Below are 72,089 nucleotides of genomic sequence, written 5' to 3'. Positions count from 1 at the left end.
GCTACCAATCTCAGGACAAGCAGTGGCTTCCACATGTCTGTCTCAATAGCAGACTATGGACTTTTCCTCCAGGAACTTGTCCAAACCTTTTTAAAACCCAGATATGCTAACCGCTGTAACCAAATCCTTTCACAATGAGTTCCTGAATTCGAGCATCCATGGTAAAGACCTTGTAAGGTGGAGGGGGCTGAAACAGAAGACCCCAGGTGAGAATCTGGAACACCATCAATCCATTGTAGGGAGTGGCATAGCTAGGGAGTGACTCAAATTTGAGCTGAGAGCAATCCTATGGCTTGGGACCACTGAGAGGAGAGTGTCCACTGAGAAATCCAGAAGTGGAGTTGAGACAATGGCCCAATTTTTCACCAGATCACTATGAGCTAAGTTGCAAAATTAATTTATATTGTGAGCCTGATAGCTACTGAGAGAGATGTTTTGTGAAGCTTCCCAAGTCCATATCTATATGGCTTGCTGACAGAGGTGGTATGAACCTGTTCCCCTTTCTTGTTCAGGTAATATACATTGCAACCTGACTCTGTGAACAAGTATTACCTGATCGAGAATGCAGTCTTGAAAAGTCTTGATAGTATTTCAGACTGCTCACAATTTGAGCATATGTGGAGGGGGCTGAAACAGAAGACCCTGGGTGAGAATCTGGGACACCATCCACCATTGTAGAGAGTGGCATAGCTGTGGAGTGACTCAAATGTGAGCTGATAGCAGTCCTGTTGCTTGGGACCACTGAGAGGAAAGTGTTTACTCAGAAATTTGGAAGTGGAGTTGAGCCAATGGCCATTTTTGAAACCAGGCTCACTAGCAACTAAGTTGCAAAATTAATTTATATTGTGAGCCTGGTAGCTAGTGAGTCCCATCTATGATGAGCAGATACTTGGGTGGATTTGAACACCTGAGTGGCAAGAGTCAGTTTGTTGTTTGTTCTTGGTTGAAAAAGGTAGGCCCGGCCCTGAGTAATATCGAGGAGAGCTCCTATGAACTCTAAGGTCTGACCCAGTTAAAGATGTGATTTGGCGTAATTGATCACAAACCCGAGGAGTTCTAGGAGCCTTATGGTGAATAGAATGGAGGTGTGTGCTCACTCCCGGGAGTCTGCTTTGATTAACCACTAGTCCAAGTAGGGGAAGACTTGGATGCTCCACATGCGAAGCATTGCAGCTTCCACTATCAGACATTTTGTGAAGACCTTGAGGAGCCAAAGCCATGCCAAATGGTAAGACCTTGTATTGATTGTGCAGCGTCCCACAGTGGATGTGGAGGAACTTTGTGTGCAAGGAGAATAGGTATGTGCATGTATGCCTCCTTGAGATCCAAAGAGCAAAACCAATCATTGAGTTATATCATGGGAAGAAGTGGTGCCAGGAAACCATGCAAATTGTTTGAGTAGAAACTTTAGATTGGCCACTGATGGAAGCAGGATACTGGGCTGGTAGGACCATTGGTCTAACCCAGTAAGGCTATTCTTATATTTATGTTTAAGTCTTGTAGATCGAGAACTGGACATATTCTCCGTCTTTTTTGGTATTAGAAAATATCTGGAGCAGAACCCTCATCCCCTGTCTGGTGGAGGAACTGGTTCTATTGAATTCTACCAAGGAGGGCTGAGAGTTCCTCTAGAAGTAGTTTCATTTGGAGGGAGTTGAAATAATACTCTCTTGGTGGATGGTCAGGAGGTGTTCTTTCCCAATACAGAGAAGAGTAGCCATGCTGAATGGTCTATCGGAGGTTATGAGAGGCCACCTCTGTTGAAAGTAGATGAGCCTCCCCCCGACTGGTAGGTTGCTTGGCGTGCCAAGTGACCTACCAATGCTCTCTAGGAAGGAGTCAAAAATTGGGCTGCTGTTTAGACTGGGATTTTTGAACCCCGCTGCTGCCTTGGATGAAAGAATAGGGGCCCAGTCCTTTGAGGTGGAGGAGGAGTAGGAGTGTAATGATGCTTAGACATATAGCAATTGGAATGCAGATACCCTCCTGCAAATCTTGTACAAGAAGAAGCAGTCTGTGGCCTGGATACAGATAATTGAGGTCTACAAAATCCTGAGAAGCGTAGAATGAGTAGAAGTGAATTGTACTTTTACTCTTTCAACAAGTACAAAGACTAGGGGACATTCAATGAAGTTACATGGAAATACTTTTAAAACAAATAGGAGGGATTTTTTTTTTCACTCAATGAATAGTTAAGTTCTGGAACTCGTTACCAGAGGATGTGGTAACATAGAGGCGCATAATCGAATGGTGCCAGCCAAATAGATGGCCGGCCATCTATGTGGCCGGCGCCGTAATGGGGCAGAGCCAACCGTATTATCGAAAAAGATGGCCAGCCATCTTTTCCTTCGATAATACGGTTGGTGCCGGCTAAATCTCAACATTTAGGTCAAATGTTGAGATCGCCAGGTTTAGAGATGGCCGGGTTCGGTTTTTGGCCATAATGGAAACCGGGCCCGGCCATCTCAAACCTGGTGAAATGCAAGCCTTTTGGTCATGGGAGGAGCCAGCATTTGTAGTGCACTGGCCCCCCTGACATGCCAGGACACCAACCGGGCACCCTAGGGGACACTGCAGTGGACTTCAAAAATTGCTCCCAGGTGCATACCTCCTTTTCCTTGTGTGCTGAGCCCCCCAAATCCCCTCCCCACAACTCTACACCACTACCATAGCCCTAAGGAGTGAAGGGGGGCACCTACATGAGGGTACAGTGGGTTTGGGAGGGCTCAACATATACCACCACAAGTGTAACCGGTAGGGGGGGATGGGCCTGGGTCCACCTGCCTGAAGTGGACTGCACCCACTATAATCTTAGATTTATGCCCACCAGGATACAAAATTACCCACTGGACAAGAAACGGGAAAAGAGGAGGTGGAATAGCCATAATATACAAATCCGAGTTCACTATCACAACCACAGCTGAATCCATCCTACCTCAACTTGAAATTGCCTCGGTAAGAATCAATCACCCAAACTTGCAGGAACACCTTAACGCAATCCTACTTTACAGGCCACCAGGCAACTGGCAAGACTCCCAAACACACCTCATGGACTTCATCTCGAACACATGTGTCTCTACTTCAAACCTTATCATAATAGGCGATATCAACCTGCACCTGGAAAATCTTACCTTAACTAGCACCCAAGAATGCAAAGAATTCCTACAATTATGGGATCTTCACGTACCAAACGCACAACCAACACACACTAAAGGACACACACTAGACATTATCACATATAAATACGATCCAGACTTAAACTTTATACTAGCAGATACAAAATGGATACCCACACCATGGTCAGACCACTACAAAGCATACATCTCCCTCCAATGGCGAACGAAAACCACAATTAAAAAACAAGAACGAAAAACCTACATCACGAGAGGAAAAATAGACCCGGTATTATTCTGGCAACAGAGCTACTATAATGGATGGACAACAAAGGCAGACACAACCCAATTCCTCCTAGATTGGGACGATAGATGCAGAACAATATTAGACAACATTGCCCCAATTCAAACCAGAACCTCGCACAGTAAGAACCCAATACCGTGGTACAACAAGGAACTGAAAAAAAAAAACCTCAAAACACAAGTTAGGAAATTAGAACGTGCGTGGAATAAAAAGAAAGATGATCCCACACTTAACGCTTGGAAACAACTCCGAAGAAAATATAAATACACCATAAGACAAACCAAAAGACTATACTACAAAACTGAAATTGGACCAAACTACAAGGACACGCACAAACTCTTACTCTTCCAACTCGTGAATAAACTACTTGACACCACACCAGTCACGAACAACAGCAAAGACACATCAGGAGCTGACAACCTCGCGAAGTACTTCAAAGAGAAAATCGTACAACTGCGACTTAAAATACCTGTCAGCCCCATCGAATACACTGCACTCCTAGACTGTTTTTTTTTTTTGTTACATTTGTACCCCGCGCTTTCCCACTCGTGGCAGGCTCAATGCGGCAGGCAATGGAGGGTTAAATGACTTGCCCAGAGTCACAAGGAGACCCTGACCCTGGAGTATACCCAGCAGATAGGATTTGGACTGAATTTGAGATACTATCGGAAGATCTCATCTCCCAAACGCTTAAAAGATTCGCCATATCTCATTGCAAACTAGATATATGCCCAAATAACCTTATGAAATCGGCCCCTCAACAATTTATAACAGACCTAACGAAACACATGAATTTTATGCTACAAAATGGACTCTTCCCAAAGGAGAAAGGAAACATTCTACTCACCCCCATACCCAAAGATGCAAAGAAAAATGCGAGTGAATTAACCAACTATAGACCAGTAGCATCCATTCCCTTAATAACCAAAATAACAGAAGGGATGGTGACCAAACAACTCACAGACTATCTAAACAAGTTCTCAAAGAGTCACGTGATGCTGGGCTGAAAGAAGGACGCCGCATCCGACAGCTCCGAGGCCCCAATTCAACATCTAGCCTGCAGTGCCGAGAACAGCTAGCGTGTACAACACGCAAAAGCAGTAACCGCTAGCGGAAGATCCCCAGCGAAAGTGGCTGACACGGAAACGGAGGAAAAATCAAGTTATGACCACAAAATCCAGCCGCAAGGAGGGAGCGCGGAGCCGCGTGGGCGAAGGCAAGATGGCGGAGGCCGGCCCCGCGGGAGAATCAGTGAGTTCGGCTTGGGCTGCCGAAATAGCGGCGGAGGTCTCTGCTCTCCTTGAAACATCGGTGGACAGGAAACTACAAAAAATATCGGACCAAATAGAGCAGCTTGATGGAAAATTTGAAGGACTGCATGCGGATTTGGCGGTATTTCAACAGCGGCTTTCAGACATGGAAGATCAATGCCTGCAATACGAAAGCCGCCAGAAAGCCATGCAGGGGAAACTGGATGAGCTGAGTGCAAAAGTTGAAGACCTAGAGAACAGGTCGCGAAGAAACAATCTCCGTCTAGTCGGTCTCCCGGAAGCCATTCGTGAGGTGGATCTGAGGGACTTCTTAGAGTCTTGGATGCCAAAAGTTTTAAACCTCAAACGGCTGGAAAATAGCCTACAAATTGAGAGGGCCCATAGATTGGGACGAATAAGACAGGAGACTGAAAACCCAAGAGTGGTAATATGTAAAATATTGAACTATAAGCACAAGCAGGAGATATTACGAGAATGGCGCCTGAAGGGAAAGGTGCAGTATGAGGCACATACGATTTTATGTTTTCAAGACTTTTCGGCTGCAGTAGCAGCCCAGCGCAGGCAGTTCACGGAGATATGTAAGCTGTTGTATGACAAAAAAGTGCGCTTTGCCTTGATGTTTCCTGCTAAGCTGAGAATCCTTCACGAAGGCAGGCAACATTACTTCACATCACATGAGGAAGCCCAACAATATGTAAACCGTATGGGCAGGAGCGCAGAGGCGGGACAGACGGGAGCAAGGGCAGACAGTCCGCAGCAAACCTGAGAAGACCAGCGGCAGAGGGAATAGAGATGAAGACCAGAAAAGATGGACGTCAGGCGTAGAAGTGGTCAAAGACATAAAAGACTAAAGTAAAGCTCATTAAGGAGAGGTATATAGCTCCATCACAGGGAGGGTTATAGGTATGAGAGGAGGAATTAGATGGGGGGCTAAAGTCTAAAGGGAGTTAAAAATGTGTTTGTAAAGTTAGTTCACTGCTGTTAATGTTAAGTGACAGTACATCCATTGAAATGGGGGTTTGTTCGGATACGACATAGGTGGGTGCTGGACAGGCAGGGGCGGAGCGGAGGCGTGACTGGTTCTCTTGTGAGAACGATTGATAGGAAATGGGGGGGGGGATTGGGGGAGGGAGGGAGGGAGATGGGGGGTTGCTACATTATGTTTAAATTTTTGAGGGTTTGTGTTTTTATTATAATTGTTTTTTTTATTTTTCTATATCGTGATAGCTTGGTGGAGCATTGGAAAAGAGGGGGTCCATTCAGGGGCTGGGGAGTGGACCCCACATTTAAGGACACATATGTCGGGGAGTATCATTGTAAAACTGAAGAGTAAGGTGCTCTTAAGTTAATATCTTGGAATGTTGGGGGTATCTCCTCGCCTATAAAGCGTACCAAAGTACTGCAGGCCCTGCGGAGACATAAGGTAGATGTGGCATTCCTGCAAGAAACGCATTTAACAACGGTGGAACATAATAAATTTAAGACAGGTTGGGTAGAAATAGCAGAGGGGTCTCCGGCGGTGGGGAAAAAAGGGGGGGTTTTGATGCTGTTCCGCAAGGGCCTACAGGTAGGCATAAAGACAGTTAAAAGAAGTACGGAGGGCAGGATTGTATTAGTGGAAGTGGAGAGGGGCAGAAATACTTACATTTTCTGTAACATATATGCTCCCAATGTATATGATCCCAAGTTCATGGCTGCGCTGATTGAGCTGCTGAGTCCCTACCAAGGGGGTAACATCATACTAGGAGGAGATTTCAATATGACATATGATCCCAGTGTTGACAGGAGCAGCACCTCGAAACGGAGTGAAGATCAGTCCCGGGGGGGGCTGGCTTTTCTTTGTGACACCTTAAATTTGATTGATGTGTGGAGGGTGCTCCACCCGACGCAAAGGGATTATACACATGTATCAAGGGCACATCTCTCCCAGTCCCGCATAGATTATTTTCTAATGTCACAGGAACTGTTTCCCAAAGTTCACGCGGCAGAGATAGATGTGTGCGAAATTTCGGACCACTCCATAATCTGGGTGCAGGTACAGCTACAGGGAGAGGGGAGAAGGGGGGGCGGCTGGAGATTCCCAATGGATCTTTACCGTGATCCGAACTTTAAGGCACACATGGGGGAAAAATGGCAGGATTTTGCAAATCACAATAGTGCTCATACAGAACAAGCAAGTTTATACTGGGAAACAGCAAAAGCAGTAATGAGGGGAGAAGTCATTGCATACAGAGCCCGAGCGAGCAAGATTAGAGATAAGGAAATTATACGCCTTGAAAAAGAAGTCTGTAAACAGAGGAGGCGATTTGGAAAGGTAACTTCGGCAGAAAATAAAAAGGAATTGTTAACCACCCAGAGACAATTAAATGAGCTGCTTCATCAGAGGGCCCAGAAGTCACACACGTATTATAGGCACCAACTTTTCATGTATGGGAATAAGGCAGGAGCCTTGATGGGGAGGTTAATTAATGGAACTAGGAAATCGGTGAGGATAGTACAAATCAGGGACCGAGGGGGTGGGCTCCTACGGGAAACTCCACATATATTGAAGCGCTTTCGGGACTATTATGAAGACCTGTACAAGGATCCAGTGGAAGTTATGGAGGAAAGTGAGGTATACCTGAAGAATCAGGTTCTGCCAAGGGTAACGGAGGCGCAGAGGGAAGCACTTAACAGTCAAATAGAGGAGGGGGAACTATTGGTGGCTATACAGCAGAGTCAATTACATAAAGCTCCAGGGCCAGATGGGTTCAGCCTAGCTTTTTATAAATTGCTACAGGAGCAAGTTATACCTCCACTCCTGAGGCTTTTTAATGCTATGGCTACATCAGGAGAAATGCCAGATGCATTGAATTTAGCGAAGGTGATAGTGCTGCTAAAACCTAGAAAAGAAGAGTTAAGTGTTGAGTCTTATAGGCCCATTTCACTACTCAATTGTGATATAAAGTTATATGCGAAGATCCTGGCAAATAGATTAGCAAGGGTGCTCCCCACTTTGATAGCAACTCCGCAGGTGGGATTTGTGAAAGGAAGATCAGTGACAAGGAACATCAGAGCACTCCTAGCTTCGTTAGAGACTGTAGAGATGAGAGCAGAGCCTTCACTGCTAGTCAGCTTCGATGCGGAGAAGGCTTTTGATAGAGTGGTCTGGGGTTTTATGTTTGCTGTGATGAAGCAGATGGGGATAGAGGGTCTATTTAGGAGTGCGGTGGGGGCGTTATACAGGAACCCGCAGGCCTATATGTGGATAAATGGGGAGCAGTCGGGCCTATTTCCCATACGTCGTGGCACGCGGCAGGGGTGCCCTTTGTCTCCCCTGCTATTTGTACTGGCCCTAGACCCATTGATTAGGGAAATTGAGACGCATCCAGAAATTGGGGGCATAACATGGGGGTCTTCCTCATTCAGGATCTCCGCTTTTGCGGACGACATCCTAGTGCATATCACTCAGCCTAAACAATCCTTAAATGCACTGCTAGAGCTGTTCCAGGAATATGGAGATTTCGCAGGTCTAAAAATCAATTATTCCAAATCCCAGGCTTTAACAGGGAATCCACGAGTGAGAGGCCTGTGGGGGCATGCGTTCCCTCTGAAATGGGCGTCAGAGTCCCTTCAGTATTTAGGGGTGCGAATCCCTATGCGTACCACAGCACTTTATCAGTTAAATATTAGTAGGCGACTAGAGGCGCAGAAAGAGCAATTAAAAACATGGAGAGTCTTACCACTTAATCTGCACGGGAGGATACATCTGTATAGGATGGTGGAGTTCCCGCGGTGGCTCTATTTGTTGCAGACCCTCCCACTGCGGTTGAGGGGCAAAGATTTAAATCTGATAAATAAGGGGATAAGGAAATTTATATGGAGAGCTTCGAAGCCTAAATTACCGTTAAAGTTACTGATGGGGCCCTGGAAGGAGGGGGGGATGGGTCTCCCAGATATACGTCGCTATAACCAAGCGTGCTTACTAAGGCACTTAGGGGACTGGTTTATGGACAGACAGGATTTCACGTACAGAAGGTTAGAACAGGAATATTTTAAACCATACCACTTATATTACCTGCTACAGTGCCCAAAGAAAGTGTTGCCGAGCCCGATGAGAGGCAGTGTACTGTTGAGCCCATTGAGAGAGGCATGGCGGGACTTAGTTCATAGTTGGGGTCTGGCGGAGGATAGCTCTGACCTGTTGCCCATTCAGGGCAATCTGAGCTTTAAACCAGGGATGGACAATATAGTGTTCCGAAGGTGGGCTGAAATGGGAATCACAAGGCTAGAACATGTTTTGGGATCTAGAGGTCAGATGCTGGAGTTGGGGGCCTTGGGGGTAGGAATAGAGAATAGCTCCATGTTTGCACATTGTCAACTTGCACATTATGTTAGGTCTCTGGAGCCTGGGAAGTTGGGGGGTGGACATGGACGGCGCCTTCGAGCATTTTTTCGATCAGTGCCGGGGGATCACCTATCAGTTTCGGGTCTTCAGAGAGCTTTGGGGGAGCAAAGTAGGGGGAGAGATACAGGGAACATACTGCAACGCTGGGCCCATGATCTGCAACGACCTAATTTGAGTCTTGATTTTCAGAAATTAATTGCACGCATTCCCACGCTGTCGGGTAATGCGACACTGCGTGAATGTCAATTTAGAATCACGTATAGAGCATACATGACCAAGGGTCAGGTATTCCGATTTGGAGGTGTCCAAGATCCGACCTGTATGAAATGTGGACTGGGAGAGAGCACATGGTTTCACTCGCTATGGGAATGCCCAAAAATAAAACGTTACTGGGAGGATATAATTAAGTATTTGGAATCAGTGTTGCAGGGAGATGTTCTTTCTTCCCCAGAGGGATTCCTGCTTGATAGATATGAAGTCTTTGGGCAGTATAAGGGGGGGGCTCGGCAGTTCATCCGCAAGGCGGGAATTATAGGGAAAAAACTTATTATGGAGGCGTGGATGCAGGAGGAGCCGCCGGACTATTGGTACTGGAGGAACCGCTTACATGAGCTGATGATGCAGGAACGTAGGCTGGTGGGATGCTCCCCTAGAAGACGGAAGGCGTTCTTGAAGATCTGGGAGCAATATATTCAAACTTTGTCAGCCAAGGCTCGCAGTTTTGTTTTGAATCGCCTTTGAAGTTTTTTTTTTTTTTTTTTTTTTTTTTTTCATTTTAGCTTTATTAGTTATTGGTGGTTTGGGGGGAGGAGGAGGGAGGGAAGGGTGGGAAGATAAGGTATGGGGCCTGTAGGATACATTATCTGTTAGGGAAGCTTGTCTCAATGGGAGGGGGCGGGATGATTGGGTAAGCGGTAGCGTTATGTGTTTAACGGTGTCTTTAAAGGGGAATGGGGCTGGAATTCATTACTGTTTATAAGTCAGTTTAATAGTGTTATACTCCATGTTGTACTATTGAAGGGATAAATGTTTATTAAGGGAGGGAGGGGGGGGGGATGGCATGGGGAGAAAATCGAAAATAATTTGATGTCGGAAGGAACACCGACAGATGCCTGTTGCATTAGTTCTGTTATTGATGTACTATTACTGAATGAAAGATGATGAAAGCTGTTTATACTGTGTGTTAAATTAATAAACAGATTTAAACATAAACAAGTTCTCAATACTACACGACTCCTAATCAGGATTTCGTTCTAATCACAGTACTGAAACAGTACTAGTTACGCTCATGACTAAATTCAAACAAATGATTGCTACCGGCAAGAACATACTACTTCTACAATTCGACATGTCAAGCGCATTCGACATGGTTGATCATGGAATTCTACTACACATCCTTGAATACTTCGGTATCGGAGGCAATGTTCTTAATTGGTTTAAGGGATTCCTAACCACACGCTCATATCAAGTGACATCAAATTCGATTACATCAGCCACATGGACACCTGAATGTGGAATTCCACAGGGATCCCCCCTCTCACCGACCATATTCAACCTAATGATGATACCCTTGGCCAAACTACTATCAAACCAAAACCTCAACCCATATACAGTGGGGGAAATAAGTATTTGATCCCTTGCTGATTTTGTAAGTTTGCCCACTGACAAAGACATGAGCAGCCCATAATTGAAGGGTAGGTTATTGGTAACAGTGAGAGATAGCACATCACAAATTAAATCCGGAAAATCACATTGTGGAAAGTATATGAATTTATTTGCATTCTGCAGAGGGAAATAAGTATTTAATCCCTCTGGCAAACAAGACCTAATACTTGGTGGCAAAACCCTTGTTGGCAAGCACAGCGGTCAGACGTCTTCTGTAGTTGATGATGAGGTTTGCACACATGTCAGGAGGAATTTTGGTCCACTCCTCTTTGCAGATCATCTCTAAATCATTAAGAGTTCTGGGCTGTCGCTTGGCAACTCGCAGCTTCAGCTCCCTCCATAAGTTTTCAATGGGATTAAGGTCTGGTGACTGGCTAGGCCACTCCATGACCCTAATGTGCTTCTTCCTGAGCCACTCCTTTGTTGCCTTGGCTGTATGTTTTGGGTCATTGTCGTGCTGGAAGACCCAGCCACGACCCATTTTTAAGGCCCTGGCGGAGGGAAGGAGGTTGTCACTCAGAATTGTACGGTACATGGCCCCATCCATTCTCCCATTGATGCGGTGAAGTAGTCCTGTGCCCTTAGCAGAGAAACACCCCCAAAACATAACATTTCCACCTCCATGCTTGACAGTGGGGACGGTGTTCTTTGGGTCATAGGCAGCATTTCTCTTCCTCCAAACACGGCGAGTTGAGTTCATGCCAAAGAGCTCAATTTTTGTCTCATCTGACCATAGCACCTTCTCCCAATCACTCTCGGCATCATCCAGGTGTTCACTGGCAAACTTCAGACGGGCCGTCACATGTGCCTTCCGGAGCAGGGGGACCTTGCGGGCACTGCAGGATTGCAATCCGTTATGTCGTAATGTGTTACCAATGGTTTTCGTGGTGACAGTGGTCCCAGCTGCCTTGAGATCATTGACAAGTTCCCCCCTTGTAGTTGTAGGCTGATTTCTAACCTTCCTCATGATCAAGGATACCCCACGAGGTGAGATTTTGCGTGGAGCCCCAGATCTTTGTCGATTGACAGTCATTTTGTACTTCTTCCATTTTCTTACTATGGCACCAACAGCTGTCTCCTTCTCGCCCAGCGTCTTACTGATGGTTTTGTAGCCCATTCCAGCCTTGTGCAGGTGTATGATCTTGTCCCTGACATCCTTAGACAGCTCCTTGCTCTTGGCCATTTTGTAGAGGTTAGAGTCTGACTGATTCACTGAGTCTGCGGACAGGTGTCTTTCATACAGGTGACCATTGCCGACAGCTGTCTGTCATGCAGGTAACGAGTTGATTTGGAGCATCTACCTGGTCTGTAGGGGCCAGATCTCTTACTGGTTGGTGGGGGATCAAATACTTATTTCCCTCTGCAGAATGCAAATAAATTCATATACTTTCCACAATGTGATTTTCCGGATTTAATTTGTGATGTGCTATCTCTCACTGTTACCAATAACTTACCCTTCAATTATGGGCTGCTCATGTCTGTCAGTGGGCAAACTTACAAAATCAGCAAGGGATCAAATACTTATTTCCCCCACTGTATATATGCTGATGATGTAACGATCTACATCCCATTCAAACAAGACCTAAAAGAAATTTCCAGCGACATCAACCAAAGTCTACATATCATGCACTCCTGGGCAGATGCATTTCAGTTGAAACTTAAAGCAGAAAAAACCCAATGCCTAATACTCACCTCTCAACACAACACTAACAAATTTACCACCATCAACACACCAAAACTAAATCTACCAATTTCGGAAACCCTAAAAATTCTTGGAGTTACCACTGATCGGCACCTAACACTTGAGAATCACGCGAAAAACACAACCAAAAAGGTGTTCCACTTAATGTGGAAATTAAAAAGAGTAAGACCATTCTTCCCAAGGCCTGTCTTCCGTAATCTGGTACAATCATTGGTACTCAGTCATCTAGACTACTGCAACTCACTCTACGCTGGCTGCAAAGAGCAAATACTCAAAAAAACTCCAAACAGCCAGAACACGGCACCCAGACTCATATTTGGAAAATCAAAATACGAAAGTGCAAAACCCCTACGAGAGAAGCTACACTGGCTCCCACTCAAAGAACACATCACATTCAAAGTATGTACCCTAGTTCACAAAATCATCCATGGCGATGCCCCAGCCTACATGTCAGACCTGATAGACCTACCACCCAGAAATGCTACAAAATCATCTCGCACATTCCTTAATCTTCATTTCCCCAACTGTAAAGGTCTAAAATACAAATTAATGCACGCATCAACCTTTTCCTATGTGAGCACGCAATTCTGGAACGCGTTGCCATGCAACTTAAAAGCGATCTATGAACTGACCAACTTCCGCAAACTACTGAAGATCCATCTCTTTGACAAGATATACCACAAAGATCAACACGTGAAACTCCCCACATATATCCAGAAATGTTTAATAATACCTTCTATTATATTACTATCATGTATTCCATTACCATGCAACCCCAAATCCTTCTGTAACACCATGTCCCGTCCCGGGTCCTTACCTGTGCTCCCGCGGGGGGGAGCGATGGTCAGCGGGGCTCGCGGGGTCCAGGGCGTCGGAGACGCGCCGCCGACGGGGCCGGCGCTGCCGCGGGTCGGCCCGAGGCCGGCGACCTGCTGGAACGAACGCTGGCCTCGAGGAGGGGAACACGCCGGCCAAGATGGCGGCGCCGGCATCGTCGTCTCCCTGGCCCGGAGCGGACCAGCGAGCAAGCTCCGCCTACTCGCGCCGGATTGGCGCATTGAAGTGGAGACTCCACCTGCAAGGCAGGCTGGCCAATCCAGGCGCTCCTTGCCTGCCAGGGCCGGGGGGATTGGCTCCTCTTCCAGGGAGGGGATGGACTGGCGGGAGATTTAAACTACGGAACGGGAAGGGTCCAGTGCTTCCGTTTCAGATGTCAGAAGCCGACACAGTGGATCTCGGAGTGTTGCTCTTCAGAGACTGGTTCCATCTTCAGGCTAGCCGTCCTTGCTAGCCACCTTCAGAGACTGTGTTCCTCTTCAGCACTAGCCGTCCTTGCTAGCCACCTTCAGAGACTGGTTCCATCTTCAGGCTAGCCGTCCTTGCTAGCCACCTTCAGAGACTGTGTTCCTCTTCAGCGCTAGCCGTCCTTGCTAGCCACCTTCAGAGACTGTGTTCCTCTTCAGCACTAGCCGTCCTTGCTAGCCACCTTCAGAGACTGGTTCCATCTTCAGGCTAGCCGTCCTTGCTAGCCACCTTCAGAGACTGTGTTCCTCTTCAGCACTAGCCGTCCTTGCTAGCCACCTTCAGAGACTGTGTTCCTCTTCAGCGCTAGCCATCCTTGCTAGCCACCTTCAGAGACTGTGTTCCTCTTCAGCGCTAGCCATCCTTGCTAGCCACCTTCAGAGACTGTGTTCCTCTTCAGCGCTAGCCGTCCTTGCTAGCCACCTTCAGAGACTGTGTTCCTTTTCAGAGCTGGCCGTCCCTGCTAGCTGTCTGCAGAGACTGTGTTCCTCTTCAGTGCTAGCCGTCCTTGCTAGCTGCCCTTCAGAGACTGTGTTGCTGACTACCAGCCAGGCCGGCCGTCACCCCGCGGTTCCAGCAGTCCTGCTGGCCGCCTGCAGCTGGGGGCTCAACCCTTGGTGAACGGCGGTCGCCGCGGGTGAAGATTCGGGGTGCGCGGCTGTCCTCTGAGGTCTTGCGGGGCCTCAGGGAACCTAAGGGCTCACCTATAACAGAATCAGGACACACCAAATGTCTATTCTCTTCTTAGTTCCACTATCCATGATATATTGTAAGCCACATTGAGCCTGCAAAGAGGTGGGAAAATGTGGGATACAAATGCAATAAAAAAAATAAATAAAAGTGCTCCAGGGACCTGCATACTGCTGTCAGGAAGCTGGGTATGACATTTCAGGCTGGCAAAAAAAAAAAAATTTTTTTAATTTTTTTTGGGTGGGAGGGGGTTGGTGACCACTGGGGGAGTAAGGGGAGGTCATCCCTGATTCCCTCCGGTGGTCATCTGGTCAATTGGGGCACTTTTTTGCCACTTGGTCTTAAAAATAAATGGACCAAGTGCAGCCATTATCGGGCGAAGCCGGCTATCTCATAGCCCCGCTCCATCCCACCCCCGTCCTGCCTTCTGTACCCTGCCTTGAAGTTTCGCCAGCTCCACGCCGGAAAGCAGTTGGCACCGGTCAAAACCGGCTTTCGATTATACCGATTTGGCCGGGTTCAGGAGATAGCCAGCCATCTCCCGATTTATGTCGGAAGATGGCCGGCGATCTCTTTCGAAAATAAGTTGGATTGTGTAATACCCCATTATATGGGTATTACTAGAGCAGTGATGATAGATTTTTCCAGAGGCCCTGGGGGGAGGGAGGTCCCTGGCCAGTGAGCAGGAGTGTGAGTTTGGGAGACCTGCCCAGGGGAGGGTTTTGCAGAGCAGTTACTGAGATAATATGATTCCCTGTAGTGAATGAGAGCAAGGGTGGAGTTTGGGAAATAATAAAAGGGATTGTAGTGAGGAACACAAGGTCTTTGGTTTTCTATACCCCTGCCAAGCCCTTGGGAGTATTGGGGGGGATCCTGGAGTGCAGAATAACCTCAGGCTGGAACAAAGCAGTAGTTGCTGCACCTATAAGTGGCAAATGAAAAGGAGTCAGAGTTTCAGGTGGACAAGGGGAGTTCAGCCTGAATGCAGGATACAGAACAGGAGGAGCCTGCGAGGTGCATTCACCGGAAGGAGGGCAGCCAAAAGGATCTGTGCCTGAGGAAGTTGGATTGATATCGGAAGTAATGGGAGCAGCCTTTGATTATTCTTGACCCAACAGGATAGGCAGATGGACAAATGAAGATGTAAATATATAAATATCGGAGTAAAGTGGTGGTTGAGACTGTCATAAATGGTCTCAGGTGGAACAACATTGCATATGGCAGTGGTTCCCAAACCAGGTCCTGGAGGCCCCCAGCCAGTCAGGTTTTCAGGATATCCACAATGAATATTCATGAGAGATATGTGCATGCACTACCCTCCACTGCATGCAAATCTCTCATGAATATATATATATATATTTTTTTTTTGTTACATTTGTACCCCACACTTTCCCACTCATGGCAGGCTCAATGCGGCTTACATGGGGCAATGGAGGGTTAAGTGACCTGCCCAGAGTCACAAGGAGCTGGCTGTGGCTGAAGTGGGAATCAAACTCAGTTCCTCAGTTCCCCAGGACCAAAGTCCACCACCCTAACCACTAGGCCACTTATATATTATTGGTAGTTCCACTATCAATGAATCTGCTGGACATTTATGAACAATTATTATATAGGAGAAAAATTCTCCCCTTTATATTTCTCATTGAAGGGTAGGCTCCATGGTATACAAGTCAATTGGTTGTTTAAAAAGCATATAGGAGAAGCAGATTTATTTTGTGAGGAAACAGTTGTAGCGCTCTATATATGTTAAGCAGAGTGATTTTTTATATAAAGTGATGTGTGAAAGAGAGTGAATGATTGTGTTAATGTTCTATTTATGACTGTGTAAAAGAAAAAAATTAAGTATATAGAAGGAGTGGCCTAGTGGTTAGGGTGGTGGACTTTGGTCCTGAGGAACTGAGTTCAATTCCCGGCACAGGCAGCTCCTTGTGACTCTGGGCAAGTCACTTAACCTTCCATTGTCTGCTGCATGGAGCCTGCCATGAGTGGGAAAGCGTGGGGCACAAATGTAATAAAAATAAAATATTCAATAAAGATAGAAAGTGTTTTGTAAACAATTTAACGGTTGTTTTACAGTTTGTATTGTTTTGTATGAATATTCATTGTGGATATCCTGAAAACCTGACTGGCTAGGGTGCCTCCAGGACCAGATTTGGGAACCACTAGCATATGGTATAATATCCTGTAAACAGGAAGAGTTCTGAAGTGTTGACTACCAGTTGCAGAAGTTCTTAGAGTGCCGTGTGGTCTTTGGTGTAAGTGCAAGGATGTTTCCTCCCAGACTGAAAGAAATACCACTATACAGTTCATCCTGATCTCCCAATACCCCCGATCACTGTTCCGGACCATTGACCCACTCCCAAACTCGATGGCTGGTGAACCGTGAGATCAGTGTGTATGTGGTCCCCTGCGACACTGTGATGAAGTTTGGCTTGTGGTTCGGGTCAAACTCAGTGTGAAATAGAGCCGAGCTAGTGGGATTTGAGATCCGGGTTATAATCGGTTAGCATATCTGGGTTTAAAAAAAGATTTAGACAAGTTTCTTAAGGAAAAATCCATAGTCTGCTATTTAAGATAGACATGGGGAAGCCACTGCTTACCCTTAGATTGGCAGCATGGAATGGTGCTATTTGGGTTTCTGCCAGGTACTTGTGACCTGGATTGGCCACAGTTGGAAACAGGATACTGGACTAGATGGACCATTAGTCTGACCCAGTATGGCTATTCTTATTTCAATTAGGTCGGCCACTTTCTTGACTTTGTTACCAAACAAGCAGTTTCTCCAAGACAACTGGAGAGCAGATTTGAGGTTGGAGACCCTGAGCCAGGAGAGATGTTGCATTGCCCCTGCTAAGGAGGAAATGCATGAGGATACATCAAAGGCCTGCCTTGTCAGATATTTGCAACAGTCGAGAAGTTTCCTTTGAAGCTTTTGGAATTCCTTGGCTTTCTGGGCGGGCAGGTGGGTGGGTTGGTTGCATTGAAGTCAAAAAAACGTTTTCTGCCAAAATGTTCTAGCTTCTCTTCCTGGAGGAGCAGAAGAATGAGATCTTGCACTGTGAGTGCATTTTAAAGCAGATTCCACAAGCAGTGTTTTCTCAAACCCAGTGGATTTCTGTATCCTATACATTGTATCAGTTTTTTGGGGGGCTAGCAGGACAAGTGCTCCATGAGGCATTCTCCATCTGCTTCAGAGAGCACTTATCCTGCTACCCACTCCCCCCCCCCCCCCCCCCACGTAATGAACCCATTTTTTTTTACCTCGTTCATTCTTTCTAATAAGATATTGCACGTTCCAGCCACCCAGCTCCGAACTACTTGCATCTGTTGAACTATTTTCCCACTCTGCAATAAAGCTGCTGTTCTTCAGATTTCTATCTCCAACCACTGATACAGCTCTCAGAATTACAGACTTTCTGTTGTCTTGGGGCAATACTTCTGAACATCTGACTGTGAGTAAACTATCTATATTTATTCAATAAAGGAAATTTCAAAAAATAAAGAGGCTTCAGGTGTGTGCTGGTGTGCTGAAGTTATACTTATAGGACATTAAGGCTTTGTAGATATTAAGTTTTAAAAGGCCTTAACTCCACTTACTCTCTTACCTATCTATATGTTAACCATCTCTCTGACCTCATGTACAACTTTGTTTAAATTGGTCACCTTATTTTCTAACTCCTTTTACTCTCTTACCTATCTATAGATTCCATCTTTGCTTATAGCCTACACTGTCAATTAAAATTTCATTACGTATTGTGTTGACATTGTAAGTAGTATACTATGCAATATTTTGTATTGTTATTTGAATATTTTTACTACTGTAATTGTCTATTGCTCATTTGATTTATTCTTATTATACACCGCACCTTGAGTGAATTCTTTCAAAAAGGGGGTAAATAAATAAATACCTGAACTGTCAGTGGAGCCTCCCAGTTTTTGAGTAGAATATTTTTCATAATTGTATGAAGTGAAACAGTGATTCCTTCTCTAGGAGGAGAGTAATAATCCAGAACCTCAAAGAGTTCTGAACAAGGTTCTTCCTTTACCTTTACTTTGAAAGTTATGACATAAGCCATCTCATGGACAAAGCCAGGAAAGGATATACTTTCTGTAGGAGACCTACATCTCTCTGGGGGTGGAGAAAGATCAGATAGAATGCCATAGGGATTCTCAGCTGAGAGGTCCTGATCCATCTCCCAGGAAAGGTCTGAGTCTGACTCTTCAAAGTACTGCTCATGGGAAGTACGTGGAGGAGAGTGTTGACTAGAGTGTTAACTCTACGTCGAGGCAGATGAGTCTCCAAAATTGTAGAAAGTCCCTCTGGTGATGTCAACGCATGGGTTGGTGGGGTTTATTTATTTATTTTTATTTATTTATTGCATTTGTACCCCACATTATCCCACCTTTTTGCAGGCTCAATGTGGCTTACAGGGTGTTAATTTAGTATGATCATTACATAGTATTAGATACAGTTGGTAATAAAGTTGGAAGTAAAAGAGGAGTTAGTTAGAAGGTAGTGGGTAAGGTCGTGTCGAAGTGTTTTAGAGCGTTTGGGTGATGTATGGAGTAGTATGATTCCTCAGGATTGTTTTTGTATGCTATATTGAAGAGAAATGTCTTCAAGGATTTGTAGTTTGATTCATCGAGGATTATTTTTGTAGGCTTTGTTGAAGAGAAATGTCTTCAAAGATTTGCGAAAGTTGGTTAAGTTGTCCGTGGTTTTCAGGGTCTTGGGTAGTGCGTTCCATAGCTGTGTGCTTTTGTACGCGAAGGTAGTAGCGTATGCTTGTTTGTATTTGGTTCCTTTACAGCTGGGGAAGTTCAGGTTGAGGAACTTACGGGCTGATCTTCTGGCATTTCTGGGTGGTAAGTCTATTAGGTTCATCATGTAGATTGGGGCCTCTGCGTGAATGATTTTGTGTATGGTCGTGCAGATCTTGAACTCAATTCGTTCCTTGAGCGGGAGCCAGTGTAGTTTCTCTCTTAGGTGTTTTGCGCTTTCGTATTTGGGTTGTCCAAAAATAAGACGGGCTGCGGTGTTCTGGGCTGTTTGGAGTTTTTTAATGGTCTGTTCTTTACATCCAATGTACAAAGCATTGCAGTAATCCAGGTGACTTATCACTATTGATTGTACCAAGGTGCGGAAGACGTATCTAGGGAAAAAAGGTTTTATTCTTTTGAGTTTCCACATTGAGTAGAACATCTTTTTCGTTGTGTTCTTCACATGGGTATCGAGTGTGAGGTTTCGGTCAATAGTGACTCCCAGAATTTTCAGATTTTCTGAGATGGGAAGTGTGCAGTACGGTGTGGTTATGGTAGGATAGTTGCTTGTGTTGTATTGGGATGTGAGGACCAGGCATTGAGTTTTTCCTGCGTTCAGTTTTAACTTGAATGAGTCCGCCCAAGAGTGCATGATGTGGAGGCTCTGATTGATCTCGTTGGTTATTTCGTTGAGGTTATTTTTAAACGGGATATAGATCGTCACGTCATCCGCATATATATGGGGGTTAAGGTTCTGATTTGCTAGTAATTTGGCCAGTGGTGTCATCATCAGGTTGAAAATAGTTGGCGAGAGGGGGGATCCCTGAGGAACTCCGCACTCCGGTGTCCAGGTTGGTGATCTGTCATTGTTCGTAGCTACTTGGTAGGACCTGGTAGTGAGGAAGCCTTTGATCCAGTTGAGAACTGGGCCTCCGATTCCGAAATATTCTAATAAGTGTAGTAATATTTCATGGTCTACCATGTCGAAGGCACTAGACATGTCGAATTGTAGTACGAGTACATTTTTTCCGGTTGCAATTATTTTTTTGAATGAGTTCATTGCGGACACAAGTACCGTTTCAGTGCTGTGATTTGATCTGAAACCTGACTAGGACTCATGTAGGATTGAGTGTTTGGTTAGGTATTCCGTGAGTTGTTTCGTCACTATGCCCTCCATCAGTTTTGTTATGAGCGGGATGGAGGCGACTGGTCGGTAGTTTGTTAGGTCCATTGTGCTTTTCTTGGCATCTTTTGGCAATGGTGTGAGAAGGATATTTCCTTTGTCCTTAGGGAAGAGACCATTTAGGAGTCTGTAATTCAGTTGGTTCGTGAGGTCTATTTTGAATTGTTTGGGGGCAGCTTTTAGTAAGCTAATCGGGCAGATGTCAAGTTTGCATTGAGATTTGGCGTATTTTCCAAGCCAGTGTGTGAGTTCATCCATTGTAATCAAATCAAAGTTGGTCCATGATCTGTCCGCTGGATATTCCCCAGGTTTCGGGTCTAGGCATTCAAGGATGCTTGTATATTCAGTGGTAGTGGTTGGAATCATGTGTCGAAGCTTAATGATTTTCTCTTTGAAATATTTTGCTAGGTTAGTAGCCGATGGGGTTTCTGTGCTATTTGAGGTGACCAGTGTGGTGTCTAGGAGATTGTTTACAAGTGAGAAGAGTTTGTGCGTGTCCTTGTAATTTGGTCCTATTATAGTTCTATAGTGCATTCTTTTGGCTTGTCTGATTTTGTATTTGTATTTCCTTTGAGTCTGTTTCCATTCATTGAGTGTGTATTCGTTTTGTTTTTTTCTCCAAGCTCTTTCTAGTCTTCTAACCTGTGTTTTTAGTTCTTTCAGCTCTTCGTTGAACCAGGGGATTGAACTTTTTCTATGTGAGGTCCTAATTTGGAGTGGTGCTATTTTGTCTAGAACTGTTCTGCATCTTTTATCCCACTCCTGTAAAAATTGGGGTGAGTCTGTAGTTGTCGTCCATTCGTCGGTGTATATTTGTTCCCAGAATTTCAGTGGGTCTATCTTGCCTCTTGTAGTGTGTGTCCTTTTTTCTTGTTTTTGTTGTATTGCTTTTGTTTTCCAGAGGAGCGATGTGTTTGCCTTGTAGTGGTCTGACCATGGTATGGCTATCCATTTTGTATCGTTTATTCTGATGTTCTCTTCTGATGAAAATTTGTGGGATATGATGTCTAATGTATGTCCTTTCTTGTGTGTGGGTTGCATATTAGGCCAGTGGAAATCCCAAAGTTGAAGGAATTCCTTGCATTTGTGTACGTTGTTTGAGTTTATATTTTCCAAATGAAGGTTGATGTCTCCCACTATAAGAATATTTTGGTAAGACAGGCAGGTATTTGATATGAAATCCGTGAGTTGTGCTTGGGCATTTTGCCATTTGGCCGGAGGTCTATAAAATAGGATTATATTTAGTTGGTCGTGCAGGTTGGGGTGGTTGATCCTGACTGAAGCTATTTCAAGTTGGGGAAGGATTGATTCCGCTGTTGTTGTGACTGTGAATTGGGCTTTATAAATTATGGCTATTCCTCCGCCTCTTTTTCCTTCTCTTGCCCAGTGGATACATTTGAATCCTGGTGGGCAAAGCTCTGAGATTATTGGGTCTTTAGCGTTATGAGTCCAGGTTTCATTAATGAGAAGGAAGTCAAGGTCATCTGCTGTTATCCAATCAGTTACTATTGTGGTTTTTTTTATTACTGATCTAGCATTAGAGTATCCCACGTTTACTAATTGGTATTGCTCCCTTGCATTCAAGTTTGTGTTTATTTTTATCAGTTGTCTGTGTTCTTGATGTGTGGATGCGGTGCTCTCTCTTTTTATCATTCCTTGTTGGTGTCTGTGGGTGTTGGGGTTGTAGTGGATTTTGTTGTTATTTCTTGAGGACATGATTAGTGTGTGTGCGGTATGTGGTTTGTGCGGTGTGATGTTATTATTAGGTGTGTCTTGGATTGTTTGTACTTGTATGAGTGTGATGAGGCAACGGATAATTAAGGTTATTTTGCTGGGGTACATATCAGCAATTCCTGTCAATCGCTATTCCTGTACATTCAAATCAAACATGCAGCAAGCAAGCAGGTGGATTAGTAAAACCTTGGCAGCAGGTAGGATAGTAACAGAAAGTCCCAGCAGTAGTCAGGCAGGCTGGCAAGCAAATTATGTGTAGATCTGTTGCAGTAGTTCCCATCGGCAGCAGAAGACAGCAAAAGTCCCAGCCACAATCAAGCAGTAAGCAAGATTATGTGTGGCTATATTACAGCTGGTCTCATCGGCCAACGAAAACAGTAAAAGTCCCAGCTACAACCAGGTAGGCAAGCAGAATTATGTATAGTTCTATTACCGCTGATTCCGTCAGCAACAGAAAACAGCTAAAGTCCTATCAAGAGTCAATTACGCATACTTATGTGCATGTGTTTAAAAGTAGCAAGTCACTTAATACAGTTGAGTGAACCTTTAAACATAAAAGTGTAGCGTATCATTTATAATGCAAGGCAATTTAGAAGCATTTAGAAGTGGGCGGATGAAAGCAGGCATTTAAAAGATCTAGAGATGCATTTAAGAGTAGCAGGAATTGAGAAATTATGCTGATCAAATTCTTAAGAGATTCTTACCACACTGTCAGTAAACAAAATAGCCATTCAACTAAGACATCTATTCTTGCATTTTATCGCAAGAATTCTTTGCTACTATGTTAAAGTATTACAATGTTACAGCAAGCATAGAGTTAATTTGTACATGCAGAAGGTTTAATTTATACCATCACTCTATTTTGAGCAGGGGCTACCTCCCAAAATGGCTAGGCTCGCCGCGTGGCAGCATCGATCGCGTGGCTGGCTCAGGCCATCTCACTATGCTCTTGGAAGAAGCGTGTTCGCTATCCTCTATACTATCAGGGGCATTCCGTTGCTCCTGATTCTCCAACTACCAGCTTCTTCCTGGGTTCATACGCGTCTGTGTGAAGTGGTCTCCGGCACTCCGGTGGCCGGCTCCGATGGTCTCAGGTCGGCCCCGCAGGTTGGATCGCAGTGCTGGGCGGATGGAGCGGCCAGGGATGACCGCTGGAAGCCGTTCAGTGCAACCTAGATCTCTCTTGCTATCTGCTGGGGTCAGCGTCACGGATCGCCTCTCAGCTTGGGGGAGCCCCAGTCCAACTCGTCCTGCAGATGGTCCGATCAAGGTGTTCGTCGGCCATGTGGTGGGTCAATGCTTGCGGTTCACCTCTGTTCCCGGGCAGTCTCGGGTGGTCCCTGCCGGCTGGGGGTGCACTGCAGTCTTGTGACTGTCGGTGGGCAGGCCTGTGCACCGGTTCTGGAGTTAATAGTTAGTTTTTTCACTAACCTCGTTGGTTGTACGTGCTCAAGACCTTTAAGCTGGGAGTCCCTTTCTTTGGATTCCTCTTTCTCCGCTGCAAGTCCAGGGTGCAGTCGCGTGGCCAGTCCGTGGATGCCTCCGATCAGGGCGATCATCCGCGGCAGTGCACCTCAGTCAGCTCAACAGGGGAAGCCGTATGAGCCAGCAGCGGTCGGCATGCGAAGGGATGGTCGATGCCGAGCCAGCATACAGGACTTTTCCCGTGACTGTCTCACCAATGTATCGATGGGCTGAGGCTGGGGCAAGCAACCTTGAAGCCTGTATAAACTGCAAATGTAGTAGCCCTAAAAGCTCCTCCTTGAGCATAGTTCGGATTTCCTCATGTAGAGTAGGCATTGGTACTGGCTGGGAAAGCAGTGTGGATGCAGCCTGAGTAATAGTCTGGGAAGGCTCTCTGAGAGAGAAATTGGAGAAAAGGAGAGCAGTCATTGCAACATGGATGCTTCCCATGCATCAAGGACGTTGATACAGGGGAAGTGTTTACAGAGTGCCTGGAGGGAGAATGATGGTGATGCTTCTTAGGTTTTTTTACTCTGTATGAAGCACTGACGAAGAGGGCATAGAGTCCTTACACTGTCGCAGTACCAAGTCCGACGTTGGGCCCTCTCCATGTTGCCCCAGTACACTTGATGTCGATGCCGACGCCAATGCCGGTTCTGCGTTGAGTGCTAAATCCCTTGCCATGCTCAATGCAGATGCCGATGTCAATGCTGGACTCTGTGGGCTTTAAGAGTCCTCACCTGAATAAGCAGGCAGAGCCTACATGGTATGCCCTGGTGCTCTGGACCCAACCACTGAACATACCAATTATAGGGGTTCTGTGCCTGAAATAATCCTATTGCACTGAGTACACTTCTTATAGCCACTTGGCACCCTCATTGACATGGAGGGAAAAATGGCCGGCACAAGCTGAAAAGGCTCTGTGGCCCAGGGAGGTCGAGTAGTTGCGTACCCAAAAATGGTTGATGCTTCCCGGGAAAAAGAAGGGCTCAGAGGCTGAAAATTAAAAAATAATTGAAATAAATGACTAAACTTTAACAAGTTAGAATTGAAAAAATTAGAATATGAAGAAATAATATCCCAAAACATTTTGATGCGCTGAGAGGAGAGATTACAAAAAAACCTCTCTGCTCCACGGAAAATGATAAACTACTGTTCCCATGCTCGAGTGTCAGATGGGAAGGCATCCACGCATGCGCGATGGGTGCACTGCTTCAAAGATTTAAAGTGACTACACTTTGCAGTGTATGCACCGGGCTCTGTGGATTGGCCGTGGATGATGTCACCCATATGTGAGAATATTATGCCTGCTTCTCCTCGGAGAATGATTGTGTTCTATAATGTGTATTAACTGTGCACCATATCCACATTCTGCCCATATATTCACCCACCTTCAAACTACATACTGTCATATATAAATGTCATTTTATAGAATAGTGCATAACTGGAATGGGAAAATTAGGTTCTTACCTTGGTAATTTTCTTTCCTTTAGTCATAGCAGATGAAGCCATTACGTATGGGTTGTGTCCATCAACCAGCAGAGGGAGATAGAGAGCACTCAACTTTTCACAGTGCCTCATGGCCAGCCAGCTCCACTGCCTCTTCAGTATTTGAAGCTTCCAAAGCAGTATGGCAAACCGCAATGGGAATAACATGAACTTTCCTCACAGTGAACGATGGCCCCTTAACAAGGGCATGAACTCAAAAGGAGGGAATGAACACATCCTCCTGGAGGGAATAAACTCGTCCTCCTTATTTTATAACTGGAGGGGATACACGCAACCTCCTGGAGGGAATAAACTCATCCTCCAAAACATAAACTGGAGGGAATGGACTCATCCTCCTATAAGTGAACATGAATCCTGAAGACTGTTTTCCAACTTTCTCCCAAGGAAGGAACTTCAGGGAACAGAACCTGAAACAGATTCACAGCATACAGACAATCATACAGGGAGGGCTCATGGCTTCATCTGCTATGACTAAAGGAAAGAAAATTACCAAGGTAAGAACCTAATTTTCCCTTCCTTGTCATCACGCAGATGAAGCCATTAGGTATGGGATGTAACAAAGCAATCCATATACAGTATAGGGTGGGAATAGGTCACACCACGCGCTAGCACTTGTGCTCCAAAACGCGCATCCCTCCTAGCAGCCACATCCAGCCTGTAATGTCAGGCAAAAGAGAGCTTAGAAGCCCATGTTGCTGCACTGCATATCTCTTGACGAGAAAGTGCTCCAGTTTCAGCCCAAGAGGAAGAAATCACTCTGGTAGAATGCGCCTTAAAGGCTACAGGCGGAGACCGGTCGGCAAGCAGATAAGCTGAAAAGATAGTTTCTTTGAGCCAGCGGGCAATAGTGGCTTTAGACGCTGGAGACTCTCTGCGAGGACCTGATAGCAAAACAAACAGATGATCATAGATCCTGAAAGAGATAGTAACTCGCAGATACTGCAGCAGAGTCCTGCGCACATCCAACAGGTGCAACTGCCCAAAAGATTCTGGAAACTCCTCCTTATCAAAGGAGGGCAAGAAAATAGGCTGGTTTAGGTGAAACGCTGAAACCACCTTAGGCATGAAGGAAGGCACAGTCCGAACCGTGACCCCGGACTCTGAGAATTGCAGAAATGGGTCTCTACAGGACAGCGCCTGGAGCTCTGACACCCGTCTTGCCGAAGTAATGGCCACAAGAAAAACGGCCTTTAGTGTCAAATCTTTCTCCGATGCGCGCCGAAGCGGCTCAAAAGGAGAAGCCTGCAGGGCCTTCAAAACTAGCCCCAGGTTCCAAGCTGGACAGGGTGCTAGCACAGAAGGCCGGAGCCAAAGCACCCCACTAAGAAACCGTGCTACATCTGGATGAGCAGCTAAAGACACGCCTTCAACCTTACCACGAAGGGAGGCCAATGCTGCCACTTTCACCCGCAGAGAATTATAGGCCAAGCCTATTTGTACACCATCCTGCAAAAAGTCCAGAATCGGCGAGACAGGAGCCCGCATTGGTGTGATCGCTTTTGAAGCACACCAAGACTCAAACTGGCGCCAAATCCTGGCATAAGCCACGGAAGTGGAACGCTTGCGGGCCTGCAGGAGAGTGGAAATGACTGTGTTTGAATAGCCTTTGTCCCTCAATTGCGCCCTCTCAATCGCCATGCCATAAGACCAAAGCGGCAGGCTTCCTCCATGGCTACCGGGCCCTGTGACAACAGGTTCAGTACCAGAGGTAAAGGAAGGGGAGCCTCCACTAGCATCTGTCGGAGGTCCGCAAACCAAGCCTCCTGGGCCAATCCGGGGCGATGAGGACCACTTCTCCTGGGTGCAGCCGAATCCGCAGGAGCATGTGCCCTACCAAGGGCCATGGAGGGAACACATATAGTAGGCCCGGAGGCCAGGGCTGAGTCAAGGCATCCAACCCTGCCGAGCGAGGATCTCTCCGTCTGCTGAAGAAGCATGGGACTTTGGCATTTGAACTTGTCCCCATAAGATCCATCACGGGCTTGCCCCATTTGGCACATATCTGCAGGAATACTTCGTCTGCTAGTTCCCATTCTGCTGGATCGATCTGATGCCTGCTTAGATAATCGGCTTGCACGTTGCTCTGACCTGCAATGTGAGCTGCCGATAGAAACTGAAGATGCAGCTCGGCCCAGTGGCAAATCTGTTCGGCCTGCGCAGCCAGTGCTCTGCACTGAGTGCCGCCTTGTTGATTTATGTAGGCTACTGCTGTCGTGTTGTCCGACATCACTCTGACAGCCAAACCTTCCAGGGTCACTTGAAAGGCCAGAAGCGCCTGAAACACTGCTTTCAACTCCAGGCGGTTGATGGACCACTCCGACTCCTCGGGTGTCCATAGACCCTGGGCATGCTTCCCCTTGCAATGTGCGCCCCAGCCCTTCAGGCTGGCATCTGTCACTACTAGACACCAATCGGGGAGCGCCAGCGGCATTCCTCGCCGCAGCATGCTGTCTGAGAGGCACCATTCCATGCTGAGTCGGGCCGCAGGGAGCCAAGTAAAGTCTGTATTGATAATCCTGAGAAACTGGAGACCATCTTTGAAGTAGGGAATACTGTAGAGGTCTCAGGTGCGCTCCCGCCCAGAGCACCACTTCCAATGTGGCTGTCATCGATCCCAGCAGCTGGACAATGTCCCAAGCTCGCGGGCGGGGCATCCTCAGGAGCAGACGGACCTGATTCTGAAGCTTGCACTGCTTTAGCTCGGGTAGGTATACATAGCCTGAGTCTGTGTCAAACCTGGCCCCCAAATATTCTAGAGATTGCGAGGGGGTCAGGTGACTTTTGGCCATATTGACGACCCTGCCTAGAGATTGAAGTACTGAGACCACTCTGGCTGTAGCTTGATAGCTCTCTGTTACAGAGTCTGCTCTGATGAGCCAGTCGTCTAGGTACGGGTGAACCCTGATACCTTCTCGCCTGAGCAAAGCAGCTACTATCACCATTACCTTCGAAAAGGTTCGAGGAGCTGTGGCGAGGCCAAAAGGCAAGGCCCGGAACTGGAAATGTTTTCCCAACACCGCAAACCTCAGAAACTTCTGGTGCGGGGGCCAAATTGGTATGTGCAAGTAAGCTTCTTTCAGGTCTAGAGACGTGAGAAACTCTCCTGGCTGTACCGCAGCAATGACGGAGTGCAGGGTTTCCATGTGGAAATGCCGCACTCTCAGGGACTTGTTTAATTCTTTTAAGTCCAGAATAGGGCGAAAAGACCCACCTTTTCGCAGCACCACAAAGTAGATGGAGTATCGGCCGTAGCCGTGTTCGGCAGGAGGTACCGGGGACACGGCCCCTAACTGAATCAGACCTTGCAAAGTCTCCTCTACCGCCGCCCGTTTGGCGGCAGAACCGCATCGGGACTCCACAAACACGTCTCTTACTGGGGCGTAGAATTCTATTCTGTAGCCATCTCTGATCAGGTCCAGAACCCACTGATCTGAGGAAATATTGGCCCACTCCTCGGCAAAGAGGGAAAGACGTCCTCCGATAACAGGAAGTGAGGAGGGGGCCGGCGCACCATCGTTGAGAGGGTTGCCCCTGAACTCCAGGCCTAGAGCCGGTGGCTGCGGAACGCTTGTCCGAGCGAAAAGAGTTCCTCTGCTGAAAAACGGGCACGAGAAGTGAACCCAGCAGAACGCCCCGGGCGGTACCTTCTATCTTCACGGAAGCGAGGTCTATAAGAGGAGTGGACCCGCCTGGCCCTTGGAGGAAGGCCTCGGCCTATCTTCAGGCAAGCGCTGGGGTTTAGGATCTCCCAGGCCTTTAACAATTTTTTTTCCAACTCCTCACCAAATAGGAGAAGGCCTTGAAAGGGCAACTTCACCAACCTTTGCTTAGAGGCCATGTCCGCTGTCCAATGTCGTAGCCAAATAAGATGGCGAGCCGCCACTGCTACTGCCATTTGTTTAGCCGAAGCTCTGACAATATCATAAAGGGCATCAGCCAAAAAGGACAAGGCCAACTCCAGCCGCGGAGCCACATCCGAGAAAGGCTCCGCTCCATCTCCGGGCTGTTCCACTGCCTGTTGCAACCACGCCAGGCAGGCTCTAGCAGCATAACAACTGCATGCAGATGCCCGAACAGTAAGACCTGCAATTTCAAAGGACCGTTTAAGTGCTGCTTCCAGCCTTACGGTCTTGTGTATCCTTCAGGGCAACTCCTCCTTCAACAGGGAGGGTAGTTCTCTTTGTCACCGCAATGACTAGGGCATCAACTTTAGGCATTGCAAAGCGAGCCAAATGCTCCTCACGCAGAGGGTATAATTGCCCCATAGCCCTGGAAACTTTCAAAGGTCCCTCGGGGTCAGCCCACTGAGCGGAAATAAGCTCTTGGATGGAGTCATGCAAAGGAAAGGCTCGAGCAGGCTTTTTGGTACTAGCCATCCTAGGATTCACAGAGGAGGCTGTGCCACTGTCAGGCTCTTCAATAGAAAGGACCTGTAGGGCATCTGAAATAAGCGCTGGCAGCTCATCACGGTGGAAAATCCTCACCGCGGAGGGATCATCCAGATCCTGTGGTAATTCTGCACCTGACTCTGGCTCCTCAGACCACGAAGGCCTGCCAGAACTCTCCGAATCCTCACAGCCCGACCACGGGGGGGAAAAAGGAGGTGCACCACAATCTGAAGGGGAATTAGCCCTTCTACGCTTCTTTATGCCAATTATCAGGGAAAATAGCCTCAGCGGGCAGTCCCAGGCCAGAATCCACCGGGGGGGGGGGGGGGGGGGGACAAATAGAAGGGGCCTCAGACGACCCTTGAGGGAGAGCTCTTTTCAGCTTGTATGCTGTATGCAATAATAACACAAAATCAGGGGAGAAAAACTCGCCCTGGGCACCAGATCCCGTCCAGGGCTAGCCGCTCCCTGAATAGCCTCAATTCGAGGTCCCCCCCCCCCCCCCCGGGCTCAGGGCTCTCCGTCTCTACAGAGGCTGCGCCATGTGGAGAAAACAAAATGGCGTCCGCTGCCAGCTCTGAGCGGGAAGAATCATCACTCGCCATGCTCGGGCCGGCTCTTACACCTGTACAGCACGATTTACAGAGCCCCGCTGCTGATTTGCGCTTGCCACACCGGGAACAGCGCTTTACATTCTCTGCAGCCATCGTCGAAAATGGCGGGAGTGGAGGAGTGGCCTAGTGGTTAGGGTGGTGGACTTTGGTCCTGGGGAACTGAGGAACTGAGTTTGATTCCCGACACAGGCAGCTCCTTGTGACTCTGGGCATTGCCTGCCGCATTGAGCCTGCCATGAGTGGGAAAGCGTGGGGTACAAATGTAACAAAAATAAAAAAACAAAAATTAAAAAATGGCGGTTTCGCACCAAAAACGCCCCAATCGCAGGCCCACCCTGGAGGAGTTAGAAAACACTCTTACCTCACCGGACCGAGTATCACAGCTCCGGTCCCATAGAAGAATCAAAGGAAAACCTCTGTTCCATTTTTTTTTTTTAAACGCTGTGAGGAAAGCAGAGGTAATAAGAACTCCGGAGGCTCAGATGAGTGGGAAAGGCAGGGAAAGGCGAACCAATGTGCCTGCATCCACTGAGTGGGAAAGGACAGGGAAAAGCAAGCTAACATGTCCACATCCACGGGGGGCATGGGTAAGGCAGGGAAAGGGCTAACCTATGTGCCTTCAAAGTGAAGCTGCTATAGCCTCTAACACCCCGGCTAACAACTGGCAAGCCAGGAGCCACCCCCCGGCAGATTTTTGATGGAGCTCGAAGAAGCTGCAGCCACCCTGCTTGGGGAGATAGAGAATACTGAAGAGGCAGTGGAGCTGGCTGGCCATGAGGCACTGTGAAAAGTTGAGTGCTCTCTATCTCCCCCTGCTGGTTGATGGACACAACCCATACGTAATGGCTTCATCTGCTTGATGACAAGGAAATTGGCATTTATGTACGTGCACTCCTATGAATGTTCATACCAGTATTCTGGTCATTTATGTGCATTCTTGGTGCCTAAATGTTGGTGCTCTCCTCATAGAATTATCCCCTATATGTATAATCTATTTCTATGAGGCTCAACCCTCTTTCTTTCAGTTCTAGGAATGTACAGTCTTGGCATATACAGATTCTAATAAATTACCTCATGGGCATGGAGGAGTTTCTAGTTTGTATATCCAGTTTTTCAAGATATTTAAGAGGTTCATCTACAATTCCAAAGCTGTAGGAAAGTGTGGTGATTGCAAGATGATTGACTGCTTGTATTTTATTCCATGATGTCACTGCTCTTACTGCTTGTATCTTGTTCCATGATGTTACAACACTTTTTGATATAAAAATTGTAATCTCCTGTAATATGCTTCACTGATCTTTTCTGTCAATAATTTATGCTGGATTGTTGCGCCTTCCTCTATTCCTAGATATTTATGCCACAGTCATCAATTAGAAACTTGTTTTCAGACTTGTCCAATTTTCCTTTAAAGAAGGTTGTCATCTGAAAACCTTTCGTTAACTGCTTTGACCCAAACAGTTAAAGCAGTATATCAAGTCAAATAAATAAATAAAGATTTTCTGCTTGGTGTTGACTGCTGAGACTATAGAACTTCAAGTCTTCTAGAAGCAAGTGTGATGTTACCTCTGGATCTTTACCATCTGTAGGATTATAGCTAAACCTATAGCCCAAAGAATAAGAGTACTCAGTGGATTAAGGGAAGTAGTAATTCAGGTGTGATAAAACTTGGGCTTTTACCACACCTTGGTTTGCCACAGGACTCACTAACCTGCAGTATCTCAGTACCTCAGATTAATGACTTCTATGGCACATGAATAATGTAGTTTGCGATCAACCTCACAAGCTGCATTGTTCATACTGCCCAGGCGCATTGGACTGCTTAACCTGTGGCCTAATGCTCCAGAGCCATATCATAAAGGGGCTAGCGCATCAAAAGAACCAGGCACTCTCTTTCTCCCTCCTCTGAAGGCACCCCCCCCCCCGAATACATCTAACGCCCCCCCTCAGAAGAGCTCCCCCCCTTTCCCCCAGTTGCGCTCAGTGGCACTAAGTTCAAAATGGGATTGACAACTACTGGCAGTATCCTTGTGGCACTACCACTAGGGGTCAGGCTGCCATATAAGAGCAAGAGGCCCTTAAATGACAGCTTGACTCCTTATGGTAGTACTGTAAAAGTCTCTACATGTACTCTGCTTCCTTTGGTGATCAGATTATCCTGTTCTAGCTGCCCTTTAGATAAAATGTCATCATTTTTGTTAAAAGACCTTTCTCCTGAATTAATGAATTGGTTAGTTTTATTTGTTAACACTACATTGGCTTCAGGAGGTTCACTTATGACATGGGGAATATTGTATTAACCCCAATTCCTAAACAAGTAGAAGGTGTCTTATCTCAAGCTTCCAACTATAGGCCTATTGCAAATATCTCGTTCCTATCTAAACTTGTGGAATTTGTTGTGGGTTCCTAGTTATTTGATTATATTGAAAGATCTAATCTACTCCATGGATCTCAACATTGGTTCCGACCGCTCCACAGCACTGAAACTTTGCTGTTATCTTTAACCTCTACGGTTAAGCAGGTTCTGTGTTGGGGTCGCAAAATGGTGCTGTTACCATTTGACATTTCTGTCGCTTTTGACACAATTATGAAATACTATTAACTTTACTTGTCAGTATGTTGTTTTGAAGGATGGTAATTTTTCAAACCCTTGGAATCGACAATGTAGTGTGACCCAAGGTTCCCTTGTTTCCCCTTTATTGTACAATATTTATATGAGCACTCAGACAGATTTCTTTGGAACCTGGGGAACAAGTAATGTCATATGCTGATATTTTTCTTTTAATTCCAGTCAGGCAGAATACTGATTCTAAGTATTCTACTGTTTACACATGCATAAAGAAAATAGATTGGTCGATCTCTGTGAGGCTCAAATTGAATGCAGAAAAAACAAAGTTTTATGGTTCAGTATGCATCCTTCTAATATTTCTCATTCTATTGCCATGGAAGATGGAAATACACTGAAAGTGGAAAAAGAGTTCAGGGTCCTGGTAATGACCCTTGATTCTTCTCTATCGGAACTCAGATAAATAATGTAGTACAGAAGGCTTACTTTATACTCATACAACTTTGCTGCGCCCTTATTTTCTGCAAGAACATTTCAGGGTTATTGTTCAACTGGCTATTTTACAGATACTTGATTACAGTAACTCTTTATACTTGGGTGTAGCAGTGAAGTATGTTGCTAAGCTTCAACTGGTTCAGAACTCCGTAGCACAATTGATCTTTCGCAAATCTAAGTATGACCATGTTTCCCCTTTGCTTAATAGATTACATTGGCTGCTTGTTCAAGCAAGGATTTGTTTTAAAGTATTCTGCTTGGCTTTTAAGTTTCTATTTGATGCCTGTCCTGAGGATTTGTTGCAAAAACTTAAAACCTTAAATAATTGTTTTAATTCTTGGTCATGTCAATATTTAACTTTAGCATTTCCATCTGTGTTCGTCTCCAGATTCGTCATTTGAAGGATTATTAAATTTTTCAGATGACACTAAAGATGCATTTGTTTTCTCATCATCATTGCTAGTACTACTTTCGCAGTCTTTGTTTTCCTTATGATATTTGCTTATTTGTAATTCTTGATGTATGATCAGTTGCCTTGTTAAATTTGTTACCTCACTTTGAATCTCATTAAGGAAGAGTTGACAGGTTATAAATACCTCATAACATAAAGTGACTGACTAGGTTAGAAATTGGTTAAGTGGAAGGAAACAGAGGGTAGCAGTAAATGGAGTTTCCTCTGAGGAAAAGAATATTATCAGTCCTTGGACCAGCTCTTTTAACATCTTTGTAAGTGATTCAATTCAGGTGTTATATACCGCTAATATCCTGTTTTAGGGTTCAGTGCGATTTACATAGTCAGAGGAACAAAGGTTGATACAATATTATAAGAAGGACATTGAAGTGAATACTTTGTTGTGGTATTTTGATAGTTCTGTGGTCCGTTGGGGGCTTGAAGTGTGGTGATTATTATATAGCAGTCTTTGGAAAGAGGAAGGTTTTTAGCCTGTTCCAAAAGCCTTGGTAGTTAGACTCTGTTCTAATAGCCAGGGAGAGTGAGTTCCATAATGTGATCCCTGATGCCGGGAACAGAGTTGAAGATCTTCTAAAATCGGATACTCTTGTAGAATAGTGGGGTTAGGATCAATTGTTTTTTTTAGTCTGTTGGATTGAACGATGTCAATGGATGCTATGTTGATCAGCAGAATCTGAAAGACTAGACAGGAGACTTTAAATCTGATTCTTTCATCTATGGGTAACTAGTGTAGTTTTGTAAGATATGACGTAATGCTAGTGTATTTATTCAGTTTGAAAATTAATCTTGCCTCAGTGTTCTGTATGATCTGCAGTTTTCTTTGATAATTGGCCATAATACCAAAAAATAGGGTATTACAATAGTCCAGATGCGGTAGGATCAGCATTTGGACTAATAGTGCAAAGGCGGTTTGATCAAAGAACGACCTGATTAGTCGTCGTTGTCTCATTTTAAACATTGTTTTCTTCCATAGTTGATTGATGTGGGATGAGAATGATAGGGAGGAGTCTAGAAGGACCCCAAGCACTTCAGTTTCAGATTCAACTGGGAAGGTTATGTTATTTGGTAGTGTTACTGATGTTGGGATCTCAACTCCTTCACATTATGGAAGGGCTGTCTGGTAAGGTTTGCTTCTTTGCAGATGATACCAAACTCTGCAATAGGGTACAAACTCCAGAGGGTGTGCATAGTATAAGAATGGATCTAGCAAAGCTTTAAGAATGCTTCAGAAATTGGCAACTAAGTAAGATTCAGTGCTAAAACATGAAAGGTCATGCACTTGGGCTGCAAAAATCCAAGGCAGCAATTATAGTAAAGGGGGTGAAGTACTTCTGTGTATGTATGAAAAGCAGGAATTGGGGGTGATTGTATCTGATGACCTTAAGATGGCCAAATAGATAGAACAGGTGATGGCCAAAGCCAGAAGGTTGCTTGGTGCACAGGGACAGGAATGGCCAGCAGGGAAAACAAAAAAGGCAATAGTGTCCCTGTATAAGTCTCTGGTAAGGCCCCATTAAGAATGCTTTGTGCAATTCTGGAACCCTCACCTTCAGAAAGATATAAACAGGATGGTGTTGGTCAAGAGGGCAGCTACAAAATTGGTCAGTGATCTGTCATAAAGGATATGGGTATAAGTAAAAATCAGAAACTCCAATTTTAACTTCAGAATTTAAATATACAAACAATTAATAGATTAAAACATTTTTTATATAATATGTGCTCAGTTTTTAGGTGTATACACTTACTCAGGAACTGAGATGTTATAGCACCTTTCCATACATCATAGCACACCCTGCCTCCTCCTGATAAGTTATAACTCAATCAAATCTTCAAAGTAAACCAAAAAAAGGTTTTTTTGTTAATGCAGATTATGTAGCACTATTACTTAGCTTGATCAGTGGGTTTAATGCAGTCAATGGTGTGTACAAGTCGCTTCATGCAGATTCCTGGTTAGTGTATAACTATTTTTATATATAGTGCAAAACTTCTTCATTCAAAACAACACAACTTCCCAAGTTCCCTACATGGGCCATGTTTCGCCAATCAAATGGCGTCTTCAGGGGAACTCAAAATACAGCAACTTCAGAAGGAAAACTTCTCCAAATTGGTCTTAGCCAATTGGTCATTGGCCCATGTAGGGAACTTGGGAAGTTGTGTTGTTTTGAATGAAGAAGTTTTGCACTATATATAAAAATAGTTATACACTAACCAGGAATCTGCATGAAGCGACTTGTACACACCATTGACTGCATTAAACCCACTGATCAAGCTAAGTAATAGTGCTACATAATCTGCATTAACAAAAAAACCTTTTTTTGGTTTACTTTGAAGATTTGATTGAGTTATAACTTATCAGGAGGAGGCAGGGTGTGCTATGATGTATGGAAAGGTGCTATAACATCTCAGTTCCTGAGTTTAAGTGTATACACCTAAAAACTGAGCACATATTATATAAAAAGTTTTAATCTATTGTTTGTATATTTAAATTCTGAAGTTAAAATTGGAGTTTCTGATTTTTACTTATATTCATATACAAGAAACTGACTTTAAGAATACCCAGTGTATACACTCATATAAAGGATATGGGGACAGACTTATAGACCTCAATATGTATACTGTGGGAGAGAGGGGATACGATAGAGATATTTAAATATCTCCATGGCATATAGTTACCTCTCTTAGTTCATTTTTCCCTTGTGTCCTTGCGAGCACTTAGTGTATTAGTGCTGTAGTCCCCGTGGGGACCCCCTCGTTTTTTCTTTCTCCCTTCCCTGGGTTTGAGTCGGTTCCGGTCAGGCCGTGAGGCCCGTATGACTGTATTCTGAGCAAGTGGGTTCCCGATAGGCCATGAGGCCCGCCTGAATGCCCTATCTTTCCCTTTCTGGAAGTGCAAGTTGGTGGCATGTGTGTGTGCAGGGCTTGGTAGCTGGGGTAGTGTATAGTACCTGTTCGGGCCATCCTAGGCCTTGGCCCAAAAGCTGAACTAGGCTCAAGGGCTCACGACCAACCTGACAGACTGTACCTGAATTAAAAAAAAAAAAAAAAGAACGGGCCAAATACTTGGGATCTTTTAGGGAGAGGAGGAGATAGTGGATGGTATGGATGGGAAGACTGGATGGGTCATTTGGCCTTTATCTGCACCATGATTCTAGCAGTACTGATTTGGGATACAATTAAACTGAGCAGAATCGACATTCCCCAGGTAAAGGGGGAAAGGGAAATGGGACTTGATATACCGCCTTTCTGTGGTATTTTGCAACTACATTCAAAGCGGTTTACATATATACATGTACTTATTTTGTACCTGGGTCAATGGAGGGTTAAGTGACTTTCCCACAGTCACAAGGAGCTACAGTGGAAATTGAACCCAGTTCCCCAGGATCAAAGTCCGCTGCACTAACCACTAGGCTACTCCTCCACTCCTTGAATCAGATGAATCAGAATCTCTATTAATCCAGCTAGAAGAGGAGAAACCAAACTGGCTGCTCATAGTATACCAAGCACCTTGTAACAACACATCTGTGCAACTCCTTGATCTGATTACACAAGTGACCCTGAATTACCCTAGGATGGTGATCATGGGAGATTTCAATCTGCACTTCGAAACCCTAAATATCACCATAGCTGTCTTCCTGTGGTTCCTAATGGTTAGTGCAGGGGGCTTTGATCCTGGCAACTTGGTTTGAATTCCCACTGTAGCTCCTTGTGACCTTGGGTAAGTCACTTAACCCTCTATTGCCCCAGGTACAAAAAAACCTTTATTGTGAGCCCTCTAGGTATGAGAAAGTACCTGTACATAATGTGTACAGCACTGCATACGTCTGGTAGCGCTCTAGATTAGTAGTAGTAGTAGCAGCAGCAGCAGCAGGATTCACACAGGTGATCAATTTCTCCAACACATGAAAAGGGTCACATACTAGACTTGGCATTCTACAAAGGGGTTGACATCCCAGAATACTGGGATAAGCAGTATTGAAATATGGACAAAACCATTTTCTAATTAAGTTTTCCTTAAGTGACCACCTGAAATAAATGGCACTGCCCAGAGTTTGGCGATCAGAGACAAGAAGAAAGCTGACTGCTGAGAATTTCCTAGTGTCAGAATAGATTGATATTTGGAATACACACTCAGCTAAGACCTTAGAGAAAATGGCACCACTAAAAAATGGTCTTACGCCCCACTCACAAACACTACCCTTGGTTTTCTTCAGAACTTTGAACTCTTAGTGTGAAGGACAGAGACTAGAAAGGATACGACCTAACTCTTGCCTGGATGAGGCCAGGCTAAACTGTAGAAAACACATGACAAAGTATCACCAGGTCTTAAAAGCAGCCAAAAAACAATATGTCTCTCAATGCATTGAATAGGCTGCCAATTCAACCAATTTATTAGCCAGCCTAGTTCACGGTGGTCTTTCTGGATTTTTCCAGGGGGGAGGGGGAGAAGAGGGTAATCCCAACTACTAACGCTTTTCATCCCTAGGTGGAGGTACCAAGCGCCAGGTAAGGGACTGATGGAGGCTGCCCTCAGGAAGCTACAGCTAAGTTGGGACCCGGATCCAGGGATGTCCTGAAGGGGGTACAACATATACGTTCCATCTTTGCATGCAAGTCTCTCTCATGAAAATTCATTGTGGATATTCTGAAAACCTGACTGGCTGGGGTTCCTCTGTGATCAGGTTTGGAAACCACTGCCCTATGCTGTCTATTAAGTATTTTATCACCTATTGTGGGCATTTGTCTTTACATACGGTATCGTCAATAAAGTGGTTTGGATATTATATTGATCTGCTAGTTTGTTTTCCATATCCTGAAAACCTGACTGGCTGGGGGTCCTCTGTGATCAGGTTTGGAAACCACTGCCCTATGCTGTCTATTAAGTGTTTTATCACCTATTGTGTTGACATTGTAATGTAGCATATTACTATGCCATATTTTGTATTAATTTGAATATTTATATTGCTGTAATTGCATATTATGTTTGACTTATTCTTGCTGTACATCCCCTTGAGTGAATTAAAAAAATTTAAAAAGGCAGTAAATAAATCCTAATAAAATAAATATGATTCACCTGACCATAGCTTTGTTGGTTTTAAAAAATGAAATTCCCAGTTTCTTTTTTGTTATATATGCTTTGCAATGATTAGAATATCGTCTAGTCATTGCTTTACTCCCAGTTAACTGGGTGGCTTCTCCAATAGCAGGCATATTTTACCTCTTTTTTTTTTTTTTAATTGATAAAGTGCATCGCAGAGTCAGGCACCATTTTAAAAGCCAAACGTCCACAACAGTGCGAGCTATTGGTGTTTTAAGGCGATTTCTAATACGAATAATTTGCTTCTAGAGCGTTCTGTACTTCCAAGGCATTATTAGTTAAAACAATACCCAGAAATGTTGCACAATATGGGCAGGAGAAGAAACACAAACCAGGCTGCATTTTATATTACGTGTTAAAGGCAACGAGAGTTCAAATTCAAACCAGAAGCCCCTTCAGCCGGCTCCGGTTAGCGCCTGCTGAAGGTCAGCCCGCCCCCACCGCACACAGCTGAGAGTGGGAGCCATCATCTATCACTGTACAGCCCACCTGGCTGACGGGTGAAACAACGGCATAGCCACCCTTACCCTTCTCCACTTAAAAAAAAAAAAAATGAGTACCTCGAGATTTCCCCTCTCACCGATTTTTATCCCCTTATCGTTACATATACATATTTTTAGTTGGAATGCTTCTTCGTTAGTCTTTTCTGTACTCACATCACCAGTCTAAACCTGCTCTCATCATTGCCTCACACACGCGCGCGCACTTTCCCCCGCCCAGATGTGGGCGCGCGCAGGTATATAGAACACGGGCGACGCCGACGACGATGAACCTGCAGCCGGGCAGTAGAAGCTAGTTAAGGGGGAGGAGGTGTGTGTGAGCACGCCAGTCTATGTCGTTCTGTAGATGGGTCTTGAGTAGAAGTGGATACGGCGAGGTAAGAAGGAGAAGATGTTAAGAAAAAGTTATGTTGAAAAGAAAGAAAACCTGTGAAAATTGTTTTTAGTACTGAAGTTTTTGTTTTTTTAGTGCGGTGAGGCGTGGTTTGGTTCTTGTGGGTGGTGGTGAGATAAGCTACTTTTGTGACAGACAGTGTATACCTTTTAGTGTGAGGCAGAGACTTAGGGGGGGGGGGGGTTAAAGGCTGTGAGTTATGACTCCTCCTCTTTCTGGCTCGGGGCTTTGAAAGGTAAACCGAAACCCGATCAGGAGGAGCCGACCGACCGGACTTTCACCTAGATTTGAGATGATTCCAGGCGATTTAGTGTGTTGTAGGGGCATCATCGGGCATGAATTTAAAAGACACGTTAACTTTTTTTTTTTTTTTTTGCTTGGTTCGCCGTAAGTTCAGACACCTTTTTATTGTTGACAGTAGTTCTCAATGACACGGAGCCAGCTTTTCAAAATGAGTTGTGGTGTGCGCTAAAATCAACAGACAGTCGTTAACCCCTTTCTGGACACAGCACAGCGGCTAAACAAGGAGTTTACTCAATATTGGGGGTGTGCAAACACCCACAGAATTGGCTCCTATGCCCGCTGATCTTTCATCTGCAGTTTGCTAAGTTACTGACGGTGTAGCTCCAAAACTGGGTGAAGTTAAGGGATAGTTGAGCCAACCTTTTCTGCTTTTAAAGTGTTTCAAGGTAGACAACAGTATAATGTGCAGACAGGTAGCTTCAAATAACTTCTTTCTGTTAAAATGGCTGTGTGTGTTCCTATAACATACAGTAAGCACCCCCTCCCTTCCAAACACGACTTCTCCTGTCCATATATCACCCTCAGGACTGCCTCTCCCCCATAAAATCCCATATTCTTGAAATGTAGTAGTAGTAAGCCATAGGAGTAAATAGGCTGCTGCTTCATTTGTGCTCAGTTTGCTCCTAGTTGGAGGGGTAACCTGCCTGGGGTTCTGTGCTTCTCGCCCTTCTTCCTAGTCTGACCTTGGGGACCTCTGCCACCAATCAGATGCCCCCCCCCCCCCCCCCCCCCAGAGTTGCTATGTTGGTGGTATTGTGCCATATTGGGCAGTTTCCCGCAACTTCTGGTGGGATTTCTAGGATAGTCGCGGTTGTGGGTTTTTGGGCACTTTTTAGCCTGTGGCTGGGGGTTGGGCGCTTTTTTTTTTTTAATTTTGTGGCTGCAGGTTGAGTGCATGCTGCTTTCCCCCGACTCCCTTCCCTGAGCTCCCCTCGCTCCTACTGGTCCTAATTGGACCAAGAGGGAGGCAGGATCCATCATCTGGCGCCATTTGCACTCAACCACCCTCTCCCAGTGTGGATTCCAGGGGCATGCCACCCATCCTCTGCTGCTATCTTTCATAGCACCAATGGCCTTAGCGGTAGGGTTATATACTGCTAATTGTTTATACCTCTACTTACTGGGCAATTCAGTTTTCTGGGCAAATTCCTTTAAAAACTGCCCTAGTACTGACTCCGCTGTAGCTTTATCCTTTCACATGCATCAGAGAAAGCTAGATAACATCACTTTCTATTCCTTTTTCCATTTGTGAAGTTTTTGTCACATATAAAACTTCTTGTAAATTTATACTTGAACCTATTTCCACCTCCCCAATATTCCACCAGTGGTGGGCTGTATGGTGACCACGTGATGCTGGCAGTGAGACCAGATATTCAATGCCAGGCCGTATCCGGTGGTCATCATTGACTATCCGGTTTCATTTTTTGACTGGAGCAGTTTAACTGGTTAAGCTGACATTTAGCGCTAATAAGTGGCCTATTCAAACTGCTAAACATAGCTGGTTTGGCATTGAATATCAGCACCTAACAGCCTGTGTCACATGATATAGCCAGTGTTTTGAATTAACCTTCTCTAGACCCCCGCATATTAACACCAGTTAGTGGCAAACCATGAATATTTAGATGATGGGTTATCTCCTTCTGAATATCCACAGGTGCCAAAAAGTTAACTGGCCAGGATTTGTTCCTTGCTGGTTAAATAGTTTTGAATATTGACCAGAGCAGCCAAGCTACCCAGTTCCAGGAAGGTGTTTTTTTTTGGGTGGTCCTATTTTTTTTTCCAAGCAATTTTTATTAAACACCAATAAAGGGATGTATCAATAAGATTGGATTAGATAAACACACAATCAACTGTAATGCACAATGTAAGGTGCCACCAAAGTATACACATAAATACTCACCCCAATCCTGCTATATCACTGATGCTACCCGTCTAGGCATTTAAATTCCTACTTAGTGCCACAGGGGTCAATGTCCCAAATGGGTGCCCAAGTCCTCAGGAAGGACTCTCCCTTTAAGGTTGACAAATCAGAAATCCCCTTACATTCCAATGAACATAGCAGTATCATGGCTGATCTCCATTGTGAGACTGTGGGAGTGTCTGCTGAGAGCCGACACTGCAAGGTTGTCTTTTTGGCATCAAAGAGCATTTTAAAAAGGCTTACATACCTGGAGAAGGCTGTCCCTGTAACAGAAACACATTGAACTGGCAAGGTGATGAGGATCAGTGAGTTTTCCAAAACTGGGAAACATGACCAGTTAACTGAACTCAAAAGACCTGTACTGGAGGCCAAGACCAGAACATATGTCCAAGGTGTATTCCTCCCACCAAGCACTTGGGATATTTATCGTCCACCCGTAATGTTGCACAGAATGTCCTATGAGGGGCAATATACAGATGCAGCATAAACTTGCATTGGAGCTGGCCGGTCCTGTTTTTGAACTTCCATCCTAATTCAGGGTGCTGTTTGTAGTCCTCATCGAAATCGGTGCTGCAGGTCCTACAACAGAATAGGGACTCGCCTAAAACCTTTCTCCTGGAGCTAGTTTAACTTGATAAGTCTTTTCAGTTGTATTAAGTCACTCCATTCAAAGCATATTCTTGCTTGGTCCCCATGTTCACATAAACACAAATTGCAGCCATGTGACACACGCAGCTAGGCTGTATGTGTGTGTGTGTGTGGGGGGGGGGGGTCAGGGAAAGTGAAGGGGTTTCACGGTAGGGAGACCTACAAATCTGAGGGCAGACGGAAACTTCATTTTTGTCTCTGTATTCTACCTTTTCTGCTTTCCCCCATCCTCCAGCCATACATGCACATACTTTATATAGGGACTTTAGAACTTCATCTGGTCATGGATCTAAAAGTCAGGTTATGAGATTTATTTTTTACTATAATATGCAATTGCCAGCTACAGAAAACAAGTTACATGCCCATAGCCTTTCCAGCCAGCACATGACCCAGATTCCTCTGCTGATCCTTTGCTTTTGTTTCTGGTGACTTTAGTGGCTTGGGCCCACTAATAACTGTGTGAGTATGCATTTCATTAACTTCATTTTTGTGAAATGGTAGTAGATTAAAACAAGTCTTTTATTCCAGGTGTTATTAACCTGGAGTGAAAACTTGTTTTGAATATAGTGTGCATTACATTTTATACTTATGATGCATCTGAAAGTAACGATGGCATCTCATGTGCCAGTTTAACAAAGTTTAAAAACAGATTCAGCTCATCAAGAGCATGTTTTATGTTTTGATGTCATATTTTACTTAATATATACATGACATCAAAGTATAAAACATGGTCTTTAACCTCATTTGGTGCCTGGGAAATGATTGTCTTATGGGGGGGGGGGGTGCGAATTAAGAATTTTGTTGTCTCCTATCTTTTATGAGAACAGATTAAAGCCTTTGGGCCCTGTTTACTAAGCTGCGCTGTAGGCGCACTGGTATTTCTTAGCACACACTAATGCTAGAGACACCCATATATGAGTGCTGCATGATAATTTTTAGCACACGCTATGAACGCGGCTTAATAAACGGGACCCTTTATACATGGTATGGGTCATGCTTTTTATAGTCCAAGAATCATCGTAAATAGTCAATTGTGTACAAACTGAGCATTTCTATTGTTTAGGAAGTGGGTTTTTTTTTTTTAAATGTGTGTGCAAAGAACTCGAGCACTAATTTATTTCTTGTATCCTGATTCAATGCATTTTTCTCTGATACACCTAAGCCTACTGAATAATAGAAATGTGTTCATTTACTATGAAAATAGAGCACAAAATTTAGAATGAAGTGAAAAACTGATGCCTTTCTTTAAATGAATAAAGTTTAATCATGGTGGGTGATTTACTCCCCAAAATCTCGGACTGATGATGGGAGTAACTGGAGTAAACCTATTTGGTGCCCTTACTAAAGCTTAGTGCACAGTAATGGCCATGAGTGCAGGCTAAATGCTGCAAGTCTATTTTATAACTATGGACCACGTGTGCTGCCACATGGTTCATAAGTATAAAATAGAATTTACTGCATTTAGCACTCACTACGCTTTAGTAAAAGACCCCTGTAGGGAGCAATTGATGTGTTGGGCTATGATCAAAAGCCTTTGAAAATTTGCTCTTAAAATGCAACCTGTTTGGCATGATTGCACACTGAACTGTAGTCAAGTGTGATCCCATAGTACTTGTGAATGTGTTGGAGTGGAGGAGTAGCCTAGTGGTTAGTGCAGTAGACTCTGATCCTGGGGATCTGGGTTCGATTCCCACTGCAGCTCCTTGTGACTCTGGGCAAGTCACTTAACCCTCCATTGCCCCAGGTACAAATAAGTACCTGTATATACTATGTAAACTGTTTTGAATGTAGTTGCAAAAACCACAGAAAGGCAGTATGCTGATTCCCATTTCCCTTCTTTACTATCATATATTAGCAGGGACCTACTGTAGTAGCGTCAGCAGAAATCTGAGAAGAACAGAAAAAAAGTGTACAGACAGTGTTAAAGTTTAAATTTTTTCATTTTTCCCCCCTATAGATATTGTTGGAGGTGTTTGAATTCCAGTGAAAGATCCTCTTCGTCTTTTTGGTGATGAATCCTTTTACCAATTCCCTCTCCTTTTGGAATGGAAGCCGTGGCTGCACTAGCAAGCTTATTTTTTTCCTTTTTGTTTTTGGAGTTGTGCTGTTCTGTACTGGAATCCTGCTCTCAATTTTTGGTTTCCAGGCATGCCAGTCTGAGAGCTTCACAAGCTGTAATATGGCCCTGAAAGTTGTCGGGCCCTCTCTTGCTGTGATTGGTCTGGGCTCTATCTTGCTTGCAAGATCAAGGGCAAGGCTTTTTGTCAGTCAGAGGCAGTTGCAAGGTGATCAAGTGGACCCAGACAATATCTTTTTATGTGGGGAGAGTCGCCAGTTTGCGCAGTTTCTTATTTTTGGCTTTCTGTTCCTTACTAGTGGCATATTAATTAGTGTGCTAGGTGTTTGGGTTCCTGGATGCGACACGATTTGGCAAAGTCAACAGTTCAACAGCAGCAGTCATTCCAATGCCGACCTCAAGGGCTGTGGCTTGCTTTCTCTCCAAATAATGGGACCTTTGATTGTCCTAGTTGGGCTATGTTTCTTTGTGGTGGCTTATATTAAGAAAAAGAATAGACAAGAATTATCTGAGGATGAAGAACAGCAGCCACATATTCAGGAAGCATTCCACATTACAGTAGGTAGGTATATAGTAGGTTGTTCTCAAAATATACTTCAACACCACCAACCTAACAGTAAGCACTTTTGTCATCTTCTGGCTTCTGCAGTTAGTAAGGTGCCCAGATCTGATCAAATACTTGGTACAAGTGTAATTGTTTCTACTTTTTCTTAGATAAGACACACACAGTTTTAATAATGGATCTGAAATGATCAATTTTGAAGTTGCGTCTTATATGGGTCTGTGCTTTTCTGTAAAGTTTGCGTTTTATAAAACATTGGTGATTTGCACATATGTAGCATTTACACGTACAAACTAAAGAATAGAGGAAAAACTGAGAACATAGCTTCTTAAAGCATGTTTTATTGCCGGATATCTGCTGATGCTAGAGGGGTCACTTACTGACCATTTGCAGATGCCGATAATGTGCATTTACCAGAGAGCCCATGGCATAAACACCTGGATTCTATATAGGTGTGTGCAATTTGAGTAACAAGCTGATAACTAACTAGCAGCAACTGGAGTGCTAACAATTATTTCAGTTAATTGGCTCCGGTTAGGATTTGTGTGCACATCTTGCTAAGCACTGTTCTATAACGATGTGCATGTGCAAATCTTTACTGCATAAACATTTTAATCGTCTTACAGAATATTTGCTTTCTAGTAAAAATGTTTTCATTGATGCTAACATTAAAAAGTGTTTTGCCCAATCATTAAGGGCTAGGTTCTATGTATGGCACCTGAAAACAACCGCATGGGAAAAAAATACGATGATGTATTCCATACTAAATTTATAGAATAGGTGTAAATTTTCTTGTGATTTATAGAATACTAGTAAAAAAGGCCCGTTTCTGACACAAATGAAACGGGCGCTAGCAAGGTTTTCCTTGGAGTGTGTATGTTTGGGAGAGTGTATGTGAGAGTGACTGTTTGAGAGTCAGAGTGAAAGTGTGAGTGTGTGAGAGAGTGTGAGTGTGTTTGTGAGAGAGTGTGTGTGAGAATGAGAGTGTGTGCAAGTGTGTATGTGAGACACAGTGTGAGAGAGAGAGTGTGTGTGAGACACAGATTCTCTGTGAAAGTGAGTGTATGACACCAAGCGAGTGTGTGAGTGACTGTGTGGCACATAGAGAGTGAATGTGATACTGTGTGAGACAGAGTGTGTGAGAGTGAGAGTCAGAAAGACATTGTATATGAGAGAGAGAGTGTGAGCCGTGCCCTCCCAATCCATGGCCATCTGTCCCCTGCCCCCTCCATTCATCCTTTTCCAGCAATTCCCCTCTCCCTGAGTCCTGCCCTTCCAATCCATGCCCATCCATGCTCCTCTGTCACCTGGCCCCTCCATTTTTCCCTATCCAGCATTTCCCCTCTCTGCCTGAGGCCTGCTCTGCAATCCATATCCATCCATGCCCATCTGTCCCCTCCATTCATCCCTATCCAGCAATTCCCCTCTCCCTGAGTCCTGCCCTTCCAATCCATGCCCATCCATGCTCCTCTGTCACCTGGCCCCTCCATTTTTCCCTATCCAGCATTTCCCCTCTCTGCCTGAGGCCTGCTCTGCAATCCATATCCATCCATGCCCATCTGTCCCCTCCATTCATCCCTATCCAGCAATTCCCCTCTCCCTGAGTCCTGCCCTTCCAATCCATGCCCATCCATGCTCCTCTGTCACCTGGCCCCTCCATTTTTCCCTATCCAGCATTTCCCCTCTCTGCCTGAGGCCTGCTCTGCAATCCATATCCATCCATGCCCATCTGTCCCCTCCATTCATCCCTATCCAGCAATTCCCCTCTCCCTGAGTCCTGCCCTTCCAATCCATGCCCATCCATGCTCCTCTGTCCCCTGCCCCCTCCATTCATCCATTTCCAGTAATTCCCCTCTCTCCCTGTGCCCTGCCCTCCTAATCCATATCCATCCATGCTCCTCTGTCCCCTGCCGCCTCCATTCATCCTTTTCCAGCAAGTCCCCTCTCTCCCTGTGCCCTGCCCTCCTAATCCATACCCATCCATGCTCCTCTGTCCCCTGCCGCCTCCATTCATCCTTTTCCAGCAAGTCCCCTCTCGCCCTTCCATGCCCCCCCCTCGCATCCATGCTACTCTCTCTCCCATGGCCCAGCCTGGCTCGCCCTCTTCTCCCCCCCCCCCCCTCGCATCCATGCATCGTTTTGTTTTGTTTTTTTTCTTCTTTTTCAATTTACCTCCGTGGCGTTTCCGGCAACGAAGCGTCAGGGAAGGAGGCGGCGCTCCCGACGTCTAGCTTTCCCTTCGCTGTGTTCCGCCTTCTTTTTAAGGCAGAACACAGCGAAGGGAAGGCTAGACGTCAGGAGTGCCGCCTCCTTCCCTGACTTGTTTGTTTTGTTTGTTTTGTCGCGAGGGCGGGGCAGAGACGGCTGGCTGGCTTGAAGGCTTCACACCACGAATCCACGAACCCTTCAGCCTCAGCCTGGGAGTGACGTCAGATGGCTTCAAGGCTTCAGGCTTCAAGGCTTCATAGAACGTTGTCCTCAGAACGTTGAGGGTGCGTTTTATTATATTAGATACTTGAGTGCCCATTCATGCAACTAAATTTAGTCATGGGTAGTTACGCCAAGCCTAAGACTTAGTGTAAATCCCGATTCCTAAATTAGGCACAGACTGGGTATGTTCTGCAACACGCATCATGTTGCAGAATACGCTTAGTTCTACACATAAATTCTAATTAATGCCAGTTAGTGTCAGTTAGCGCTGATTGCTTAAAGTTGCACGCGCAAATCCAGAATCTGCCTAGATTTGCATGAGCAACTTAAGTCGCACTATATAAAATCCAGGGGTAAATGCTTAAGTGTCTTTTAGTAGAAGGGCTTGTTAACACATGGGAACAGGTTACTAGTGCATGATTGCATTAAGGGGGTTTTGTGGTATGTTGCCTGTTTTTTCATGCTTTGAACTGCATGGTTTGAAATTTTTTTTTCGTGTGACACGGGCAGAGAATGGGTGTGGAAGTGTATTTCACCAACCTTACCATGTGCTAACTGGATAATATAGTGTTAGGACCACTTACTGCCTCCTGAATGGGAGGTTTTGAGTGCTTCCTCATTAACTAGGAGCAAGTATAGTGTTAATCTGAATGATTAATGCAAAATCTGCATTAAAAATAGTGAGAATGCTCCTTGATGCCAGTTTGGGCTTGCATGTTTTTAAATTTTTATGTCCTGGGTGTTAAGCTAAAAATGTATTGAATTTTAGTAGAAGGACCCTTAAGTAATCAGTTTTATGGATATCCAACAAAGGCTTTAGCATAACATGCACATAGTATTGAGGTTTCAAACTCATAAAGATATTAATGTTCTGATTATTATCTTGCAGCTGGGTTTCAGCTGGCTGTTCCAGTCTAAAAGGAGCTGTGCTTTCTATTTTTCCTGTACCAGCTTTCACCTGCCTGTTCAGGTTAATCCCTGATTCCAGGAATAGGTTTTCTTGCCACTAATTGTTTTGTTTTCCCCATCTACTTTGTTCATTGTTTCTTACAAGACTGGCATATTTATAAGAATGCCATAGAGTTAATGGGGGGAGGGGAGAAGTACTTTGGTAACTTCAGAGAGGGTTAGAAATCAGATTGAGATGATGCAGCTTTAGTTCTGGCTTTGAAATATGTAGTATTTTTTTCTTTATCTCTAGAGATACCATCTCCCATTTAAGAACACATTCTGTTCTGCCCTAATGGTATCAAAACTGGCTTTAGTGAATGTTAAGTCATGGCTAAAACCATAAACACGGGAACCCACATGTTTTGGTATTTCATTGTAATTTTTAACTGTTTGTACATCAGAGAGCCAGTTACAATGCTGCACCTTCGGGGAACAACAGAAGGGTGGAGGGGTAATCCTTTCCCTAATTTTGTGTTGAGGTTCTGAGAGGCAAGAGGAAGATTACCTTTAGTGAACGAGGGTGTTTGAAAAATATTCTCTATACTTCCAGTGTCTTAATCTCAAGGTTCTGTCACTTCAGTAAAAACCACTAACCTCTCAAATTTCATATATAAAATCGTTGACTGAGTGAACCAAAGAAATAATAGATCTTTTTGTTTTTCAGATATTAGGCAGGAAAACAAAACCATGGAAATACAGTATACAAAACTTTGAAGTACTGGTTCTCTCACTTTCCTCTTCAGTTGGTCTTGGTCCTCTTCTGTTATATTGCTTGGTTTCTTTTCTGGCATTCTCTGCTCTTCTAGAACTCTTTGACAAGACTCTTTTCTGTACAACACTGATGGGAACAGCAAATCCTCTGGACCTTGAAAAATAATTCCAGGTACCACCCTCTCTCCTTTACTGAGCTTCCTGAGCCTGCCAGTCTTGAGTCTCCTTTATCTAGCCCGGTGTTTCCCAAACTTTGCGCCGCGGCACCCTGGTGTGCCACAGCAAATCCCAACCTCCCACCCACCCGAACCGCTACTGAAGACAGCAGCAGCAGAAAATCAAATACAAAAAAAAGCAGGTGCAGGGCTGCAGCAGCATTCAAGCATGTGTCAGTTCTGCTGGTCCTCTGCCCCCAGAACTGGAAGTTGGTCATCGTGGGCAGAGGATCAGCCGAGCTGACGGGCGCATGCCTGAAGCTGCTGCGGCCCCACGCCTTTTTTTTTTGTCACGGCCACTGGGGACAGGGAGCAGGAGGTGTCTGAGGCTCACAGAGGTGACTGCCAAGGAGGCTTAGTCTTGCTTTGAAAATACACCTCAATGTGTGCCTAATGAAAACAGGAGACCGGTTATAGTTAATAGGTCAGTCTGTTTACCTTCCCATGCAAAAAAAAAAAAAGCAAGCAAACCTATGAGCTGCTGCATCTGAGTTGTCATTCTTTATTGTTGTCAGCATTTTGTATTTAATCTCAACTTATATTTTTAAACATGCTGGCTTGTGCAGCAAACAGATGTACAAAGAGGAAGTATAATAATGGAATAACTTATAAATTGTAATCAGTGTGTCATTTGGAGGGGCTGGTTATGGGGGACACCCTGGCACTGTTATATTTGTGCAGAGAAAAAGATGGAGACCTGGGGGGGGGGGGGGGGCGGGCAAAGATTGGTATGGCCAGGGGGGTGCCGCGAAAACTTGCTCGGAAACTAAGGGTGCCGTGAACTGAAAGTTTGGGAACCACTGATCTAGCCAAATGTTAGCTTTAGTTAACTGCTAGATTCCTAAGTAAACGATTACTGTAAGTCGTCGTCCTTCCTCCAAAGGTAGTCCACCTCTGGCACAAAGCTGCTGTTGAATACTGAAGGAGGTGTGTCCTTTGATTGTGATTTTCCAAAACAGTATAGGCCACAGTCTACAGACACCACTCTCCTTTCTGTCCTGAGCTAGAAAGGAGAAGACACAAATGTTCCCTTTTGCCTTTAGTTCAAGCCTATTCTGGTATTTTAAGGTCTACCCTCTATCTAGCCTGAGACTTCCCCTGTGAACACAGCTACTTTCTGGCAGAAAAGGATGCAACCACGTCTCGAGTACTGTGTGCAATTCAGGTCACCACATCTCTAAAAAAGATATATTGGAATTATAAAAGGTACAGAGAGAGGAGATTTAAAGTGATAAAGGGGATGGGATGACTTCCCAATGAGGAGAGGCTAAAGAGGCCAGCGCTCTTATTTATTATTTATGCACATTTATACCCCACTTTTTTCCACATGCATGTGGACTCTTCAGCTTGGAGGAAAGATAGTTGAGTGGGGCGATATGATAGGTCTCTTTAAAATACTGAGTAGAATGGAATGGGTAGATGTGAATAGCTTGTTTACACTTTGCATGCCCCCATGTCCTTATATTTTTGTAACCAAGCTACTAAGTAGTAAATTTAAAACACATCTGAGAAAATATTTCTTCACTCAGTGAATAATTAAACTCAAATTTGTTGCCAGAGAATGTGGTAAAAGCAGTTAGCTTAGCAGGATTTTAAAAAAGGGTTGGATAATTTCTTTAAAAAAGTCCATAAGATGTTATTAAGATGGACTTAGGAAAATCTACTGATTTATTTCTAGGATAAACAGGGATCTTTCTAGGTATTTGCGACCTGGATTGGCCATGGTTAGAATGGCAATGCTTATGTTCTTAGGATCAAATAACACTTCTAAAAAAATAAAAAAAGAATCACAATTATTGCCTTGGTGCCCTCATTTATCTTGGCCACATCCACTAGGGAGAGCCAACCACAATTTTTCCTTATCTCGCATTGCTGAAAGAGGCAAGTGGTACTCCCTGCTAGACAAGTGCACTGAATAAGTACACAGAAGTGAACACTTTTTTTTTTTTTCTTGGATACTGATAAATCAAGCATCTATTGGATTCGGTTAAAAATGCAATATTCTTAACTTCTAGTTCTGGTTTGGCTTCTATTGGGGTTCACACCTGTTGGTGTTGGAATTACTGCCATTTGTCAATTGGTGCCATCTACAAAGCTGAATAAGAGAAAAGAGTTCTAATATACAAATTAGATTTCTGGAAGAGTACTAGACCATAATGTACTAGGGTTCTTGTTTTAGAAATGCTGTTTATTCTTTAGATGCTCAACTTGCATGAGAAACATCAACTATTGCTTTGAAATGTTATGATCACTTCATTTGTCATAGAGCCTTTTTTGAAAAAAAGATGTGTAACTAGAGCATAAAGAGTGTTTTAAAATTTATATTCAATACTTTTCTTACACAATACTGTGAAGATAAGACTTATCAGCCTTCATTTCACTACAATCTGCTTTAGGGGTATTGTAAGCTACAGAAAGAGTATTGCATCTTGTAATGAAAACAAGAAAACTTAATATAGCTTTGATATTTAAACATATTTATCACTTCTGTGGTAAATGTAATCAATAGAAATAAAATAAAACATGGAAAAGAAAATAAGATACCTTTTTTTTATTGGACATAACTTAATACATTTCTTTTATTAGCTTTCGAAGGTTGCCCTTCTTTGTCAGATCGGAAATAAGCAAATGTGGTAGATCACAGTATATATAAGTGAAACATCAAAGCATTTCAGTGACAGTCTAACAGGGTGGGGGGTGGATAGGAGATATGCATGGGAACATCAAAGCATTTCAGTGATAGTCTAACAGGATGGGGGTGGATAGGTGAGAGGAGGGTGACAAACAGAGCAATACAACTTTTTGGTTTATAATGGGCTAGAAAACCCAGAAAATGTCCTGTCTGTTGGGTGTCAAAATATTCAATCATTGACTTCAAAGGTCTTGCGTTCCTGTATTGTTTTAAAGTTACCTTTCAGGATTCTTACTATGAAATCACTGGTACAGTGTTCTGGTTTTGTAAAGTGCTGCCCCCAGAGGGGTGGAATCCTGGTTGGCACTGGCATTCTTCATGTGATGTCTATGTAAATTAAATCATCATCTGGCTTGTTTCTCCAATATAGCATCCTTCGTCACATTTTTTTACACTGAATGATGTATACCACATTGGAAGATGAGCATGTAAAAGATTTCTTTATTGAATATTTTTCCTTTGTAAATGACTGTGGGGTCCTGTGAAATGTTTTGGCATAGCTTGCAGCTGGATATATTGCAAGGATGTGCGCCATTCTCTTCTTTTTGAGTCTGTGTTGGGAGTTTACTTCTGATTAGCTTGTGTTTTAAGTTGGGTGGCTGTCGAAAAGCGAGCACTGGTGAGGATGGGAATATCTCTTTCAGTAATTCATCCTCCTGAAGTAGAGGCTGAAGATCTTTTGATTTTTCTTAATTTTTCCAGCTCTGGTTTGTATGTCACTATAAGGGGGATTCTGTCTGTGGCTTTTTTTTTTCTTTGTACTGTAGCAGATTTTCCCTGGGTGTTTTTGAGGGAGGAGGCAATATTTTTGGAGATTATTTTGGGGTTGTAACCTTTCTGTTCGAAAGATGCAGTCAGGATTTCAAGGTGTCTGTCTCTGTCCCTTGGGTCAGAACAGATATGGTGATATCTTGTGGCTTGGCTGTAAATAATGGATCTCTTTGTATGTGAAAGGTGGAAACTGAAGTTGTGGAGGTAGCTGCATCTGTCTGTGGTTTTTTTTTTTTTTTTGTATATAGCCGTGTATATAGCCATCGCTGATTGAGACTGTGGTGTCCAAAAAAATTGACTTTTTCCTGGGGAGTAGTCAATTTTGAATCTGATTGTAGGATGGTATGTATTGAAGGAATAGTAAAGTTGTTTCAGAGTTTCCCCCCCCCCCCCCCCCCATCCAAATCATAAAAATGTCATTGATGTACCGGTGGTATTTTAGAGGTTTGGTCGGGTATGTATTCAGAAATGTCTCTTCCAGCTCAGCCATAAAAAGGTTGGCATATTGGGGTGCTGTCCTGGTGCCCATCGCAGTGCCCATAATTTGTAGATAGATATTGTTAAAGTGGAAGTAGTTGTGAGTTAAAATAAATTTGATTAATTTTGTAATTTCTGGTGGGTGTGGATGTTTTTAGGAGTCTCCCACATGCAGCTATGCCATCTGTATGGGGAATGTTGCTGTATAGTGATTCTACATCCATCGTGACCAGAAGGGTGTTTGGTGGTAATTGCTAGATATTTTTCAATTCAGAAAGTCTGTGGTGTCTTGTATGAAGCTGTTTGTTTTGTGCACGAGAGGTTTCAGAATTCCCTCTTGAGTCCAGATATTTCTTCTGTGAGTGTGCCAATACCCGATATGATTGGTCTGCCCGGGTTTCCAGGTTTGTGGATTTTGGGTAGCATGTAGAATGTGCCCACAGAAGGCTGGTTTGGTATGAATTTCTTCAGATGTGGCTGTACTTGTTTAGGAAATGTTCTGATAAGGTCTTTTTAGCTGCTTTGTATAATTCTGTGTGGGGTCCTCAGTTAGTTTCCTGTAGTATGTATTGTGTGAGAGCTGTCTGTGCCCTTCTTCAATGTATTTTTGTGTCCATAATTACCACTGCGCCTCCTTTGTCTGCGGGTTTGATGATAATGCATTCGGTGGTTTTGTAGAGTTCTTATGGCCGCTCTTTCTGGTGGGGTAAGATTGTACAGAATTCTCTTTTGTTAGGGTAAAATCACAACTTTCCAACAATGTCTGAAGCTTTCTATGTAGTCGTCCAGCTTGTAGTTTTGCCCATCCTGTGGGGTGAAATAAGTGTTTTTGTTTAAAACTGTATTCCGGTCTGTTGGAGGTCCCTTTGTTGTGGAAATGTGCCTTCAGGCGCATTTTTCTAAAGAATTCTTTTAGGTATCAATATAACTGGATTTCGTCCAGCTTGCTGGATGGGCAAAAAAAGTCCTTTGGAGAGTACAGAGACTTCATGCTGTGATAATTGATGGTTCAAGAGGTTTATTATCCCCATCTGATCTGCATCACCAAAGGTGTGATCAGTGTTTCTTGGTTTGTTTGGGCTCTGATTTCCACATTCCTCAGATGTATATCCAAGTGCCTCCAAGGTGTCTGGGGATGTTGGTTTTGCAGAGCTGTTTCTGTTCCAGGATAAGCTGTTTTTCTCTCTGTGATTCTGCAGGAGAGAAGACAGCTTTATTTCTTTTTTGCGGAGAGCAATGTATTGTTTTTCTCCTTGGATGCTATGCAGGTCCTCCTTAAGTTGGCTCATACGGTGTGGATGTAGTTCCTCTGTGTTCCTCATGATTTCATCCCTTTGGGTTTGTATTATTTTCTTCTTCTTGTAGAGTTGATGTATAAGTTCATTTCTTAGTTTCTGACTAGTGTGTCTGCAGAGTTTCTCTGCAGAAAATGTAAGTTAGTACTGCATAAAGCTCCAAAAAAAAAATGAACAGAGAACTTTTTTTAAAATATTCAGTGACTTGTTTTCCAAAAACCATACCTCCAAATTCAAAATTTGTTCATAACGTTCTACTCAATAAAAAAATTCAAACCCTAAATTCATTTTTGTTCTGAGCCTTCCAGGTACCTTACTCTCCTTGATTTAGGTACAGACATCTGAAAGAAACCATTTTAATGAAGCAAATGCTCATATATTTTTAGGCAATTTTGACCATATTCTATAAATAGCCCTGAAAAATATTGCACTGTTCTATGTGCTGAAAGCTAGGTCCATTTATAAATACTGGGATCGATGCGCAATTTGCACCAACTAAACCCTGGTGTAAATCCTTGCATTCAAAGTAGGCACATATCCCCCTTTATTCTATAACACCATGCATAAATTATAGGAAAGCCCTGGACCTCTATGGAAGTGCCTTTTTTTTTTTTTTTGAGCCACACACCTTGTGTTGTATCATAAGGAGGTTCTTCTGTGTGACTGAAATTATCATGCTGTCACTTTTCATAAAGTGGCTGTGTTCACAGCCATTTCTAAAATCTGAGCCCCTGTGTGGCATATTAAGGTATAGCATACTTCAAGAAGTCCAGGGCATTTTAAGGGCAGTTCTGTAAACTGGGCACTAAACACTGATGTGCCTATTGGATCTCTAAATGTTTAGAGTTACATGGGTAAGTGTGCACAATGCATAAGTACTAGCAGAACACCTTATTTTGCAAATACATACTTAACTTACATAGCAGGTATTTGTAAAGGGGCATACAAATTGAAAAACCATGGGTGGGAAATAGATGAGGCTCACGTGTATCGGAATACACTCTAGGGCTGGTGTAACTACACATGCGTAAATGTTAGGCTAAGCACACCTGATAACAGGTGATGCTAACATTCTGTAACTGAACCTAGGTGTTTGGATCCCTTTGGGTATGATCCTGAGATGTGCGTGCAAAGTCATTGGCTAATAAGCAATAATTGGATGTTAATGACTGACAATTGGCACCAATTGGGATTTGCATGCACATCTGGCTGTGCACTGTTCTGAAATGCTGGGGGCGCAAATCCCATAGCGCACAACTCAAAAGGGGCATGGGCATGTCAAATCCTCCTGAAAGTGGTGTGTGTTATGAAATAATGGGTCACCCAAAGTTAGGGCCAGGAATCTGTTCTAAGCATTATTCTAAGTGCACGTGTCCTTCACAGAATTGTGCTTTGAGCACCAGAAAAGATCAGCACATTTTGAGTGCCATTTATAGAATTTGGTCCCTGGCACCTACCATGTGGCCTTGGGGTGCCTAACTGGAAGCAACCGGTTATAGAATTGCTTCCTTTTTATGTTGCTATACATAGTTGGTTATTAAAAAGATAATTGTGTAAATGCATAATGCCTGCACCACATTACTATTGTGAGTTTCTAAACTGTTCAGAGGAAAAATATCATTTGTAAGTCTTTAATACAAACATCACTTCCTCTCATAGCCATGGGAGCCAAATGGCCCATCCAGTCGGCCCATCCACAGCAACCATATCTATAGCATCCATTATCACCTCCTTTTCCTAAGAGATCTCACATGCCTGTCCACACTTTTTCTTAAATTCAGACAATCCTTGTCTCCACCACTCTTTCTATGAAAAACTATTTCCTTAGATTACTCCTGAGCCTATACAACCTCTTAACTTAATCCTATGCCCTTTCATTCTAGAGTTTTCCTTCATTTGAAAGAGGCTCACCTCCTGTACATTAATGCCACAGAGGTGTTTAAACGTATCTATCGTACCCCCTCTCTCCCTAGTAAACCATACTAACAATGTTCTGTTGTGCAGATCTAGCCAACTTCACCATACTTAACATTGACTAGACTTTTTTTACCTTACCATAACTTGGGGAGGGATTTGTTTTATTTGGATTTAAGCTCAATTGTTTTTTTCATTTGTAGCTCAAGATGTTACATTCAGGTACACTAGGGCTTTTACATTTTATAGGTGAGCAATAATTGGATTAAATATGTATGGATATAACTGGTTTCTCTCTTGACAGGGGATGCAGTTTTAATATTTCCACCACCTCCCCCACCTTATTTTGCTGACACTTCAACATCTGGAGCCTATAATGGGACTAATAATTTGCCTGTGAGTGAGAGTCCTCCGCCTTACAGCAGTATTTTCAATTCCAGGTGAGATTCAGCTTCATTTCAATTCATTAAAAAAGGGTCCTGTGCACAAATACAATATTTTAAAATATATTATTTGTGGTTATCTTTCCTCATCCCTTGAGTGTAAAGAATATAATGACGATAGCCTATGGTCTGACATTTTAGAGTAATCTATATTAGGTAATTTTTTTGTGAATGTCAATTGACAGTTCAGATGATGTAAGAGTTTTGCCCATTGTTGTGGCAAACTTTATAATATGGCACCTGAATTTCAACAAAAGTACCTGGTTTATAAAGGCAACATAGGTGCCTATGTGCCTTCATGAAGTTCCTACATTGATCCCAGTAATGCACAAATGGCTGTGAAGTGTAAATGTGTACGTGTACTCCTTAAAGGCAATTCTATAGGTGCCTGCATTTATGTACCCCTTGCATATGTTGATGCATAGTACACTTGTGCTAGTATACATTTTACTCATGAAAGCGCCAGCAGGGCACCGAAGCACTATTTTGCAACAATAGACTAGATTCTATAGTTTCGGCACCGATTTTTAGGTGCAATATAAATATACCTAGGTGTATTCTGTAAAGTATGCCTAAATTTTATAGAAGAAGCCTAAATGTGTGCGCAGTTTATAGAATAGGCCGAGCACCTATCTGCATGACTAAATTTAGTCGCAGTGGAGTTAGTAAAACTTGGACCCAGATGCACTAAACATTTTTCATCGTTAAATGAGCCCTTAAGGAAGAATTTCCTATCCTTTCCATGCACTAAAGCCTATTTTCTGAGGACAGTAGCAGCTAACGAAAACTGAATGCAGATGAGCAATTCTTCTACAAATCCCATTGAAATGACATGCACTAACCTTTTCCCGATTCGTTTAACGCAGGAAAACACCGTGAAATCTAACGAGAGTCTGTACCTCTCGTTAGGCTGTCTGTCTGCTGGAAGTTTACAAAATCCATTAAAAAAAAAAACTGGGGGGGGCGAAAACGCTTCAGGGGCGTCCTTTATTGACGACTCAGGTCGCTGCTGCTCCCCTATCCCTCAGCACCAAAAAAAGAAAAAAAAAAGGATCGGGAGGGGGCAAGGGCGCTCGTCATGAGCGTCCTGTATGGACGCCTTGCCCCCCCCCCCCCCCCCCCCCCGCACGAAAAATCTCCAATTTTAGCAGCCCCGGGCCGGCTCCGGTCCTGTGCCCCGCCCCCCCTTTGGTCGTGGCTGCCGCTCCCCCCTCCAACGACCCCCCCCCTTTGCCTTACCAGCCCGTGCAGCGCCTCTCACCTCTGCTGCACGGGCAAGAACAGCTGATCAGCGATTCAGAAGGCCTCCTCGGACGTCCCTTCTTTCTTCCTGAGCCAGCCCTCCTCTGACGTAGTTTACCTGGCCCTTGGTGTATTCTGTAGAAATGCCTATGACCTGCCCATTCCACAGCCGCACCCCTTTTCAGCTATGTGAATTAGCATTTATGTGCATCATGTTATAGAATATGCTTAAGACAGTTCTACATGTAAATTCTAATGCCAGTGCAATTGCTTGTTAAGTGGCAATTATCGGCGCTGATTGGCTTGTTAAGTTGCATATGCAAATCCAGAATACAAGTGTATTTACGTGGGCAAGTAGTGCTACATAGTATCCAGGGGAATGCCTAATTTACATGGAGCTGGGTTCAGTAAATGGCATTCAAAATTTGGCGCCAAAATAATTGGTGCTTAGCGCAATTCTATAAAGGATGTGCATACCCTTTATAGAATCACACTTGGCCCTGATTCACCTTAAATGGTGGCACTGAAGCTAGGCATGCTGAAGCCATATTCTGTAATTGCACATGTAACTTCTTGGAATGGCCCAACACGTGCATGGCCATGCCCTTTTTTGAGTTAAGTGCTAATAGTTAGGCACCAAGCATGCAGCCAGATGTACTGCAGATTTGGATGCCAATTAACATCAGTTGGTTCCAATTATTGGGTTCTAGGAATTGCCTTGTTAATCAATTAGGATGCGCCATGTATAGAATCCAGGAGATAGTGTGTGGAAATGCAAGGCAAGTGTACACATAAGTGAGGTTCCCAGTTAAGCATGTAACTTTTTATTTGGATTTTGCTCACACCTTTTTCATTGGTAGCTCAAGGTGAGTTAGATTCAGGTACACTGACCCAGGAGAGCTCACAATTTTAAGTTTGTACCTAAGGCTATGGAGGGTTAAGTGACTTGCCCAAGGTCACAAGAAGCAGCTGTGGGATTTGAACCGGCCACCTCTAGATGTCAAGACCGCTGCTTTAACCACTAGACCACTCCTTGCATGTGTCCCTCCTGCATTTAGGCACTGTTATGCCAGCTCCATGGCTGGCCAATACTGGGTTATGCTATCATTCTGTAATGGAACCTAAGAGAATAGGTGAATGCTTGTCCACTCCTAGTAAACAAACAAACCTAACATTCTCTGAGGGACAAGCAGGCTGCTTGTTCTCACATGTGGGTCGACGTCTGTGTTGGCCCAGGAATCGGACGGCATTTTGCAAGCAAAATATTAAGTTTTGCCAGAGTCTTCTGGTGTGCAGTGCGCACCGATTTCCCGCCCATTGTGTGAGCGCGTTCCTCAGTTTTCTTTTCTCCGCGTTGAGGTGCGGTAGGTTTTTTTTTTTTCCCTCTCGCTCCTCTCAGGCCCAGGAAAGAGTCTTCGAGTTTTCGCTTTTTTTTTTTTCTTTCCTAATTTTTTCTTTATTGTCATAAAAAAAAAAAAAAAAAAAAAAAAAAAAAAAAAAGTTCCCGTAGTGTACTTTTAGTTTTTTCCTTTGTTTTTAGGCCGCACGTGATCCCAAAAAAGCTGAATCTCAATATCTGATCCACAGTGAACCTGGTTTAATGAGGTCTCGGCTACCTCATAATTCCATGGTGGTGGACTCCACCCTCAAGAGCCAAGAGTACTAGGTACTATGCCTCGGTGCCTCCAGGCAGAGAATCTAGAACCTTGGACTCTTTTTTTGGGAGTGGGAGGAAGACGTATCAGGCCGCTATGCTCGCTGCCAAGATCCAGGCTTACCAGCTCTTCACGCGTGTTCACTTGCGGAAGTCGGTGAGGCAACTGTCCAGCTTGGTTGATGCACTCCATCCGGAGCAGACTGAGCCTTTTCACCAGGTGGTCAGGTAGCAGAAGGCGTGTAAAAATTCCTGGCAAGGGGTACATTCGACACTTTTGATGTAGCATCCAGGATCACTGCCCAAGGTATAGTGATGCGCAGACTCTCGTGGCTGCGTGTCTCTGACCTGGATCATTCAGTCCAGCAGTGGATGGCGGATGTTCCTTGCCTGGGGGATAACTTTTTTGGTGAAAAAGTAGAGGATCTAGTTGACCAGATCAAGAAGCACAATGATACGATGGATTCTCTCCCGCCAGGCGTCTTCTGCTACTACCTCCTCATCCAGGAGGTTTTTTGGAGGGAAGAGGAGTGCTTCCTATTCCTATGCTAGGCGTAGGTACACTCCTGTTTCTCGGCAGCCTGCCCAAGCTCAGTCCCAGCGCGCTCATTCTCGTCAACAGCGTGCGCCTAAGGCCACTGCAGCTCCCCAGCAAAAGCAAGGGATGGGCTTTTGACTGGCTCCAGTTCAGCATAGCCTCAGTAAACATGTCCGTACCGGATGACTAGCCGGTTGGGGGGAGGTTAGTTGTTTTTCACCACAGGTGGCCTCTTATAACCTCCAACCGGTGGGTTCTTCAAATTGACAGTAAACCCTGAATCTGGAATCCAAACCTCCAAACTGCCCACCGGGAGCTCAGTCCTACAGCTCCCAGCACAAGCAGGTACTTGCAGAGGAACTCTCCGCCCTTCTGCAGGCCCAAGCAGTTGAACCTGTTCCACCAGGGGAAGAAGGGCTGGGATTCTATTCGTTACTTCCTTGTGCAAAAGAAAACAAGGAGGATTTGTCCCATCCGAAACCTAAGGGCCCTGAACAAATTTCTTATCCGAGAAAAGTTCAGGATGGTTTTCCTGGGCGCACTTCTTCCCATGATTCAAGAGAACGATTGGCTATGCTCTCTGGACTTTCCTGTGAGCTGGAAGTATCGAAATGTGTATGTATCTTCGATTTCGGCTGGGAACACAGCATTTTCAGTACCTTGTACTGCCTTTCGGCCTGGCGTCTGCGCCCAGAGTGTTTACAAAATGTCTAGCTGTAGTCGCAGGGTCTCTACGTAGACTAGGAGTGCATGTGTTTCCTTATCTCGATGATTGGCTGGTGAAGAGCACCTCGAAGGAAGATGCTCTGGAGACCATGCGAAAGACTATTCAGGTGCTGCAGCTACTGGGGTTCGTCATAAATTTATCCCAAATCCCATTGCACCCCAGTCCAAAAATTGGAATTCATTGGAGCTCTGCTAAACACTGAGATAGCTCAAGCTTATCTCCTTGAGGCGAGGGCGGACAACCTTCTGTCCCTGGTGTCCATGGTTCGAGCGTCTCAGAATGTCACGGCTCGGCAGATGTTGAGACTTTGGGGCACATGGCCTCCACAGTTCATGTAACGCCCATGGCACGTCTACATATGAGATCAGCTCAATGGACCCTAGCTTCCCAGTGGTTTCAAGCTGTGGGGGATTTAGAGGATGTAATCCAGCTGTTCACTGACTTTCGGAATTCTCTTCAGTGGTGAGCGATTCGATCCAATTTGACTTTGGAGCGATCTTTCCAAGTTCCTCAGCCACGAAAAGTGCTGACGACGGATGCATCTTTCATGGGGTGGGGAGCTCATGTAGATGGGCTCCACATTCAGGGAGCCTGGTCCTTTCAGGAAAGAAGTCTGCAGATCAACCTCCTGGAATTAAGAGCGTTCTGGAACGATCTAAAGGCTTTCAGAGAGCGACTGTCCAACCAAACCATTTTAATTCAGACAATCAGGTTGCCATGTATTACCCCAACAAGCAAGGGGGCACCGGATCTCGCCCTCTGTGTTAGGAAGCTGTCTAGATGTGGCTTTGGGCTCGCCGTCACGGCATGTTTCTCCAAGCCACTTATCCGGCAGGCGTAAACAGTCTCGCCGACAGGTTGAGCAAGATAATGCAACCTCTCGAGTGGTCACTGAACATGGGCATAGTCCGCAATATCTTCCGAGCGTGGGGCACCCCCTCGGTGGATCTTTTTGCCACTCAGATCAATCACAAGGTCCCTCAGTTCTATTCCAGGCTTCAGGCTCACGACAGATTAGCGTCAGATGCTTTTCTCCTGCATTGGGGGACAGGTCTTCTGTATGTGTATCCTGCCATACTGGGAAAGACCAAAGGTCCATCGAGCCCAGCATCCTGTTTCCAACAAGTGGCCAATCCAGGTCATAAATACCCAGCAAGGTCCGAAAAATGTACAAAACATTTTATACTGCTTTTCCCAGAAATAGTGGATTTTCCCCAAGTCCATTTAATAACGGTCTATGGACTTTTCCTTTAGGAAGCCGTCCAAACCTTTTTTAAACTCCGCTAAGCTAACCACCTTTGCCACATTTTCTGGCAACTAATTCCAGAGTTTAATTACACGTTGAGTGAAAAATTTTCTCTGATCGTTTTAAATTTACTACATTGTAGCTTCATTGCATGCCCCCTAGTCCTAGTATTTTTGGAAAGCATGAACAGGCGCTTCACATCTACCCGTTCAGCTCCATTCAATATTTTATAGACCTCTATCATATCTTCCCTAAGCTGCATTTTCTCCAAGCTGAAGAGCCCTAGCCACTTTAGCCTTTCCTCATAGGGAAGTCGTCCCATCCCCTTTATCATTTTCGTCGCCCTTCTCTGCACCTTTTCTAATTCCACTAAATCTTTTTTGAGATGCCGCGAAGACTTTGCTGAAACTCAAGCAAGACTGCGGAACCATCCTTCTGGTTGCGTCAGATTTGGTTCCCTCTTCTTCTGACGTTGTCCCCGAGGAACCGTGGAGATTGAAATGTTTTCCAACCCTCATCACCCAGAACGAGGGGCCGCTTCTATATCCCAACCTCCAGTCTCTGGCTCTCACAGCCTGGATGTTGAGAGCTTAGAATTCGCCTCCTTGGGTCTTTCAGAAGGTGTCTCCTGGAGTCTTGCTTGCTTTCAGAAAAGATTCCACGAAGAGGTGTTACTCTTTCAAATGGACGAGGTTTGCCGTCTGGTGTGACAGCAAGGCCCTAGATCCTTTCTTGTCCTACACAGACCTTGCTTGAATGCCTTCTACACTTATCAGAGTCTGGCCTCAAAACCAATTCAGTAAGGTCATCTTAGTGCGATTAGTGCCTATCATCGCCATGTAGGGCGTAAGCCTATCTATGGACAGCCTTTAGTTGTTCGTTTCATGAGAGGTTTGCTTTTGTCAAAGCCCCCTGTCAAACCTCCACCAGTGTCATGGGATCTCAACATCGTACTCGTCAAGTCGCAGGAGGAATGTGAATGATTACAGGAGGACCTTGCGAGACTGGGAGAATGGGCGTGCAAGTGGCAGATGAAGTTCAATGTTGACAAGTGCAAAGTGATGCATGTGGGTAAGAGGAACCCGAATTATAGCTACGTCTTGCAAGGTTCCGCGTTAGGAGTTACGGATCAAGAAAGGGATCTGGGTGTCGTCGTCGATGATACGCTGAAACCTTCTGCTCAGTGTGCTGCTGCGGCTAGGAAAGCGAATAGAATGTTGTGTGTTATTAGGAAGGGTATGGAGTCCAGGTGTGCGGATGTTATAATGCCGTTGTATCGCTCCATGGTGCGACCGCACCTGGAGTATTGTGTTCAGTACTGGTCTCCGTATCTCAAAAAAGATATAGTAGAATTGGAAAAGGTACAGCGAAGGGCGACAAAAATGATAGTGGGGATGGGACGACTTTCCTACGAAGAGAGGCTGAGAAGGCTAGGGCTTTTCAGCTTGGAGAAGAGACGGCTGAGGGGAGATATGATAGAAGTGTATAAAATAATGAGTGGAATGGATCAGGTGGATGTGAAGCGACTGTTCACGCTATCCAAAAATACTAGGACTAGAGGGCATGAGTTGAAGCTACAGTGTGGTAAATTTAAAACGAATCGGAGAAAATTTTTCTTCACCCAACGTGTAATTAGACTCTGGAATTCGTTGCCGGAGAACGTGGTACGGGCGGTTAGCTTGACGGAGTTTAAAAAGGGGTTAGATATATTCCTAAAGGACAAGTCCATAGACCGCTATTAAATGGACTTGGAAAAATTCCGCATTTTTAGGTATAACTTGTCTGGAATGTTTTTACGTTTGGGGAGCGTGCCAGGTGCCCTTGACCTGGATTGGCCACTGTCGGTGACAGGATGCTGGGCTAGATGGACCTTTGGTCTTTCCCAGTATGGCACTACTTATGTACCCAGCTGATGAAAGCTCCTTTTGAGCCACTGAATACCTGCCATCTGAAGTGCTTGACCTGGAAGGCCATTTTCTTGGTGGCTATTACTTCAGCTCATAGGGTCAGTGAGCTTCAGGCCTTGGTAATCCATGCACCTTTATCTCAAGTTTCATCACGACAGAGTAGTCCTCCGCACACACCCTAAGTTCCTGCCAAAGGTAGTGTCGGAGTTCCATCTGAACCAGTCAATTGTCTTGCCAACATTCTTTCCCCGTACTCATACCCGCCCTGGACTGCATACCTTGGACTGCAAGAGAGCATTGGCCTTTTACATGGAGCGGACAAAGCCCTTTAGACAGTCTGCCCAGTTGTTTCTTTCGATCCCAACAGGAGGGGAGTCTCCATCGGAACGCACTATCTCAAATTGGCTAGCAGATTGCATTTCCTTTACTTATGCCCAAGCTGGGCTGACTCTGGAGAGCCATGTTATGGCTCATAATGTTAGAGCCATAGCTGCGTCAGTGGCTCACTCTTGTGTGATGAGCCAAAGTTTATGCCTAAAGGGGGCCCTCCTCCCCCTGGGTGCACTTAGAGAACAAGAGGAGGTGCCCAGGGAGTGAGAAAAGAGATTTTAAAGCAACAGCAATGAGTTCAGGGACAAATTTAAATCCTGCACTCATTCATTTGGCAGCAGGGCCAGAAAGGCACATAGAGGGGGCAGATTAGTTCTGTCCTAAGCACTGCCCACCTGTCTGTCCAAGGCTGTATGCAAAAAGTTAACTCCTATAGGTTGGAAAGGTTGTTGTCACTGTAGAAGTTGAAAACCTGAGTCAATGGGTAAGAACCCCTTAAGATCAAAGCTTGTGCGGGGGGGGGGGGGGGGGGGTGCGCAGCATTGGCTGATGGTCACCAGACATCCCTCCTCTGCTATTGAGGAGCCCAGGGGGGGCACTTGTGGACACTGGTTTAGGTACCAGCTGATCAGCCATGATGGTTTCATGGCCAGCTTCAACCCTTGTTCCATATAGAAAGGAACTGGAACTTGAAAGGGGGGGGGGGGCGGAGGAGGCAGTGCCTCTGTTGGCTGAGGTGTGTTATCAGAATGAAGCTGCAGCCATATTTTTTTTATCCCAATGGCTCTTGTCCCTAAAGGGAGGTGTGAGGAGTATCTGTGCTTTTCCTTTTGGTTAAAAGCATTTTGCCAGACCAGTCAACTGCACAACTGACTACTACTACTATTTAGCATTTCTATAGTGCTACAAGGCGTACGCAGCGCTGCACAAACATAGAAGAAAGACAGTCCCTGCTCAAAGAGCTTACAATCTAATAGACAAGAAATAAAGTAATCAAATCAAACTGACCTAACACTGTTGCCTATCATGTATACCTAAAGAATATAAGCATTGCCTTACTGGGACAAATCAAAGGTCCATCAGTCTAGTATCCTGTTCACAAACCGTGGCAATTCCAGGTCGCATGTACCTGGGGAAAAGCAGCATAAAGTCTGTTGTACTCCCTTTTTGGTGGGGGAGGGGGGTGGGAATCTTGCCAAGTCCATTTTAATGGCATAGGAACTTGTCAAAACATTTTTTTAAACCCTACTTTTAACTGCTTTTACCACATTTTACTGGCAACCTCGTCAATCTTGCTTTTTCACATTCCATCTCTTTCATACATACTCCAGCTGTATACCATCATATATGCTTCCATTATAAAAAAAAAAAGTAAATTAATTGTATTAAGGGAAAAAAAACCCTCAAATGTAGATCCTGGGCGTCAGCTGTAAGTGTACCATCTTGACACTTATCCCTCTTTTGAACTCCAGTTTCCTCCAGTTCTGTCTTTCTATGGCTGGTCTTCCAATTGCAGGGTGAGCATGTGTAAGTTTCTGATAAAGCAAGGAAGACGAACCAGTTGTGCTCTACAAACAGAACAAAACCGGAAATGTAAAAGTATCGCATTCAAAAAGGCCATAATTATGTTCCAACAAATTCCTCTTCTGTGTCTATTTCTGAAAGTGTTTCTATTTTATTTATTTGGATTTGCTCTCACCTTTTCAGTAGTAGCTCAAGGCGAGTTACATTCAGGTATACTGGATATTTCTCTGTCCCTGGAGGGCTCACAATCTAATTAGGGACATTTGTCCTTGATGTTGTCTTGCTATGGCGTGCTCACTTTTTTTTTTTTTTTTGATACGTTACCGCAAGTGATACTACTCTGAACCTGGATGAGCAGCATTGGATAGTTGGATAGTAGTCATTTAAGCTTGATGAGTCTTGGCTAACTCTGCTTCTACTACATGCAAATCTCTCATGAATAATCATAGTGGATATCCTAAAAACATGACTGACTGGAGAGCCCCTAGGAGAGGTTTGGGAACCACTGGAGTATATAAACTACAGAATGTGAAAAACCTACAGGGGGGTAAGGATACTTTCAAAGCACTGTATGTATCGGTAACTTAACTGGTGTGAGTGGACCAGCTTTCAGATTAAGCTTGAAACTTGCTTTTGTAATAACTACAACCATTTAACTATAGCTTATTGCATTGCTTCTTAAGCTAGTCTTCGCAGCACATCCAGCCAGTCAGGTTTTTAGAATCTTTAGGATGAGCATGCATGAGAGAGATTTGCATTCACTGGCTTCTTGGTATGCAAATCTCTCATGCATGTTCATTGTAGAGATCTGGAAAACCTGACTGACTGGATGTGCTGGGGACTGGCTTGAGAAGCACGAGCTAATTGTATATGCCTAGTATTGGTATAGAACCTTGAAATGTAAGTGAGAGGGTTGAAATATAAATTGGATGTATTAACGTTTTTTATATATAACACATAGTGCAGCTGCTGTTAGTCCCCTTAAATTTATAGAAATGATATAATCAGGGGTTCTCAACCCAAACCTCGGGACAGAGCCATCCAGTCAGGTCTTCAAGAAACCCATAATGAATGTGTATGAGATTTGCATGCACGAACTCATTTCTATCTCCATACAGACTGTATGATCCTGAAAACCTGATTGGGTAGGTGTGTCCAGAGGACTGTGTTGAGAATACCTGTTAAGGTAACAGCTCCTGAAAGTTAGTCTAAATGTGTTTGGTCCAAAAAAAGTTTTACCAGTACATTCTTTTTATTCATGCTTATAAAACTACAAGTGCATTGTTTGAGTTTGTTTTAAAAATCCTGAGCAGTGGACTTAATTGGAATCAGTGGCATTGGAGCTGGTTGCTGCTGCAAATTGTGCCAGTGATTGGCAGTTAATAATCTTATGACCAGAGATTGACAGCTTATATTTAATTATCTGTGGCCAATTCAGACTATTAAAAATACTAAATTCATAAATCTTGTCTGGCCATAAGGTTTTCAGGTACTCGCCAAAGCCATAAGTGTGTGATACCATGAAAAAGTATAGATACTCTAACTCTCCCCCCCCCCCCTTTTTTTTTCAGTGATCTTGTTAATGTTGCCTCAGGAAGTGCTAATACTGGAAGGCAGGAGCACATATATACAATTTCAGTGCCTAGCTCATCTTCTGAGCCTTTGAGAATACCGTACTTTGTGTCTGAACCACCTCCAGAATATGAAAACCCGTCCTCAAGTAATTCATCATTGTCTTCTCCAGCTTCTACACAGAGAGCTAAGAACTAACTTGTGAAGACTTTGCTTTTTTTTTTTCTTTTTAAAAGCAATTTTAATGTTTATGCAGTTAACATCATTTTGATATATTATTAAATTTCATTTATATTTTTTAATAAAAACAAATGAAATACATATGCCTGCTTTGTTTTATAGTGCACAAAGGTTAAACGTTTCCTGAAATTGACTTTCAGGGAATCCTGAAATTATCAGAGTTTAACTGATAGGAAAATTAATGTTTAACTTGTTTTGTGACTTCAACACTTGGGCATTCATGTTGAGGTTTACATTAAAAAAAAATGTAATCTTCTGTAAAGGTAGTTTAGGCCTTTCTTATGCTTTCAACATTGAGAGAGAATTGGAGGTGGAGTATTGATTTACATAGATGATTTAAGTCCCAACCAGCTCATTCAAGGGTCCTTTTTACTAAGCTGAAGTAAAAATAGGCCATAGTGCACCCTTATGTGGGTCTTTCCTATGTTCTAAGGCCATTTTTACTGCATCCATAAAAACTCCGATTTTGTTTTCTATTTCTCGTATTAACGGCCATGCGCTAAATGTTTCTGTTAGCGTGCGGCTAGTTGTAAAAATTACTGCAGGAGCTCTTATTACTGACACTTACTTTGTAGGCAGTAAGGTCTCCTGTGTTTATCTGTGCACTAATCAGCACATCTACATTACTACATTCTAACTGGTTAGTGCAGAATTGCCCACTGCACCCCAACACATCCCCTTAAAAAAAAAAAAAAAAAAAAAAAAATTGGCATGTGGTTAGGGAACACTCATTCAAAAATTGCCATGTGAAGCTATAGCATGTCCATAGTAGTCCTTTTTTTTGCTGTTAGGCATGCGTTAGCGCCTAATGCAGCTTAGTAAAGGGAGTCGACTCGGTTGTACTAACCACATGATTTTGTCCAGGACTTCTATATTGTCTTTGCTGGTGCTAGCTGAACATTAGATCTTCATTCCTTTTTGTCTCTGCCAGACTAATGGTTTATGTCCAGACCAGCCCAGATTAATGGGTCTAGACCAGCGGAAGGAGACGGAGGGAAAAAAATTAGTTCAAAGAAATTCACCCTTTAAGGGTATTATGCCGCCTGGAATGATCAGTATGGCTTTCTTGGTCTCGAAGTGTATGGTAGATGGTTCGTGCAGTTCTTTTTTTTGGTGCTCATCTGTGGCTCCTATCCTAGCTGGTTCTGGGCTTCTCTGACGTCTCTTGATTTTGGGGTCCAGTTTCTTTGCCGTTTTCCCACAGTACTGAATTTACTAGGCATTGCTACCATTTTCTATAGTTTTGAATAGGGCTTATGTTTTTTTTGTTCCACTCCCTCACCTTGGTGGTGTGCAGTTGTTTTGGTCCGTTGACGGGAACATAATTCCCTCAGTTTTGGGTTCTCACACCTAGTTGGGGTTTCAGCAGTCTTGTTGTTGTAGACTTTCAGTGACCTTTGCTGGCTCTTATGCTTAGCTGTACCTTCGATATCACTGTTTGTGCTTTGTTGCTTACTCTGATTTTTTTTCTTTTTTAAGTGCTCTCGGAAGTGCCAGCTTATAGGCTGCTGGCTGCTCTTCCCTCTGTTCTTTGTCTGGACTGCCCTTCAGCAGTGGCTTTCATCTAGCATGGTGATGGGGAGCTCCTGTTCGCTGCAATGGTATCAGTCATTATAGAAACTTGATCTAAGCTTCCTTTCTCTTAGTCGGATTAGTAATTCTTGTCAGCCTGTGCCACACCAAGTTGTACAGTGGCGCCTCCTCAAGGCCCTTCTGGCCTTAGGGTGTTGCATCTTCACCTGTTGGGTGCTGGCACCCTCTTTGAGTTCTCTGTAGGGCGGCATTTGGCATATTCTCTCATGAAAGCCATTTGGCAATCTATAGTTTCAGCCTCTAGAGCTTCACTGCAGAAGGCACCCCTGGGTTGACATGGTGACGGGCAGAGACAGTGCGGCTTCTGAGAGTACTGTCCTAACATTTCCTTTGGATACTCTTGTCTGCTCATGGTACATCATTTCAGTGCCCTCATGCCCAGTTAGGTGTCTGCCTTGAGCTTCACTGTGTTGGCAACACTTCAACCTGCACTGGGACCAATGTTTTTTGGCTACGCTGTGGCTGCAGCACTCTGGGTCATACTGTGGCTGTGACCTTTTGGGTGGCATTGTGGCAGCTGTCTTTTCACTCTGCTGCACTGTGGTGACAACCTCTAGGACTGCATTGTAGTGAAAGCCTTTTGGGCTACTCTGTAGCAGCATCCTTTTCTGCTTCGTGCTGTGGTAAGTAGCCTTTTGGGCCACTCTGTGACTGTCATCTTGGGCTCCAATATGACATCAGTTATTTGCCCTCTGTAGCCTGTTGGCCTGCATTGTAGGCACAAGCTTTGGGTGGCTTCTGCCCCATCGGATGTTCAGGGATGGCAGCTTTTAGGCTGGTCGGGATAGCATCCCCTCACTAGGCACTTTCAGGATGTCCTGTGGAGACATCCTCTTGGACTGCACACGACACCCTCTCAAGTGTTATGGTGGCAGCAGCCTCTCAGCTTGTGCAGTACAATAGGCCTTAGAACATAAGCATTGCCATAGTGGAACCAGACCCGCAGGTCCATCAAGCCTAGTATCTGTTTCCAGCAGTGGCCAATCAAGGCCACAAATACCTGGCAAGATCCCAGAACAGTAAAACAGATGCTGCTGCTTATCTTAGAAATAAAGCAGTGGATTTTCCCTAGTTCATCTTAAGTGACTGGACTTTTCTTTTAGAAAATTAGCCAAACCTTTTTTAAACCCTGCTAAGCTAATTGCTTTTGCCACATTCTCTGGCAATGAATTCCAGAGTTTACGCATTGAGTGAAGAAATATTTTCTCCAGTTTCTTTTAAACTTACTACTTTTACTGTGTGCCTCCAGACCAAGCAATTCTTGTCTAGCCGTTCCGTTTCATTCCACTTGGTATTTTATAGACCTCTATATCTCCCTTCAGCTGACTCTTCTTCAAGCTGAAGAGCCCTAGCTGCTTTAGTTTTTCTTCATAGGGAGGTTGTCCCATCCCCATTATTTTTTATTGCCCTTCTCTGTACCTTTTTTCTAATTCTGCCATATTTTTTTTTTTTTTTTTTTGAGATACTGTGTGCAATTCTGGCCACCATATCTGAAGTGCACTCACACCATTGAGCGATACAAAAGCATTATTGTAATCTCATTTTTGTGTTACATTCCATTCCTTTCCTAATAATTCCTAGCATTCTATTTGCTTTCTTAGTTCCTTCTGCACACTGAGCAGAGGGTTTCAACGTATCAATGAAACCTACCTTTTCCTGGGTGGTTCTTAATGTGGAACCTTGCATCACATATAGCTATAGGTTGGGTTCCTCTTTCCCAAGTGCATGTCTTTGCACTTGATTACATTAAACGTCGTCTGCCATTTGGATGCCCACTCTCTAGCCTTGTAAGATCCTCCTGCAATTTTTCAGAATCCTCTTGTGACTTGTCTACTTTGAATCAATTTGTCGTCAGCAAATTTAATTTCCTCACTAGTTATTCCCATCTCTAGATTGTTTTATAAATATGTTGAAAAGAGACTGCTACAATGGATTTCAAGTATGTGGCAATTCGACTGGTGCCCTGGACCGGAGATGTTGTTTGGGAAACTACAAACGCAAGGCCAGGTGGCCCTGGGCATGCGGGAGTTTGCGGCTCGGGCCATCATTGTGGCCAAGAAAACTATACTCACAGCTTGGTTGTCCCCAAAACCAACACTGGCGAGGGGAGATGATACAGCTGATGAGATTTGAAAGATTAGAAATCAATCGTCGGCCCCTGGATGGAGAGCTGAGATTTCAACGCAGATGGGGCCCTTTTCTAGACTCTGTCACCTGCGGCCAGAGGACATTTATTGAATATGTAAATAAAGCAAACTGACGTTTATAAAGGGACAATGGGATCTGCCTCTAAAGGGGGGGGGGGGGGGGAGAAGGGAGGGGGGGGGATGGGTAGTAGACCCGGGGGAGGGAGGGATGCTTAAGTAAGGGAGTGGGTGTTATGAAATCAAGTTGTAAAGGAAATCCAGACACTGATAAAAATATAGAAGTGATTGTATTAGCGGAATACAATGCCTGGACAATATGCATTATAAGTATGTTGTGTTGAGTGAAAAATTAA

The 72,089-nt window shown here is 44.3% G+C and overlaps 1 protein-coding gene across 1 annotated transcript; it reads left to right on the top strand.

The window, feature by feature from the left end:
• The first annotated feature begins 39,479 nt into the window (after positions 1-39,479).
• Positions 39,480-68,015, top strand: TMEM171 (transmembrane protein 171). The gene is made up of 4 exons (XM_030193295.1): positions 39,480-39,589; positions 44,436-45,117; positions 56,878-57,013; positions 67,756-68,015. The coding sequence occupies exons 2-4, from the start codon at positions 44,490-44,492 to the stop codon at positions 67,952-67,954; spliced, it is 963 nt and encodes a 320-aa protein (XP_030049155.1). The 5' UTR covers positions 39,480-39,589; positions 44,436-44,489; the 3' UTR covers positions 67,955-68,015.
• The last annotated feature ends 4,074 nt before the right edge of the window (positions 68,016-72,089 follow it).

Source organism: Microcaecilia unicolor, chromosome 2 (assembly GCF_901765095.1).
Source record: "Microcaecilia unicolor chromosome 2, aMicUni1.1, whole genome shotgun sequence".
Lineage (NCBI taxonomy): Eukaryota > Metazoa > Chordata > Amphibia > Gymnophiona > Siphonopidae > Microcaecilia > Microcaecilia unicolor.
Note: the sequence above shows the minus strand (reverse complement) of the source record. Positions and strands in the feature narration are given on the sequence as shown.

Excerpts from the sequence above, each read along its gene's own strand:
- TMEM171 (XM_030193295.1), top strand. The coding sequence starts at position 44,490 with ATGAATCCTTTTACCAATTCCCTCTCCTTTTGGAATGGAAGCCGTGGC. Across the intron at positions 45,118-56,877 it reads AGCATTCCACATTACAGTAG|GGGATGCAGTTTTAATATTT; the intron begins GTAGGTATATAG and ends CTCTCTTGACAG. Across the intron at positions 57,014-67,755 it reads AGCAGTATTTTCAATTCCAG|TGATCTTGTTAATGTTGCCT; the intron begins GTGAGATTCAGC and ends TTTTTTTTTCAG.